Source organism: Panthera tigris, chromosome B2 (genome assembly GCF_018350195.1).
Source record: "Panthera tigris isolate Pti1 chromosome B2, P.tigris_Pti1_mat1.1, whole genome shotgun sequence".
Classification (NCBI taxonomy): Eukaryota; Metazoa; Chordata; class Mammalia; order Carnivora; family Felidae; genus Panthera; species Panthera tigris.
The window spans coordinates 17,990,118-18,061,659 of record NC_056664.1 but is presented as its reverse complement, the minus strand read 5'-3'; the positions used below and the strand labels follow the sequence as shown (position 1 = coordinate 18,061,659).

The 71,542-nt window shown below is 44.8% G+C and overlaps 2 protein-coding genes across 2 annotated transcripts; one reads left to right on the top strand and one right to left on the bottom strand.

Moving 5' to 3' along the window:
• Positions 1 to 25,944: 25,944 nt before the first annotated feature.
• LOC122238828 (60S ribosomal protein L23a-like) lies at positions 25,945 to 26,363 on the bottom strand. Its single transcript, XM_042987576.1, has 2 exons — positions 26,283 to 26,363; positions 25,945 to 26,169 (listed from the first exon to the last, which is right to left on the bottom strand). Exons 1-2 carry the CDS (start codon positions 26,361 to 26,363, stop codon positions 25,945 to 25,947), a joined length of 306 nt encoding a protein of 101 aa, XP_042843510.1.
• Positions 26,364 to 38,031: 11,668 nt separating this feature from the next.
• Positions 38,032 to 69,057, top strand: LOC102972600 (glucosaminyl (N-acetyl) transferase 2 (I blood group)). The gene is made up of 3 exons (XM_007073112.3): positions 38,032 to 39,610; positions 62,761 to 62,853; positions 67,972 to 69,057. The coding sequence occupies exons 1-3, from the start codon at positions 38,686 to 38,688 to the stop codon at positions 68,160 to 68,162; spliced, it is 1,209 nt and encodes a 402-aa protein (XP_007073174.1). The 5' UTR covers positions 38,032 to 38,685; the 3' UTR covers positions 68,163 to 69,057.
• The last annotated feature ends 2,485 nt before the right edge of the window (positions 69,058 to 71,542 follow it).

Sequence of the window (71,542 nt, the reverse complement as noted above, 5' to 3'; positions counted from 1 at the left end):
CTGAGGTATGGAGAATTTGTGGTACTTGCCCAAGGACACCTGGTGTGGAAGTACCAGAGCCAAGATGGTTAAATTCATTTTGGAGATGGTGTGGATTAAGAGATGAAGTTGTCCAACACTGAGTTAAGGACACATTGCATGGCCAGAGCGTTAGGGTTTCTGCCTCTTGAATCCTCTGATAAGCAATTGGCTAAGACTCTTTTAAAAAATAAATATGGCGGGGGACCTGGCTGGCTCCACTGGTGGAGTCATGTTGATCCCCTGGTCGTGAGTTCAAGCGCCATGTTGGGTGTAGAGACTGCTTAAATAAATACACTTAAAAAAAAGAAAACCTTTAAAAAGTAAGTAAAGCAACCCATGTAATTGAGACGCTCTTAGAACACGTGGTTGCGGTGATATGACCCTTTTTCTCTGGGTTTATGCAAACCATAATTCCTCTTCTTTTTAAGAACCGAATGGCTGCAATTCCTTCCTTTCTAATAAAACCCTGTTGGCTATTTCAGTCCATGTCCTTATCTTTGCTCTTCTCTAGAAGTGAGAGGAAGGGTTTGTACGGGAGTCCTGGTTAGAGTTTCTACAGCTTTGAGTCTTTGTTCCTTCCATTTCTCAAGAGTCACCCGATGGCTGTGGTCTCCATTTTGGGGTGTGTTCACTGTCATTCGAACACCAAGAAAAGCAGGAGGGGGGTTTGTTTGAAGCCACATCGGTCTACTGCTTCCAATACTAATTCTTGTGTTACTGAGCTTGACAAATTTAGGGCGGTGTCTGACAGGGTTTCATAACCATTTTTTACCTCAGAGGATTTGTAAATGTGTCTCTGTGTGTAGTTTTCTCCTTATTAGGAATGAAGTGAACTTCAGATTCCTGCAATGCATACAATCCTGCCTCACCCCCTTCTTGCCTTGGTGAAAGATCGTAACAATTTTTATGGAAGGTAAAGCCACCCTTGTAGAATTTTCCATGCACATGCTGAGCCGTGTGCAGCTGTTTTTAGCAGCTCTTGGGACTTTACAGGGCTCAGTCCTGTTCTGTCTGACTCCAGTGTCTTCGGTCTCATGAATCAGGCAAAAGCCAGGCGAGGGCTGAGGCTTGAGGCTCTGGTTGTTTACTCTCTCTGAAGCCATAAAAGGGAAGGTTGAGACAGCAGGGGAAAGGAAATCAATGACAAAGCAGGATTGGGAATGAAAGAACACGCAATGATAGGTCGCTATTGACAAAATGTGGGTCCTGAGAGTAGAGACCTTGACTTGTTCTGAAGGTCATAGTACCCAGCACAGCCAAATGCACAGTGCAGCTGGAAACAGCTGGGCCTTTTTCCAAAGTGTGTAGCGTGCTTTTAGCTTCTTCCCGAACTGTCTCCTGTAACAGCAACCTCTCTCCTGGTTATGGTTTGTGCTCACAGCTGTGCCTGTGTGTGCCAGTGGGCTGGCGGTGGTCACAGACAAGCTGCATGTTTATATGTGTATATATATATATATATATATATATACATACACGTGTGTGTATATATATATACACGTATATATATATACACGTATATATATATATACACACACGTGTATATATATATATATATACACACGTGTGTGTATATATATGTGTGTATATATATATATACACACGTGTGTATATATATATATGTGTGTATATATATATATATACACGTGTGTGTATATATATATGTATATATATATATGTGTGTGTGTGTATATATATATATATATATACACATATATATTTTTAAACTGGTGCCAGACAAATCATTGTTTTCAATATATGTCATGGGGTAGAAACTGCGGAAAAGTATTCCCTTAATAAAGCATCACACAGTAGAGCCTACATTTCAGAATCTCAGAGGGGCAAGATTTCCAGTTGTTCGTAAAATGTAGGGAAGAGCTGAATCCAGTAACGGAGCGTCGATCTTCAGGTAGCATCATTATCCTCTGTTAATTCCACAAAATGGGGATATTTCCACATTCTGGACAGCCCCAACATTGGCAGTTTTGTTGACGTCAGTAATGCACATTGTATCAAAGAAGAAATTCTGTAGACCAAATGCTTTCTCAAGGAGAAAGCAGAAAGACTTGACATTGAGGCTTCATTGAGTGAGTCATTTAAGTGCCACAAAAATCCTCTGAGGGAGGGAGATATCATTACTTGGAACTTGCAGATGTGGAAACTGAGGCCTCAGAAGGTAAAGTGATTTAATCTAGGTTTGTTTGACCTTTAATTCAGGATCGGTCTAATCCACCATGCTGCCTGTAAGAGCTCCCACAGCTGAAGCAGTGTATTTAAAATTTGTTTTTTTAACGTTTATGTATTATTGAGAGAGACAGAGCGTGAGCAGGGGAGGCGCAGAGGGAGAGGGAGACACTGAATCCGAAGCAGGCTCCAGGCTCTGAGCTGTCAGCACAGAGCCTGACGCGGGGCTCGAACTCACAAACCGCGAGATCATGACCTGAGCTGAAGTCGGACGCTTAACTGACTGAGCCACCCAGGCGCCCCTGAAGCAGGGTATTTAATGGAAACATGACTGGGGGAAAAAGAGAGAGAGAGAGAGAGAGAGAGAGAGAGAGAGAGGAGAACCAAAAACCAAACTCTTAATTAAAGAGAACTGATGGTCACCAGAGGGAAGGTGGATGGGAGAATGGGTGAAATGGGTGATGGGGATTAAGGATTGCACCTGTGATGAGCGCTGGGTAAAACCGTTGAATCGTTGAATCACTCTATTGTGCACCTGAAACTAATACAAGAGTGTATGTGAACTCTACTGGAATTAAAACCTTTTTAAAAAAAAACCTAACCAAAAGATACTCTCCTACGTGCTCCAGCACAATGATCCAATGACACATCACCACTCTTTCAACCACAGACCCTATTCCAGTCTTACTGGTTATCCTAAAAATGTCCTTCATAAACCTGGCATCTGATCAACACTCTCAAGCTGCCCTAGCAGTCCTACCTCTTTAATCTCCTCAAATTTGAAACAATTTCTCCGTCTGTCGGTGTCCTCTCACATCTTAACCATTTTCGAAGAGTGCAGTCCTGATGTTTCCTCATGATTAGATTCAAGTTATGCCTCTTGGGTAGAGATACCAAAGAAATAATGCTGTGGAAACACGTTAGTTGACATTCATCTATAAGGTAGAGCCTTCTCTTCTTCCCGTGTGTTTGTTTGTTCATATCCCTGTGAACACGGATTCCCATTTCACTCACTGGGTTCCAATCCACTACAACTTGTAGTTATCTTTCTGCTGAAATGATCCCAGGCTTAGCCAACGGGGGCTCCTTCAAGCTGGCTGTTGTGTCCCTTCAACACCGTGATTCTTTGAGAACTTCCTTCCTTGCATTTAACCTGTCTTGGAACCAGTCATTTTCTTCAAGGAACCCAGTTCCATTTCATAGAGAACGATATTTAGAAGCCACGGTCTGGGCCCTCAAGCGCATGATTACTTCTCCGTCCTTTCAGGGCTCTGAGCTAGAAAAAATTGCACGTGTGTGTAGGCATAACATCGGTCTACGCGCATGACACACACACACGCATGTGCATTCTCGAACAGGTACTCCAAGTCATTCACATATTCACACGCACATGCCCGTCTATAGTTTAGGTTTCCAAATAGATATTACAACCACAAGTTCACACTGAGATCTCCAGTGCCAATCCAACAACACGGGGTTTCTTCCCGCCACTTCCTTCCCTAGCAGTGAGGAACCCAGCCCTGGTTCGCCTCAGTGCCTTCACGGATTTCCTCGCTCCCGCCCTGGGAAATCAGTCCTCCTCGGGGTGCTTAGCTGAAATGCCCACCCCACAACGTGCTCCCAGGATCCACCTCCCCCCTGGCTGTAGCTTTAGCCCCTGGGAGAGACCGGGAGCTCGGAATGAATTTTGATACTTTCATAAACTTAGTTGTTTTGGGAGGCCGTTCAGTACGTCAATATGTAAAACACAAAGTTTGGCTCCAACTCTACCTGACATCATGAGCTTTGGTAATATGTTGGGCCTCTCTGAGTCTCACTTGCTCATCTGTAAAATGGGGCTAATTACGGTGCTTACTTTGCAGAGTTGCTGTGAGCCTTGAATGATGCTCTCTGTGAAATGCTGACCGACGACTTGGCACCTGCCGAGTGTCATCTCAAGTATTATCTTTATCAGTGTTGTATGGGTCAGCGACCCAGCAGGAAACCCACATTGTACTTAGAAATTAGGCTAAGCAAGAAAGACTTACCACAGGGACTATTTCTGAAGGTGTGGGCAGAGTGGAGGGAAACTCTAAGGGGTATTACAAAACCGAGGGCCAGTAATAGCGGAACTATTACCATTTCTCGACCTGAAAGGAGTGGTTGGAAAAAAGTGCTGTGGCCAGGGGCCCTTTGAGAAGAACTTCAGTCAAAGGAGGCAGCTCTCCTACTGAAGATGGCAAGAAAAGAGCTGGGGAGCCAGCCACTTGAGCCCTGTCTTGTGCCCTCATTGGCAAACCCAATGGGAGCCAGAGCTGCTTGACCCTGTATGTCAGCCTTCTTACAGGGTGGAGAACAGAGGGAGGGATCTACAAGGGCCAAATGGAGGGGTGTCTGGCTGGCTCAGTCCGGAGAGCATGTGACTCTTGATCTCAGGGCTGGGAATTCGAGCCCCACATTGGGTGTAGAGGTTACTTACGAATAAAATCCTTAAAAGTATATCAACGGGGGTGCCTGGGTGGCTCAGTCAGTTGACCGTCCAACTTCGGTTCAGGTCATGATCTCGCGGTTCGTGAGTTCAAGCCCCACATCGGGTTCCCTGCTGTCAGCCTGTCCGTGCAGAGCCTGCTTCAGATCCTCTGTCCCTCTCTCTTTGCCCCCTCCCCTGCTTGTGTTCTCCACCCCCACTAAATAAATATATATATATATATATATATAAAGGGGTGCCTGGGTGGCTCAGTGGGTTAAGCATCTGACTCTTGATTTTGGCCTAGGTCATGATCTCATGGTTCATGAGATCAAGCCCCATGTCAGGCTTTGCACTGTCAGCACAGAGCCTGCTTGGGATTCTCTCTCTCCCCCCTCTCTCTGCCCCTCCCCTGTGCTCTCTCTCCCTCAAAATAAAATAAAAATAAAAATAAAAAAAATATATATATGGGCCAATAACAATAAAAGGGCCAAATGAAAGCTGTTCGACTCCATTATTCAAGTTGTGGAGCAGGGGCATGTTTTGGTAAAACTGGTGACTGATTCTGGCAGAATTCTTGCAATAGTGTATCAAACCCCTGTCAATATATCAGTCATGTGGATGGCCTCAGGCTTAGTCTTCCTGTGAAAGGAAAGCTTAAATTAAAAAAAAAAAAAAAAAAAAGAAAGAAAGAAACTTGGCAAAAGTCACCGGGACAGCAGGTGTCTGAGAACTGCGAAGGGCTGGGGATCCAGGAAGCATGAGACAAGATCTGAGCACCTGGTGTCCCCAAGTCAGAACGGAGGAGGATGAAGCGATCGGGCACATCCGGGTACTGATGCCATTCGGGGGCCTGCGTGCAGAGGCGCAGGATGGCACAACGACTCACATTCCAGCCCTGGGTCACCCCTCCTCACCGAGTGACCCCAGACCGGGAGGTTCTTGAGCGTCAATTCCACGTCGGGCAGGTGGGCTGGTGTCAGGAGCCAGAGGGGGAACCCCCTTAGCAGTCAGGTTGCTTAAGGAACAAGTAAGGGGGCTCCAGTACGTGGTACTGGAGAGTATTTGGCCACAGGCGATGATAACTCGTGAGCGTTCGTTATTCCAGGACTCCTGATCCCCACTCACCTGGAAGGTTCACCTGGCAGAGTTTTTCTGGCAGAAGGACCATGACTCATTTCATTCATTCATTCATTCATTCATTCTTGGTGAAGAATTTTATAACATAGGAAAGTGCACAGATCAGTAAGGAGTGTTGGGCTCAGTGCGGTGTCACTGACAAAACACACCCAAGTAACAACCATCTAAACACAGAACGTGACCAGGATCCCAGTCACTACCCTGATGTCTAACACCATAGATTACTTTCACCTTTTTTTGTTCTTCATTAACATGGAAATAACGACATGTACTCTTTTTCTGTCTGGCTTTTTTTGCTCGGTGTTGTGTCTGTGAGATTCACGTTTTGTGTGGCAGGCAGTTATATATATATATATATATTTTTTTTTTTTTTCAGGCAGCTATATTTTTTCATTCTCATTGCTGTGTAGACAGAAGGAGGTGCATGAGGTGAGGAGGGATGATTTTGCCTCCCAGGGACCATTTGGCGATATCTGGAACTATTTTTGGTTGTCACCACTTGCGGTGGGGTGGGAGGGGGGCAAGGAGGCTACTGGCACTTAGTGGGTAGAGGCCAGAGATACCGCTAAACATCCTACAATGCAAGGGACAGCCCCCACAACAAGGCACGTTCAACCTAAAGTGCCAGTAGTCCCAAGGCTGAGAAACCCTGATGGCATTTGGGTTGGTGGGCGTTAGGGTCTGCTGTGAATATGGCTGCAGCGAATATTGACTTGCATGTCCTTTGATAAACGTGTATGCACTTCTATTGATGAAATCCCCGGGAAAGGCATCACTGGGTCGTAGGACCTGCCTGTGCTCAACTTTGGTAGATACTGCATTTTCCAGAGTTGTGTCCATTCCCACTTTGACCAGCAGTACATGAGGTTCAGGGTGTTTCACACCTGCACCAAGATTTGGTATTTTCTGCCTTTTTTTCTCTCTTTCTCTCTCTCTTTTTTTTTTTTCCTCTTGGTTGTATTTTCTTTTTTTTTTTTTTTTTAGTTTATTTATTTATTTATTTAGAGAGAGAGAGCATGTGTGAGCAGGAGAGAGGCAGAGAGAGAGAGGGAGAGAGAGAATCCCGATCAGGCTCAGAATAGAACCCAACGCAGAGCTCAAGCCCACGAACCATGAGATCATGACCTGAGCCGAAATCAAGAGTCGGATGCTGAGCCACCCAGGTGCCCCTCGTTCTTGTTTTTTAATCTCTCTCCTACACCCCTCCTCTAATTCAACTTATGGCATATTAGATGCCCAAAACATCAGCTTTTGTCAGTAAATAATCCTGTTCCATATTTTGTGGGAGACTGGGATTATGCAGAGGTGTGCTTGCTGTATATGTTGGTCCCAAGAGCCTGCTAGAAATGCAGACTGTTAAATTCCACCTGGAAGTTACTACCTCTTGCCTGCAACCTGTATTTTAACAACCCCTCCAGGTGATGGGATGCTTGACAGAAGTTTGCATACTTTTGATCTGGATGATCCTTATCCCCAAGCCACGAGAATACCTAGTTTGGGCTGAACACTTTTAGAAACAAATGTTTTAGTTCTTCCAGGGTTAAAGAATTCACTTCCACATGTACATTCAGTGGTACGTTTCATCAGTGGTAATTGGCCGTGACTTCTTTGGGGTCATTTGTTTTTCATTTTCTAAGCCTCCAGCTACGGGGAGATTGCCTCCTATCTGCACATGCTTGGACATTTGCCTATTTGAATGTGTGTAGACTGTGCTTTGCAAGTATTTGCTTAGCACTCTTTAGCATCCAGGAAGTGTTTCCATGATCCCTTCACTCCATCAAAATCAGAGACAGATCACTTCACCTCACACCACTGTGATGTGGCCCATCTAGCTGGACCATGCTCTGGACCTGCTCTCTAGGTTTTAAGATTCTGCACGTTAAACTTCTTCCTGCCTCCAAAATGAGAGTTTTAATAATGCTTTGGGTTCCACGATCTAGAAAACAGCTTCTTCTGTTGCTAATTAGATGAAGGGTACAGAAAGCAAAATGATTGTGTCTCAGGAGAAGGTGGATTTTCCCCAGTGAACCCCAGGACTCCCCAGTTATGGGAGAATTGTTGTTTTAAAGATGTGCTTTGGAAATGTCTCCTTTCTTCTCTTTAACATCATGATCATTATCATGAAAAACACAAACAAAAACCTCCATTGACAAACTATCTGGTCCCCCAGAAGAGAGTTATGTAGTTGGCCATCCAAAGGGGATTAGATTGTCCGCATTCTCTACTTGCCTGTGAATTCCTGTGAATTTCCTGTGAATTGCATTCAAGGGAAAAACATAAATCCCTATGTTTTATTTTTTTAAGTTTAGTCATTTATTTTGAGAGACAGGGGGTGGGGGGGTGGGCAGAGAGAGAGGAAAAGAGAATCCCATGAATCATGAGATCATGACCTGAGCCGAAATGGATGCTTAACTGCTTAACTTGAGCCAAGTTGGACGCTTAACCGACTGAGCCTCCCGGGTGCCCCCCACCTACATTTTATAATTAAAAATGAATCCCTGCGTCATTTGGTCTGCTTCAATAACAAAGGAAACCACACAAAAATGACCTTCCAAAGGACAGCCATCAGCAAACCCAAGAAATGATATAATCTCACCTCATTCACCCAACCATTTCTGCCAGCGTATGACTTATGCTCTCAATGCTCCTTCAACAAACTTCATTCTGCTGTTACTTAACATTTTAAATGTGGTATGCCTGCTCAAGCCTGTATCCCCTCAATGTCTCTCCCAACTAAAGGACAACAGTTAATTGGGAGTGGAAAAACAAGTCCCAGAACAATGATGAAAGTGTAGTGAAGTTTACATAAGTACATGCTATTAAACAAAGAAAAGGTACATGAGGAAATGCAAACACAGTTCAGTGCTGACGTGGGACATTCATAGTTAGGTCTCTCTAGGTGTATGCTGAAACATGAGAGTGAAGAAAGGACTATCGGGACAGTAAAATCACGCATCTAGAACTAGACGTAACTAGAACATCCACTTAAGAGAAAAAATCATGAAGGGCTCTCCTAGCATAGCTCTCCTATGCTATTCCAATATGTAAAATAAAACGGCGGGTATAAATTAAAATAGAAACAGAAATAGAAATTTATATTATAGGTTTTAACACTCCTTCCCCATCGCTAAATTCTGGACCTCTTAAACAAGCATTGAACGCAGTGTGTGCCCAATGGCCCGCCGGCTGTAACACAAGGGAAGACTCTTGGAGTTGCCGGACCACGGTAGGAACAGGAGGGAGATGTCCCTGCCGTCCTACAGGTCACCTTCTAGCTATGACTGGTACTCTGAGGTCGCGGTTCACTGATAGGAAGGTTTTATGTGCTGCTCAGCCCGTGAGGTTCTAGATTCACAACTCTGCCTGGGAAATTTCTCCACATCGGGCTTTCCTGTTTTTGCGTTCTTGCTCCCTCCTGTAACGTCTCCAACTGGAATGAATGCCTTCTCCAGATTCTGAGTGTAGGAACACACACGTTGGAGGCGCTTTCTCACCATCCCAGCTTCTAGGGAGCTTTTTCTCCTCTGAGCGCCCCCTACGTTTAGTGGCTACCCTCTTGTTTGGAACGGATCCATAGTCTTCGATGTTTCATTGGTTATGTATTTTCAGCTAAATGTATTTTGAAGCCTAACGAGGAGACGATCTCCTGCGGGATGGGGGCATACTTCACACTTCCTGGATTCGTCACTGCTGCTTTGTGGACTCACCTTTCACATTCTGAATTACGGCTCAAAGGGCCATAATTTTAGCCAAAAGGGACCATAGAGAACATCCTTTTTTTTTTTTTTTAAGTTTATTTATTTTGAGAGAGAGAGAGAGAGAATGCACACAAGCACAAGAGTGGGGGGGGGGCAGACAGAGAAAGAGGGAGACAGAGACAGGCTCTGTGCTGTCAGTGCTGAGCCCCATGGTGGGCTTGATCTCACGAACCATGAGATCATGACCTGAGCCAAAACCGGGAGGCAGACGCTTAACCGACTGAGCCACCCAGGCACCACGGGAGCATCTTATTTTTTTAAAGATGAAGCAAGTGGGGGCCCAAGATCACATGATCAGTTAAAGGTGGAACAGTAACTAGAACGCAGGTGTCCTGAGTTTTGCACCATGACCTGTTAGCAATATTGTGGGGGTGAGTGGGCACCCCTTCTTGATATTCAAATGAAAACACATCTTGCGTGGTTTCCCACAGAAATTTGATTGAAAGTTGTGGGTTTTTAAATATCGTTTAATCTCTCTGGTCCATCAATCTGGTCAGTTTTTGTGTGTCAAAATAAAAGACACCAGTTGTTCTGTTCCCAGTTCCAGCTAAGAGCGCATTTACCCATGAGCACCTGGAACCATGGGGGGGGTGTGGTCTTTCATTCATTCATTCAACACATACAAACAGGTAAATAGTATAAATAAGGTAACATTCACATTTCTACATTACAACGTTGAGGGAATGAAAAAGCAAGTCTAGACTTTCCACTAATTTCTTAGCGACCCTGGGACTTTAAATCCTTCTATCTGCATTTCTTGATTTAAGGAAAAACTCAAAAGATGCCATATCTGATGTTCTGGTTCATTAAAGCCTTGGACTTGTTTCTAGAAGACACTTAATTAAGGTGTAGCCAGCATCTTTACCTCATACTTTCAGAGGCTTTATTTACAATTATTATTTTTTAAACACTTTATTTTTTTAATGTTTTTATTTATTTCTTTTAAGACAGAGAGAGAGCCCGTGTGCATGTGCACAAGCGGGGGAGGGGCAGAGAGAGGGGGGAGAGAGAGAATCCCAAGCAGGCCCCACACCTTCGGCGCACAGCCAGACGCAGGGTTCGAAGCCATGAGCCCTGAGGTCGTGACCTGAGCCGAAATCAAGAGTCAGACACTTAACCCACTGAGCCACCCAGGTGCTCTGATTATTATCATTATTAACGTGATTATATTATCATTATAAACGTAAGCGTTTATGGGCTGACGTAAACTTCTCACCGTGGTTTATTTTGCTCTCACCCTTCCTCCTGTTCTCCTGTTGGCACGTGTTGCCTGGGAACACTCCTCCACCTAAAAATGTCTTTGGTGGTGTTCCTTTGCAGCAAGATGAAGGCCAAGTGCTTCATGCAAGTCTTTTACGACTGCCTGGTTAGCCACAATTTCTGTTGTGCCACTGTCTTCAGCTCAGCCCTCTTTATGTCTCCCCCTTCACATGGGAAGCCGATCAGTGCTGGGATGTCAGAGGATACTCTTTCACCTCTTTGATTATTTAAAAAAATTTTTTCTAAATATTTATATTTATTTTTGAGACAGAGATTGAGAGAGCATGAGCAGGGGAGGGTCAGAGAGAGAGGGAGACAGAATCTGAAGCAGGCTCCAGCCTCTGAGCGGTCAGCACAGAGCCCGACACGGGGCTTGAACTCACAACCTGAGATCATGACCTGAGCTGAAGTCGGTCACTTAACCGACTGAGCCACCCAGGCGCCCCTATTTCTTTATTTCATAGAGATTCTGAGTCTTCTATCATTTCAAATAAAGGGATACCCTCTTCATTTTGGAGCTGGGTTCTGGACAGCTCCATAGCTGGAAAAATTCTTAAATAATGTACAGAAAATAAAAACTGCTGAATGGAATGAAGAGCAGGCTCTGAATGTGGCCCCAGGGGAGAGTCAACACGTCTAGCCTGATTAATTGGCTGGTTCGGGAATAACTGCTTCCAAAGGAGCCCCGAGGTTTGGTTGCTAGGCTTGCAGGTGCCAAACCGGTCCCTGCCTGTAGTCAAAGGTGTGTAGGGAAGGAAGGCTGAGCTGTTCAGTCTCAGTAGTGAAAACACACACCGTGGTGTGTGTTCTGAGTAAGCAGGTCTTCTGGCCTATTAGGAGGGAAAGGTAACAGGTACAGCCTTTCTCTATTGCAACATGAAGTTTCTTAAAAGGTTCTCCTGTGAGCTTTTTTTTTTTTCTAAATACCAGAATCTCGGGGGGAGGGGGGGCAAATTGGCCCAAGGACAGCCGAAAGGGCAGAGAGGAAAAACAGCTATATGTTTAACACGCAAACAATGCCATTCGAGGTAATAGATTGAATACAGAAACATTAGGATCGCTCCTAATTTGGCTGGTGTGTGTTTATTTCTCAATATAATGGCATTATAATGTCTGTCCCCTAAGCCTGTGTAGATCTGAAACCCTGTGTTATCGGCCAGTTGGAAACAGCAATGTAAACAGACTCTGTTGGCCTGATTAAGTTATGCGTCTGTACCCTGAACACTTTGTCAGACTGCAAATGCATTAATATTCACTCTAAGCCAAGAGGCTTTGCCAAACGAGATGCTGAAATTACTCTCTGTTGTTTTGAAGTAAAATATACAATAAGCTAATCTTTAAAGGTATTTGGAAGAAGAGAAGCTCGTCACTGAGCTTTCCATTATCATGCGCTCTCCATCATTTTCTTTGCTCTATTCCGTGGAAGACACTGAGAATTAGACTCACCTGCTTTACCGGCATAAGGGTTACCTTTTCTCTTTTCCGCTTGGCCTAAAAATCTGAAGGTGGGTTCTACATGGAGTTTATCTGTGGCAGGTCTTCAAGAACGGGGAGGATTTAGTAAAGGAGAGAGGAAAATAAGGTATAAGTTGGAAGAATAAAAAATGGGAACAATGGACACTGGCAGAAAGAAAAACTACAGGGCTCGGTTGGTGGAGCATGTAACTCTTGGGCTCTGGGCTTGTGAGTTCGAGCCCGGAGTTGGGCGTCGAGCTGACTTGAAAACAAAAACAAAAACAAAAAAACCACTGTGTTCAGGAAATGACGTGGCATTTACTTGGAGCAGGGTGGTTTCGGATCGCGGGGGCTCACATTTGTTTTCCCACCCAGGCCAAAGCAAGGAATCAGCATATTGTCCTATTAGTTCCATTAATAGCAGTGTAGAGGCTTTTCCAGAGGAAGGAGAGAAGGCACCTTGGAGGGCATCATTTCTTCACGGGGTGGGGGCTCAATGTGCATTGTGAGTTAATGCCACAGGGTGGAGGGACTGGGGTTCTGAATTCAGAGAGCGAGGAGAGGTGGGAAGGCATTCAGTGGTTGAACTGGCATTTCCAAAGTCATTTGAAATAAAATATATTCATCTATATTAAAAAAAAAAAACAGCTGGTGGGAAAGTGAAGGGTTGAAGACAAGAAACTTCTAAGTCGAAGAGCTTGATATTCTTTACCCAAAACACTGCTATTTACAGGTTGGAGGAAGTCGCGTCCATCCTAGGCGGTCAGTATCCGACTGAGCCGATATAAAGGATGTATCTGAGTATTAGATGATGTTCTCTGGGTGTTTAAAACCTGAGTGACCCCTCCCCCCGCCCCGGGGTCCCGGAATCTGAACGTCACTTGTGGCCAGGATTCAAGTTCTTTCCGGTGGAGCTCTAGGGCTTTAAGGAAATCAGGGGGTGCAGCTGGGGACTTGTTCTGTGACCCCAACATTCTGTGACAAGCCCGCAGTGGATGCCGTAAGCCGGTGGAGGCGGGGGGGGGGGGGGTTGAGGGGGTGTGGCTGGCACCTCATGGCACCTCACCTATGAGTCACAGGACCAGGAGCCTGCGCTGTCAGATTCCCCCCAGGACTGGAAGTCCTGTGATCTCTGGTTTTAGAAAAAGGTAGGGCGGGGCCGGAAAGCCAGGATGGATGATGTTGTTTTTTTTCATTTTAGATCTCTGTCACCTCAGTCACTTTTGTCATTAAAGCATTGGTTGTTTTCCTTAAAGCATTTGAGCATGGAGGCCGCGTCACCTGGAAGAGTGGGGGGACCCCTGGAAGGGGGGATTGCCACGAGCCACAGGAGGGGATAACCCGGCAGCCCGTGGATGGCCAGCAGGAAACGGCACGCCTGCCAGAACACATTTCAGCTTTGCCTTTCACTGTGCTAATTCCCTGAATGGCAATAACAAGCGGGGGAGGGGGGAGGGGGGAGGGGGGAGGCTGGCGGGGGGGGGGGGGTGCGGGAAACACATGGGAACTGAAAGAAAAGAGATCTGAGAAACGAAATCCGCAGGGGAAAGAAGTTGCCGGTGTTTTAGGGCCACAGCCAGCAGATGCGGGCAGGGAAGCGGAGGGAGGGGAAAGGCCGGGCTTCTGGAACCTGCTGCTGGGCTTTAGACAAAGGCGGTTTGAGAAGCAGAGACCGCGAGGCGGACCGGTTGCTAGTATCAGCACGGGGGTGGGGGGGCCGGAGCCAGCAGCGGGACTTCCCGGCCTGAAAGGGGATCGATTCCCAGCGCGTCCTTCAGGCTAGGAGTTCCCGGAGTATGTGCCAGAATAAGAACGCAGAGGGAGACGTAAGCTTGGGGGAGGCCTGGCAGATTTTGCCCGTCGTTGACAACCTGCTCCTCCGGGAGGCATGCTGCCTTCATCCATGCGTTACCTCTTCGTAGTTTCTGTTTCCTGCGTCGTCCTTTTTATCGTGCTCTACGTGTTTGGGTTCGGGGGAGAGCCGGGCTTCCAGAGGCTAAATAATTCAGACACTTGGATGCTGACTCAGGTTTGCACATCCTTTATCAAAGGCAGAACGCCTTTCCTGTGGAGAAACAAACTGAGGATACAAGACAAGTCTTCTTGCAGGGAATACCTGACCCAAAGCCACTACATCACAGCCCCTCTGTCTAAAGAAGAAGCTGAATTTCCTTTGGCGTATATAATGGTCATCCATCACCATTTCGATACCTTTGCAAGGCTCTTTAGAGCGATTTACATGCCTCAGAACGTCTACTGTGTTCACGTGGATGAAAAGGCGACAGTCGAATTTAAAGGCGCGGTGGAACAATTACTGAGCTGCTTCCCAAATGCTTTTCTGGCTTCTAGAATGGAGCCAGTGGTCTATGGGGGGATTTCCAGGCTCCAGGCCGACCTGAACTGCGTCAAAGATCTTGCGGCCTCCAAGGTCCCATGGAGGTACGCCATCAACACGTGTGGGCAAGATTTCCCCCTGAAAACCAACAAGGAGATAGTCCGGTATCTGAAAGGATTTAAAGGGAAAAACATTACCCCGGGGGTGCTGCCCCCAGCCCACGCCATTGGACGGACTAAATACGTCCACCGGGAGCACCTGGGCAAAGAGCTTTCCTATGTGATCAGAACCACGGCGTTGAAATCACCTCCTCCCCATAACCTCACCATTTACTTCGGCTCTGCCTATGTGGCTCTATCAAGAGAGTTTACCGACTTTGTCCTCCGTGACCCGCGGGCGGTCGACTTGCTCCGGTGGTCCAAAGATACTTTCAGTCCTGATGAGCATTTCTGGGTGACGCTCAACAGGATCCCAGGTATGTGCGACGCCGTGTTTCAGGGGACAGCAGCGTGCCGTACTTGGAAAGGCCGTTCGAGAGCCTGCTCCCTTTTAGTAGATGTGCAAGATGAAAGGGAACATCTGTAGTTCTCTCTGATCCTTTCTGGATGCAGAATCAGGTTCTAGCACGGCCAAGGGAATACCTTTCAGAGGTATGGCTTTACAACTGATCGTGTTCTTTTGCGTTCATCTTACTAAATCTTTACCACAATAGGTATCGCTGTTGTCAGTCCATAGTGGTGTTCTTTCTTTCCCCCAAATTTGCCAGACCCTCTCTTGCCAGCGCTTCTCCTTCCTACCCCATCCATCAGCCAGATATGAGCTGACCACTCCCCTTATTCTTCCTTCAAAGGGTGTGTCACCCCTTGGAATAATCACATTGACGTCTTTGTATGAGGTTGTTCTTGGCCTCCTCTGCATTATTAGCTGTGCGAAGTTGGGGTCATTTTCCTATCTTGTTAACTGCTAAGCATCCTCAGTGCTTAGAACAGATAGTAAATGGTCAATAAATATATATTAGATAAGTGAGTGAGTGAATGAACGAATGGCCAAGCATGAAGTTTTACACCAGAGTTGTCTCCCTCAGACCCGGCGAGTTGAGAAATGGTTGGACTCATGTGTATACCGTATCACACGGGTAGGGGTTTTTGTTTTGTTTTTTTTTTTGGAAAAGAAAATACATTTTGCTTTAGCTCAAGAATGAGATTCTAGGAACAGCTCCTTCTTTTCTCATCAAAACATTTCCACCTTTACTAATGGACCAGATGGATTCTTTTTAAAACTACATGAAACATGATAGAATCTCTTCTGCAGGAAATCTCAAGCTTTGGTCTCCATGAAAAATACAAAATGGACCTCTGATGAACTCAACAGCATTATTATAGCAGGAGAAAAACAATCATTGTTCTGGTTTTGGGGGCCTGCCAAGTTGGAAACACTGGTAGGTCCTCCCAGGCTGCAGGGCAGGGCCTGCTGGGCAATAAACATGCCAGCATTCTCTGGAAAATACCACGTTTGGGCTCTGAATCTCAGGGCGACTGGCTTGGGGAACAGGGTTTGCTCTTGTACTGTGCCCTCTGTCTTTCCTGGCCTCCCTCTCCGTACGGCCGCCATCTTTCCACCTTCTGTCTGTTGTTTCCATCATTGTCATATAATTTGGGAGGGACTCAGTACTTAGAGGCTGATTTTCACATTTCAGTATTTATCCCTTCCTTTTTTCACTATTCCCTTTTGATTTATAACATTTGGTACCAGCCATGCGGTTCCTTACATCTGGTCTGAGATGAAGGCATTTCTTAACAAAAGCCTGAATCGTCACATCTTGAAAGAAGAAAAACACGTATTTAGGCTGGGGCTAAATGTCTGGTTACTGTGACAGATGGATGATCAGTCTTCTCAATGTCAAATCAATATAAGAAAACCAAGGAGGGTCGCCTGAGTGGCTCAGTCAGTTGAGTGTCTGTCTCTTGGTTTCAGCTCAGGTCATGATCTCACAGTTCCTGGGATTGAGCCACGAGTGAGACCCCGCATTGAGCCCCGAGTTGGGCTCCTCGCTGTCAGAGCAAGGCCTGCTTGGAATTCTCTCTGTCTGTCTGTCTGTCTCTCTCTCTGCCCCTCCCGCACTCTCTCTCTCTCTTCCTCTCAAAGTAAATAAAGAAAGAGAAAACCAAGGGAAAAAAAGAATCTCCCCCCCCCCCCATTTTCCAGCCCTAGAAAAATAGACAAGATAGGAGACCAAGACTGATATGTAGATAGGCAGAGGAAAGGAAACCGTTTTTGCTATAGGCTGTGGTATGGTATGCTGGCTTCTGCCTTCTCAGAGAGATAGTATGGCTCCATGTAAATCACATAATCTCTTGGAGCCTCAAATCTCCCCAGCTACCAAATGAGAGCCCAGGTAAGAAGACCCCCTTCATCTCTGCCTTTGCCTCTCCTCGAGGAAGACTCAATGCCCAGAACGACATGAACACTGCACATACAGCTATGAGGAATTTGTAGGAAGGTGGAAATGCTGGTGAGTCTAGATTCCCGGTTGCCCATTAGCCTCGGCAAATGCATTCCATCTCCTTCGGAGGTGAGAGCTCCACCAAGAGCATCCTCCAGGGAGAACAGCAAGCATGGTCCAGGGTCAGTGGTCTGTCAGATCTGATTCTACAAGGGATGCTTTTCAGGATAATGTGACGTCTCCTGTGGCTTTGCTTCCTTCCTTTCTTACATGCGGGATGGCATTCTGGTTTAGGGAGAAAGCAGAAGGATATCCTGCTTGTACGTGGGCCTTCATGAATTGCAAGGTAGTAAAAAAAGAACAACAATCATCGGGTGCCTGGGTGGCTCAGTTGGTTAAGCATCTAACTCTTGGTTTCAGCCCAGCTCATGATTTCATGGGTCCATGAGTTCGAGCTCCAGGTAGGGCTCCTTGCTGACAGTGCAGAGCCTGCTTGGGATTCTCTCTCTTTCCTTTTCTCTCTGCCCCTCCCTCGTTCATGCTCTCTCTTTCTCTCTCTAAATAAATAAATTAAATTAAATAAGTATCTTCAAATGCTCTAGCCCGTGTTGGATATCTCCATCTTCAAAGGCAATGTAAAATCCAATCATACCCTCAAGTAACTCCAGGATTTTATGCTTGAGTCTCCTTTGGGACTTAAGATTTGGGATGTGAGTCTGGTCCTTCATTACCAGATAGCTTTTAACCATATCAGCTCTTTTTTTTTTTTTTTTTTGAGAGAGAGAAAGAGTGCATGTGAGCAGGGGAGGGACGGAGGGAGAGAGAGACTCTTAAGCAGGCTCCACGAGAACGGAGCCCCACGCAGGGCTCAGTCTCACAACCCTGGGATCATGACCTGAGCCAAAATCAAGAGTCGGACTCTTAACCAACTGAGCCACCCAGGTGCCCCAGCTCTTCTATGTTCGATGTCATGTTATAAGAGGAAAAGTCCTTCAGTAAGTACGGTGTCAACATCGTTTTTGCAAAACGTGCAAGTACAAATAGTGTTGTTCCTTTCCTGTCTCAAAAGTTCCTTCTCTCTTCTACCTAACACCCTAACTTAAAGTGGTTGTGTTAGAAATACCATGCACAGGTACATCAGCTTCCCCAAATCACCCACAGTTGTCATAGGACCAAGGAAATGACTAGTACCCTACCGTTACATGACATCAGAAAACCAAGTGAAAATAGTTTATGAGACTCAATAGAAAGAATATTCGCAGAGGTAGCACTGAATTACGTAGCTTCACCTGGCTTTTTTTTTTTTTTTTCAAGTTGTGTTTCTATTGAGAAAATTATTTCTTTCTTGGTCTTCAACCCTTAGGCTTGTTCCAATCTGCATTAGAATTAGAAATGGTGCTAGGGGCGCCTGGGTGGCTCAGTGGGTTGAGCGTCCCACTTCAGCTCAGGTCATGATCTCACAGTTCGTGATTTCAAGCCCCGCGTCGGGCTCTGTGCTGACAGCTCAGAACCTGGAGCCTGCTTTGCATTCTTTCTCTCTGTCTCTCTCTCTCTCTGCTCCTTCCCTGCTCACACACTGTCTCTCTCTCAAAAAGAAATAAAGATTAAAAAAAAAAAAAAAAAGAAATGGTGCTAAAACAGGCCAAAAAGAGTCTCTCGGGGTAAGAGGCCCCAGTCTCACATCCTTCTTCAGGGGAGGCCAGGCGGAGCGGCTATCAGCCCATTCCGTGTGGCTGTTGGAGAGACAGATGGTCTAGACCTCTCCCTTCTGGCCATATTCTCAAAGGAAACCCTCCAGGAGCACAAACAGAGAGCCAATAGTCCACCTTGAATTCTGGTGCATGGTTAGATTTTCTAACTCATCAGATCTTTGTAATCATTTGTGTCACCTTAAGAAACCACCATTTTCTCTAGCTTTTCTGGTTATTCCTATAGCATTGTCTTTGGCCTCCCTGCCCCATGGTGGAATGTTAGAGGCCATTTCGATTTTTGCTTTAAATCTTGTGAAATTGCTCAGTACCCACAGAAACAGCCGCTAGGCTTGTTTCTTACAGTCCATTCCCATGGCTAAATTGTCTTCTGGTCACACTTCAGGGCCAGTCCATCCCTAATGGAAAAGGCAAAACTGTTACTTTTTTTTCCAGCTATACTTTCCCCCCCTTCTCACTGTGTAAGTTTATTCTTTTGAATTTTTGCTCGTGCATTCATTACTCTGACCTTTCTCATGCCGTGAGGTTTTTCCTCCATAAGAATGTTTTCGTTTGCCTCTCTTCCTTTTTCCATTTGTATACATTTTTTTTTTCAGAGCCCCTTCTTCAAATAAATTATCTCAACCTCAGCAGTGACCGCATGGTCGCATTTCCTCATTTTTCAAACCTAAAAATAGCGTGTTTCCTACTTCGATTTATTTTGCTTTTTTAACGCTGAGTTTTATTTATATGTGCACATTCTTTGGGAATGTGCTATGACTCTTTAAGTGGCAAGCAACAGAAACACAACTCAAAGTTGCTTAAATAGACGCAAGAGCCTATCGGGTCACAGAATTGAGATGCCCAAGAAAGGACTCCAAAAAATCTGGATCAAGAGTGGAAACAACATATTCAGGAATTCAGGACTCTGTCTGCCAGATGGTCTCTCTGTGGTGTGAAAACCTGTCTCTTTGTCCAGAGCTAAAGGTGGGGGGGCGGGGGTCCCAGGATGGGACTCCCAGTGCTACAACCAGGAAAGCCCCAGGTGAATTGGGCCAAGTTGGTCACTCTCCCTGCCTGTGGTGGCCCCATTCAGACAGACTCCCCCCACCTGCAGTCAGAGATGGCCACGAGTAGCTCTCGTTTCTTGGTTCTGACAGTTGGCACTCTTAGGGGACAAGAGAGTCTTTTTCCTGAGAGTTCTAGCAACAAGTTTAGGGGAGACCTCGTATTTGTCCTGCTTGGTGCCAATCACTATCCCTAACCAAATCGAGGGGGTGAAGGATACTGACGAGCCTTTGTTGGGTCACTTTCCCAAGGGGCAGGCTACAGTTGAAGATGGTTCCTTAGGGTGACGCTGGTCAGACTAAAGGACGCTCCCCACTGCAAAATCGTTCCTTGTCTTGTAGGTAGAGTGTTAATGAACATCTCCATCTGGTATTAGAAGGGCAAGATTCAGGTTAAGACCTAAAGCTTTAAGCCCTTGAACAATCGTAATTTAGAGAATACTAATTAAATTACTTCTGTGGAAGTGGTGTCATCTCAATAAACATACCCCTTCTGTCTCATAAAAACATTGTTAATAATGTTTCTTTGTTATGTTTGGATAGTACTTATTTTGCAAAAGTACTTACGCAGGATCTCGTCTAATCCTTACAAGACCCCTGTAAAAGGAAGGCTACCATCCCCATTTTGCAGAAGAGAAACTAAGATGAAAATATGTGACTTACCCAAAGACAAGTATTTCATATGACCTAGCAAGAAATTAAAAAAAAAAAAAAGAAAAAGAAATTTCTAGAGGAAGGAGAGATAAGATCTGTGTTACACATTTAGATTAAATTATACCTGGTTTTATGAATCCTTCATTAATTATTGCAAAAACTGCAAGTGTCCAGAAGATGAACCTTAGCGGATTCTGAGTCTTGTCGAGCTTGAGGAATGATGTATAATGGGACCCGCCCAAAAATATTCTCTCTTGTTCCCTAAGTCATCTGGATGGTTGGCCCCTCTTTCTGGAACTCGGGGCTTTTTTGTGTGAGCAGGAGGTCCAGGAAAGAGGAGGGGACTGCCCATCTGCCCCATCTGGGTCTGCATTATCTCAGCTTAATCTTCTCAAGAATCTCGTCTGGTCAGTATTGAAACGCACATTTCGCCATTTTACCGAGAGGCGAAGAGGGAATCGGAAGGGCTGAGGAACATGCTCTGCTCCAAAAGCAGGAGGCACAGTGAAGGATAGAGTGGATACAAGGAGCACCGCAAATCCAACACACTCAGAACACAACTTACACAGTCGCCTTTGTGTGTCCTCTTCTAGCTCTTCCCTGCAGGCTGGGTTCTCTCTCTCCGTCGTTCTCACTGCCCCATCCTGGGGGATCTGGCTTTCCCTGGAGCTTGGGTTCCAAGAGTTGGGGAGAGCCAGGCTGGAATCCTAGCTGCCCCATCCCAGCCACATGACCCTTTTGTTTATACAAAAGCCCAGTCTTCAAGTAGCAAAGCCAAGGTGGTGAAAGCGTGGAGCCTGGAGCCAAACTGCCTGCATTTGAATCCCTGCTTTGCCGTTTACAAGCTGGGTGACCTCGGACCAGTGACCTGAATTTGGGGACCTCAGTTTCCCATCTGTAATGCGGAAAATAATAATTTTGTATCAAATACGTGAGGCTTCAATGAGCTGGACTGTTGCCCAGCCCATATTTTAAGCGTTAATTTTTATCGTTGTTATTGTTGTGATTCTGGCCTTCGCCTCTAAAAGGTCGTCTGTAATAAATATCTATAAAATGTCATCATTTAATAAATGTTGAGCACCTAGATACCGTGCTAAGTACTGGGATACAGTAGTGAATGAAACAAATAAGACCCCTGCTCTCGTGGAGTGTATGTTCTAGACGTGGGACACGGATAATAAAAAGCAGACAGATAAGATAATTAGAGATTCTGTTAAGTGCTCTGCAGAGAACACAGCCTGATATGGAAAAGGACCTGCTTTGAATGGGGTGAGTCGGGGAAGCCTTCTCAGTGGACGTGGTACATGAACTGAGGTGGGCACCTCGTATGACGGCCACGGGGACGATGTGACCTGGCCACCCCACCTTCATAGGTGTTACTGGCAGAAGCAGCAAGGCGATGCGTGTAAGTTTTTGGCATAGCGCTGACTACAGACTGAACAGTCAATAAACTGAACCTGGCTGTCAGCCTCCTCTCTGTTTCTGGTGCCGCCATCTGTCTTCTCTTGTCTCCTACAGTAATCTTGTTTCTTTCTTTCTTTCTTTCTTTCTTTCTTTCTTTCTTTCTTTCTTTCTTCTTTTTTAAAGTTTATTGGTTTATTTTGAGAGAGGGAGAGAGCACACACAAGCAGGGGAGGGGCAGAGAAGGAGGGAGACACGGAATCCCAAGCGGGCTCTACGCCGTCAGCGCAGAGCCCAACGCGGGGCTTGAACTCGCGAACCGCAGGATCATGACTTGAGTTGAGATCAAGAGTCGGATGCCTAACCGACTACACCCCCCGCAGGCGCCCCTCATCTCGTTTCTAATTACAGCAAATCCGTGAACCACACGGGTTTGAACTGCGTGGGTCCAGTTACAGGTGTTTGTTTGTTTTTTTTACAATAGAGCCCTATAAATGTATTTTCTTTTCTTTATGATTTTCTTCCTAACATTTTCTTTTGCCTAGCTTACTTCATTGTCACAACACAGTCCATGATACATATGATATACAAAATATGTGTTCATTGGCTGTTTGTCATTGGTAAGGCTTCCAATCAACAGTAGGCTACTGGTACTTACGTTCTGGGGGAGTCAAGGGTTATGTGGGGCGCGCCTGGGTGACTCAGTCCGTTAAGCGTCCAACTTCAGCTCAGGTCATGATCTCGCGGTTCGTGAGTTCGAGCCCCGCATCATGCTCTGTGCTGACAGCTCAGAGCCTGGAGCCTGCTTTGGATTCTGTGTCTCCCTCTCTCTCTGCCTCTCCCCCACTCATCCTCTCTCTCTCTCTCTCTCTCTCTCTGTCTCAAAAAATAAATAAACATTAAAAAAAGTGTTATGTGTGGATTTTCTCCTGCACAAGGGGTTGGCACCTCTAACACCTGCTGTTATTCAAGGGTCAACGTATTTTCCCCGACTATTCTCAGCCTGCTTTCATCCATCTCCATAGTGACAAGGATGACATTTATAAAAATTGATCATGTGATCATCTCTCTCCTTGAAAACCTTCAGGCAGATCCTCATCACCTCCAACACGATGTCCTAGCCCCTTCACTGAGCGCAGGGCACTCATTGCCATCTGGTCTCTTAGGCTTTCCAGCACCTTCTCTCGCTATGTGCCCCATCCCATGCTGTACTCCAGCTCTACCTGGGTGACTTGTGAGTCCCAAATGTGCCACTTCCACCGTCCCTGCCTCACTCATGCCAGTTGCCCTGCCACGATCTTCTGGGCTTTTTCTCCTTCTCCCTCACTTGACTGACATGGGCCTTTCTTGTAAGAGTCAACTTACGGTCACTCTCTAAAAAGACTTTCCTAATTCTCACTGCCATGGACTCACTCCTCCCGTATCACACTGTACTATTATTAGTCTTGTAGTGCTGTGTTTGTGTTCCCAGCGGACTTTGAGACTGAGCTTCAAAGGTAGAAGCTACACCTGATAATTTTTGTTTCCTTTACGCCTAACACAACCCCTGATACGTGAGCAATGCTCAACACAATGGAGTCTCAACTTTTATTCATTCAACTTGCACAAACTCAACTGTATGCACGCACACATGGGCACACACAGGCCCACACGGTGGGTAAATTTAAATGGTTTGGGCCATCCCACCCTGCCTTCCATTCCATGCAATTTGTCTGGGGTTTCGAGTGAGCCCGAGGTGGATTCTGTTTATTCCCATGATGGGTCTTCGTCCCCATGGCTCTCTAACGTTAATGATACCGTGTACATCTCATAACACAGAGTTCCTCAGTTCCAGCCAACTTCTTCGTCTGGGGCTCGTTAGAAGAAACTACCATCTAGATCAAGATTAGAGGGAAAATCGGCCATCTTGGAATTCGGGAGACTCTGTGTCGTCTTAATGTGGCACGTTCCCCAGGGATTTCTCCAGAGGAATTTTGACTGTGTGTCGTCTCCTCTTTACACCCTGACTTTGCAACCTAGACTCCCTATAAGATGTGTACAGTTCTTTGAATTGGATTTATTGTACGTTTATTGTATAAATATGTACATTTATTGTATATGTGTACATTTATACGATACATTTAGGTAAATGCATCGTATACGTTTATTGTGTAAATGTATATATTTCTCTCTCCCAACACTTCCCTACAGCAGCTGGTCCTTGTCACAACAAATGCCCTCCTTAATCCCTATCTCCTATTTCACCCATCCCCCCACCACCTCCCCTCTGGTAACCACCAATTTGTTCTCTATGGGTAAGAGTCTGTTTCTTGCTTTCCCTCTCTCTCTCTCTTTTTTTTCCCCTTTGCTCATTTGTTTTGTTTCTTAAATTCCACATATGAGTGAAATCATACGGTATTTATCTTTCTTTGACTGACTTATTTTGTTTAGCATAATACGCTCTAGCTCCACCCATGTCATTGCAAACGGCGAGAGTTCATTCTTGTTTATAGCTGATTCATATTCCGTTGTATCTAGACACAGCTTCTTCTCTACCCATTCATCCGTTGATGGATGCTTGGGCTGTTTTCGTAATTTGGCTATTGTAGATACTGCTGCTATAAACATTAGGGCGGGTGCACGTATCCCTTTGAATTAGTATTTTTGTATTCTTTGGGTAAATATCTAGCAGTGCAATTTGGGGATCGGAGGGTGGTTCTGTTTTTAACTTTTCTGAGCTACGATTTCAACACTATGTAAAGGTTGTCATGTTGCCAAATGTGTGAAAGGGCATTGCTTTTACAATCCCTCTTTGAGGAACTTGGATAATGGATATTATCCATCCAACTATGGATAATACTGTTCTTTTTAGATTCTTGGTCGCCGACCATTGAGCCTTGGTTAATAGTTGATTTTAGAGTCACTACTCTCAGAGAAATTCAGAATTACGGGGAAATTTTAATTTGCAGTGACTGTCCCCCTTGAATCTTTCCTCAGCTTGCTTTTTGGCTCTTAATGTTCTTTGTTACTTGGTGATTCACATCACGGTTTGGGTTCTGATGAATCATAACACTGTATCATGCCCCCCACATTTCCCTCTTTTTTGGATATCTCTTCCTGAGGCTCCCACTGACACCTGCTGATATGTTCCCCCTTCCACCTCCCTACTCCCCACAAACCCACTTCTTCAGAGTCTCCGTGACTGGCACTGCCATTCTTTCCTGGGAGCCAACTGCTTTGTGCCCCATATCTAATCAGCACATTCTGTACATTCTGTCTGGGATGGTTTCTAGCGAGTATTACCCAACTTGTTCCTATCACGGCCACTCTAACTCCAGCCTGTCATGCCTCTCAAATAGATCGTTAGATCCCTCCAAGTGCCCTCTCTAGCCCGGGTCTCTCTCTCTTCAAACCATTCTAACACTCGACATATTTTTCTAATTAAGGCATGGCTCTAAGAATAACTTCTCAATCTCACATGCTGCAGGGAGTTCCCACAGCTTATTGATTTGCTCACTATAAACATCTCATGGGATGTCGGATATCAACATACTCCTAATAGATATCACCTCATTATCACCAATACCACCTCACTGTCAATTCTCACTGCTGCTTTCTCTGAAAAGAATATTCCAGAAAAACCACCTTCTTTGTGTTCCTGCCTTTGGCACTTTTCTTCAGGTCATTCTCTCTCTACCGGGGCCACTCTTCTCCATCTCTCCCATTTAAATAATGGCCTTAATATGTCTGCTTTTAATGGCCTGTCATTTGGGAAGCTTTTCCTGATCTTTTTTTTTTCTCTCTCAATGATACACTTTGTAAACCTTTGTAACGCTTGTATGTCATTTTATAATCTTCTTTACATTATGATTATGAATGTGAATATCGTATTACCCTGACTAAAGTATAATCTCGTATGGGGTCTTTCATGTTTTTGGCAGCCCAACACAGTGAGCATCCAGTGGGATAAGAATAGTTATTGAATTGACATAAATGGAAATAAATCTTTTTTTTTTTATGGTGAAAAATTTTAGATTTAGATGTAGCCAGCTGGACTCAGTTTAGATGGTCCCAATTTTGTTGCCAATATCCAAAAGCATCATAATTAGGAGCCAGTCAAACATATGCCTTCTTCTTTCCATCAGGCCTGATCTGGGTGTTGACGTTGGCCACGTCAAGGTAATAGAATTTCTTCACAGTGTCTTTAATCTGGTGCTTGTTGGCCTTGACATCCACAGTGAACACAAGTGTGTTGTCCTCTATGCTCTTCATGGCCAACTGGGTAGTAAGGGAGAACTTGATGATGGCACAGTGGTCCAGCTTGTGTCTTCTGGGGGCATTCTTTCAAGGATATTTGGGCTGCCTTCAGAGGCATTTGGGTCATCAGAAGGTAGATGACCTGCAGATCTTCCTTTTGTGTGTGTGTGCGTGTGACTGTGAACATCTTTCAGCACCATTTTCTTGGACTTCAAAGCCTTTGCTTTGCCTTTGCCTTTGGGAAGGACAGGAACTTCCTTCTTCACCGTCAGCACCATCTTTGTGAAAGGCAGAAATAAATTTTTTTATTCAAGTGTAATTAACATGCAATGTTATATTAGTTTCGGGTGTACAATGTAATGATTCAACAATTCTGTACGTGACCCAGTGCTTGTCAAAGTGTGCTCTCAGGTGCCTGGGTGGCTCAGCCGGTTAGGCATCTGCTCAGGTCATGATCTCACGGTTCGTGAGCTCGAGTTCCCCATCAGGCTGTGTGCTGAGTGTGGCGCCTGCTTGAGATTCTCTCTCGGCCCCTCTACCGTGTGTGCACGTGCTGTCTCTCTCTCTCAAAATAAATACATTAATTAATTAAAAAAAATAAGTAGATTCTTGATTCCTTTTATCTATGTCACCCGCCCCACTCACCCACTTTCCCTCTGTCAAACCCCCAGTTTGTCCTGTGCACTGAAGAGTCTGGGTTTTTGTTTGTCTTCTTTCTTTCTTTGCTTTTTTTTCTTTCTTAAATTCCATATATGAATGAAATCATTTGGTATTTGTCTTTCTCTGGATGACTTATTTTACAAAGCATTATAACCTGTAGGTCTGTCCATGTTTTCACAAATGCAAGATTTCATTCTTTTTTATGGCTGAGTAATATCCCATTATATATGTATACCATATCTTCTTTATCGATTCGTCTAGAGATGCACACTTGGGCTGCATCTGTATCTTGGTTATTGTAAATAATGCTGCAGTAAACATAGGGGTGCATATGTCTTTTCAGATTAGTGTTTTGTTTTTTAGGAAACTCCATACTGTTTCCCACAGTGGCTGCACCAATTTGCGTTCCCATCAACAGTGTACATGGGTTCTTTTTTTTCTACATATCCTCTCCAACACTTGTTATTTCTTGTGTTTTTGATTTAGGCCATTCTGACAGATGTGAGGTGATACCTCATTGTGGTTTTCCCTTTATTTTTTAATTTTTTCATTTCATTTTTTTTTTTTTTAATTTGGGAGAGAGAGAGAGGGCGGTGGGGGAGAAGGGCAGTGGAAGAGGGAGAGAGAATCCCAAGCCCAGTGGGATCTATGCCCTGTGCAGAGCCCAGTGTGGGGCTTGATCCCACGATCCTGAGACCATGACCCGAGCCAAAATCAAGAGTCGGACCCTCAACCGACTGAGCCACCCAGGTGCCCTCATTATGGTTTTGATTTGTATTTTCCTGATGATTAGTGATGTTGAGCATCTTTTCATGTGTTTATTGACCATCTGTATATCTTCTTTGAAAAAAAGTATATCTCTTTAGGTCCTCTGCCCATTTTTTGATCAGATTGTTTGGGGTTTCTTTTTCTTTTTCTTTTTGTTTTGTTTTGTTTTGGTGTTGAATTGTATGTGTTCTTTATATATTTTGGATATTAACTCTTATCAGATATATCATTTGCAAATATCTCCTCCCATTCAGTACGTTGTCTTTTGTTTTGTTGATTTCCTGCACCATACAAAAGCTTTTCATTTTGGTGCAGTTCTAATAGTGTAATTTTGTTTTTGTTTCCCTTGTTTAAGGAGGCATAGCTAGAATTGATGTTTCTACAGCTGACGTCAAAGAAATTACTGCCTATGTTTCATTCTAGGAATGCTACTGTTTCAGGTCTAACATGTAGGTATTTAATCCATTTTGAGTTTATTTTTGTACATGGTGTAAGAAAGTTGTCCAGTTTCATTCTCTTACACGTAACTGTCTAGTTTTCCCAACACCACTTGTTGAAGAGGCTGTCTTTTCCGCATTGTACATTATTGCCTCCTTTGTCATGAATTAACCGACCATATGAGGGTGGGTTTATTTCTGGACTCTCTGCTCTGGTCCATTGATCTGTGTGTCTATTTTTGTGCCAGTACCTGCTGTCTTGATTACTACAGATTTGTAGTATATCTTGAAATCTGGAATTGTGATACCTTCAGCACTGTTCTTCCTAAATGGAAATAGTTTTTAATATGCCCCTCAGCCTGCTGCCCAGTCAGTTGCAAATCATCACCCCTTCCACCTCCACCCCCATCACACACACACACACACACACACACACACACACCCTAGATTACTTTGCCGTGTCCCGAGGGATCAGTTTCAGACAGCATTTTCTAGCCATGTTCAGTCCTGCTGGGACATTTCTGACATTTCCTTTCTACTCCTGGTCAATAGCAATGGTACTGTTCTCTCTCCTTGTGCTTCCAAAGCATCTTGCTCACCTTGGGAATACTTCACAGTGCCAACCTTATTTGGGGAGCAGTGCTGGCCCTAGCCAGACTATGCCTCAATCCGAGGTCGACCGTCCCTGAGCTTACCAAACTGGTGCCTTACTCCACACCATAGAAGTAAAAAAGAACAGCCCAACAGCAGAAGCCCCTGCTTTAAAGGACGTATCTGGGTTTTCATAAGGCTACTTATTTGATGAAATTAACTCATCAGTTGGTGAACAATCTTAGAAAGTTATATCTAGGGGCACCTGGGTGGCTCAGTCAGTTGAGCGTCTGACTCTTGATTTCAACTCAGGTCATGATCTCACGGTTCGTGAGTTCGAGCCTGTGGGAGCTTGGAGCTGGGAGCGTGGAGCCTGCTTGCGATTCTCTCTCCCTCCCTCTCTGTCCACCCCTCTCCTGCTCTCTCTTTCTCTCTCTCTCAAAATAAATAAACTTAAAAAAATTTTTAAGGAAAAAAAGAAAGTTACATCCAAAACAGTAAATGTATTAGTCACTTTCTGAACTAACCTTGTGTTAATGTGGTTTCTTATTGCCACAGCTGCTTACAAGCCCATCTTTTGAAATCTCATCTCCTGACCTGCAGACTATATCGTGTTCTTTCTTGAGCTGCTTTTGGTCAAAGCCATGAGCATCAGAAGGTTTTCCCCGAAGTATATTTACCCCATAGCCATGTTTTCTGAGAATAGGTGGATGATATTCCTTCCCCATAATCTGTCTTTTCGAGCCAGGTTTAAAAGATCAGAACTTAACTGTGAACATATTGAAGGCTGAAGCTACCATTTTTTTTTTTTTTTTTTTTTTTTTTACTAAGCAAACCGAAGATATCAGATCATCCTAATGTAATTAGCTTCCCGCCATCATTAGTCTCTTCTCTTGAGCCATCTAGTCTCTAGCTTCTCTAGTTCATCTAGCTTCTCTAGTCTCTTCCTCTTGAGCCATCCCCTTCCTTAGCCCCACTCCTCACAGGATTCCTCCTTCATGAAAATCTGGGATTCTGTCCTCAATTCAAATCAGAGCTCCTTGGGGGTCTACAGAAGGAAAGCCCTCCTGCCCGGGACCCCAAACACTCTCCTACATCCCTCGTGAAAACTGCCCAGTTTAGACCCTGAAGTCCGGGTGGGGTGTTCGGTGGGGGGGCCTCCCGGAAAGGCTGCTTACCCCTCCCCCCATGTGGTTTCTCCTCTCCAAGGACTTTGGTCTGTCTGAGCCAAGCGCCCTCCACCCCACCTCCAAGTCTTCTTGGATTTTATCTCTGGTCAGTTATCCTACCACGTTTTGGACTTTCCCCTGCACTTAAGTGAATTTAAACAAAACTCCCCAGTGCAGTTTTCCTGTAAAAACAGCCTCCTCTTTATTCTGGGAAGAATCTAGAATAATCACAGCATTTAGAGCTGAAAGAAGCCTGAGGGAGCATCTAGTTCCAATTTGTGCTAAGCTTGCACAAATTTGGAAATTGAGAGTCGGAGAGATCAAATGGCTGGTTGACTCTGCTGCTGTTAAATGAGTTAACGTTTCCTGGCTTTACTGGCCATTTCTTACACATGTTAAAATAAGTGCTTCCATTCATAAGACCTTCATGCTTTTCTATTCGTCTCCCCTTAACAGAAAGAAGACCTCTCAAGTCACATGTGATGTGGAGGGGAGGGGACTTCAGACACAGTTAACACTGCGATAGCTGCTATCTTCCTTTTAGGTTCTCCCTGCATTATATAGGTTGTTCCTAAGACATTCTCCTACCTCCTGGGGAACATCTGTGTAGTTAGAATAACGTATGTGGGTTCTTTTCAGCTCACTGTAAAGCTGTCCAACAGACGCTGATCATTTGGTCCCCACGCCTTAGTGATTTGGGATAGGTAAGGAAGGGCTATATGGGTTTTACACACTACAGTTTGCAGACTTTTGATGATCTGCATTTCTACTCTGCATTCCCTCTACTCCCTCCACCCGGATCAATGGTTTAAACATTTCTTTTCCTTCCACACTCATCCAGTTATTGAATACTCTTTTTTTTTTTTTCTTAACATTTTTATTTGTTTTTGAGATGAGAGATAGAGACAGAGAGTGAATGGGGGAGGGGAAGAGAGAGAGGGAGACACAGAATCTGAAGCAGGCTCCAGGCTCTGAGCTGTCAGCACAGAGCCCGCCGTGGGGCTCGAACTCACAGACTGTGAGATCATGACCTGAGCCGAAGTTGGACGCTTAACCAACTGAGCCACCCAGGCGCCCCGAATACTGTTTTGTCAACTATCTTGCAGCTGTGAGTGGGTAGGACAGCTGGCGTCTAGGGTGATTAATTCGTCCTGGTATGCCCAGGACTTTCCTAGTTTTAGCACTGGTAATCCCACATCCTGAGAAATCCCTCAGTCCTGGGCAAACTGGGACAGATGGTCACCCTAAGTGCTGCCCCAACACATTCCTGCTTGCTTCCCAATGCCCAGGTCATCTTGGGATCAAGAATTAATGCCTTAGATATTTGTGTTCCACAGAACAGCACTGATCAGTAAATTGGAAAACTGTTATCATCAAAAGCACTTAGTTCTGCAGATTCCAAAACACTGAAGACACATCGAAGGGTAGTGATTGAAACTACGCTATCATTCACGAGGGCCCTAACCAAAGCAGACTGGGGCCATACCTCCTCTATTTATAAGAAATTTTCCTTTTCTTTTCTTTTTTCCTTTCTCTTTCTTTCTTTCTTTCTTTTTTTTTTTTTTTTTTGAGGAGAAAGGATAGAGTTTAAGGAAATCATTTCAAAGGATAAATTGGTAAACATAAAATCTGAATCGAAAACCATTTAACCAGTGGGAGAATCAAATACAAAGATCTTCTTCAGTTACGTGCAAACACAGGACATATCCTGGAGACAAATTTGTTTGGCTTTAACGTCTAGGAAAGAAGAAATGCCTGCTTCTTTGGGATTGATCCAAGCCCTCTGCCCTAATACACTGTCTAAGCTCAAGTTAATGACAGGTTCTGTGGGAAAGAAGCTAGTAGGAGAGTGGATTAAATAAACTGAACTCAAGTCAAGAATTTAATAGGGCTATTAAAAGTAGAAGTTGGAGGAAGCCACGCCCTATTTCTATTTTAAAACTGTTTTGTTTCCACTTATTTGAAAATGTTCAAAAGATAAAGAGTATCTTCAAGATACAGATCTCCCGCAGCTGCTGAATGGTAAAACACTGGGTCTTAGTAGAAATACCAACCCCTTGCAACATCAGTTCAACTTTCAAAAATATGTAGGTGGAGGAGTTTGGAGGCAGTTAGTACGAGAAGGGTAGCAGAAGCATATCCCAGATTTGGACAGACCTTGAACGTGCAAATTCACTTCATGAATCTGCCATCATTTTTCTCAAAGGAGACATTTGGAAACCGACACGTTGCATAGAAAGACAACCGTCACTATTCTGTTCCTTGAAGTTGAGCAGAATATAACCAAAGATAACATTTTTGTTTGTGTTTCTTGCCTGGTTTTCGCTTTTGTTTTTGTTTGGGCAATTGACCCCGGAAGGGAAAGAGCTTTGCTACCCCAAGAAGGCCTCTAGGGAAGTAGAAAAGGGAGTGCGACCCCAGAAGAGTGAGGTAAGCTAGGGTGACCGTATGTGGAAGATCAGGAGAAGATTCGGAAGAAGGCTTCATAGCCAGATTGACTTTCCACCACTTAGAAAGACTATTCCTTTTTAACAATTGGGAAACTAAGGGACAGTGATCCCCAAAGACTTTTCCAAGGTCACGTAGGAGGCAGCAGAGCTTTGTTTAAACCCTGCTCCAGGGGCGCCTGGGTGGCTCCGTCCATTAAGTGTCTCACTCTTGACTTGGGCTCAGGTCATAATCTCATGGTTTGTGAGTTTAAGCCCCATATCGGGCTCTACGCTGACAGCGTGGAGCCTGCTTGGGATTCTCTCTCTCTCTCTCTCTCTCTCTCTCTCTCTCCCCCTCTCCCTCACTGGTGCACGTGCTCTCTCTCTCTCAAAATAAATAATGTTAAAAAACAATAAAATAAAGTCTTAAAAAATATATAATGCTGCTCCAAAGCCTTGGTCTTCCCCCACTATGCTGTGTATTTGTCTCTGTGGTAACCTTTTTGTGGGGTGACCCAGCAGGCTGGCTCTCTGAAGAGGTAACCATTTGGAAATGGTTTGGAAATACAGGCTGAAGAAGCCTGAAGTGTAGTTGCCCCACTTTGGGGCGGGGGCACAGGACAGAAGAGGCCAATGCCACCCATGATAACAGTGACCTTGAGGGCTCCCACCTATCCTTTGGGATCTTTCAGGCGGCAGAATGACCCCTCAAACACAGTTGTTCTGCTTCACTGCTTAGTATCTAGGAAGTAGACGGGGCAGGTATGTTCCTGGGTGAGCCAAGTTTGGCAACAGAGAGATGCCTTAAGACTTGTTGAGTAATTCTTACGTGCAAGACATTGTTCTAAGCTCTTTTTATATCCTGAACCTATTTAAATCTCCTTAAAGCCCTATAAGGTCAGTCCTCTTAATACCTCCATTTTATAGAAAGAAGGAAACTGAAGCATACAGTCCAGTGCTGTGCATTATAACCCAGATGATGGATGTAAAGGGGCTTCAGGCAGGTGTAATTGGCCCCATTTCACATTTCTTTGTCTGGAAAGATACAGAATCTATAGGTGATTGCAAAGATTCCAGTATTGCAAAATATAGGCCTGGAGGAACCCGATTGCAGTCTAGAATAGGGATCGCCAGACTATACACAGCCCATGGGCTAAGTCTCACCCATTTCTGTACCCTCCACAAGCTGAGAATGACTTTACATTTTTAAATGGTTGGAAAAAACCAAACGAAGACTATTTAGTGACATGGATGTTATATGAACTTGAGATATCAGTGTCCACAAATAAAGACTTCACAGGACACAGGCGCATATTATGGCTACTTTCGAGCTGCATTAGCAGATGTGAGTGGTTATTACATCAGAAACCAAATGTCTCACAAACCTAAAATATTTACTCTGTGGCCCTTTATAGAAAAAAAAAAAAATGCTGATGCCTGACGTAGAATCATGTGGTCAACATAATTGCCTAATACTTTCAGGGAAAAATTTTTGTCATAATTGTGATTACTAAATAATTAAAAGCCTCCCCTTTTGTGCAGAAACTGGTTACTTAAAAAAAAATTCTGAATAAACATCCTTTACAAATGACTTTTTAAATAGAATGTGCAGCAGGTATGCATAAGATAGATAAATACATTTATATACCTTCTCACTAAATGTTAGCGCTCTGCTTGTTTTCAGAGACGGTCTGCTTGGCTCAATGTTTGCACTGATTTTTATGATTGTCAAACCCTTTCATAGACATTAACGTATTTGGTAATTTACAAGTGCTGGGGGTACTGATCGGCAGTAATAAAATGGTCCCTGAGCTGAACGGATGGCAGCCATCCTTTAACTGAATGGTCTTGGAAGTGCTCTGCTTCTGGATTTTTTCTTGAACCTACTCACCCGCAGCCCATCACTTGCTGACAACAGGGTGCCTGGGTGTCCCCGTGCTACATCCCTCTGTTAATTTGTGGCTTTTTAAAATAATATTTATTTATTTTTGAGAGAGAGAGAGCACATGAGTGAGGAAGGGGCAGAGAGAGAGGGAGACAGAGAATCCCAAGCAGGCTCTGCACTCTGAGCACAGAGCCTGATGCCGGGCTAGAACTCATGAACCGTAAGATCATGACCTGGGCTGAAACCAAGAGGTGGACGCTTAACTGAGTCAGACAGATCCTCCTGAATTTGTGACTTTTTAGCTGCTTGGGTCTGAATAACTTTGTCGACTGTGCAGCTATACTAAGAGCTCATGGCCTAAGACCGGAGAGGGGTTCAACGTACATGAACAGGACCTTTGATGCTTAAAACAAAGATGATAAATTTGCATCTTGAAGGCTCCATGCAGCCTTCAGGGTGCATGTACATGCATGCACTTGTGTTTTAAAAATTTCTTAAGTACTTGGTCACATTCAAAGAGTCTGGGAATTTTTTAAAAAATTCAGGGTAAAAAAAAGGGTAAAATTCAGATTTCTCACTTCTGAAAATATTTGAAGAGTGGGGCGCCGGGGTGGCTCAGTCAGTTAAGCATCTGGCTTCAGCTCAGGTCATGATCTCACGGTTCATGGATTCGAGCCCTGCGTCGGGCTCTGTGCTGATGTCTCAGAGCCTGGAGCTTGCTTCAGATTCTGTGTCTCCCTCTCTCTCTGCCCCTCCCCCACGCATGCTCCTTGTCTGTCGCTCAATAATAAACATTAAAAAAAAGTACAGGCCCCGTGGCCAGCGTGGCATTATTGGCCAGCGTTGAGAGGGAGCTGCTTGCTTTAGGTGGGACATAGGCTCTTTGCTGCAGTCCCCACCCTCCCTCTGTGTCCATGACACCTCGCCCAAATGTGAGCTGCCACTTGTGAACTTACCAGCCCTGTCTTTCCCTTCCTCCTCCAGCTTCACCTACTATTTTCTTTTCTCTTCCCCAACACATTCACGTGTGTGAATCCAGCCCATAAATTGTGATCGTTGGTTGCTGGGAGATCCTTTCTTGTTTATTTTCTGTGTCTCCCGCATAGCCAAAGCATTTGGGGTTGCCAGACTGACACAGCATGGTATACATTTGGCGGAAATGAGGGGACCCGTCACAAAGCGTTGTCGTGAGCCAGCAGCAATAATTAAGCTGAGAGGAGTGATCTGTGGTAGAGAGGTATGAGCACTTGGAAAGGAGTCAGGCCCGGATTCCAAGCCTGCCCCTGCCGAGAACCAAACCAGCCTCCACGTTTACCCCTCATGGCTCAGCTGGGGCAGACACGTGGCTCCTAAGTTACTAAGAACCCAGTGACTGTAAGGGAGAAAAGATCCCGTCGTGTTCTCAGAAACCTTTAGGTAGCCTCGCCTTGTGTGTTCGTGCAGAGCTGAGCTGATGATGTGTTGTTAGCTGCCTCCTGTGCTATCTCCTCGTTTGTGATGTTAAAGATTATCCTGGGGTACGGAGAGGCAGGGGAAGGTCATACAAAATGCCCGCTTGATGACAGTTTGCAGTAGGTTAAGCCAACTGCAGTGACCAGAGCAGAAATAATGTACTGGTTGGAAGTTAACAGCTTAGCCCGCCCCAATTATTTGCTAGAAGAAAATGCCTGTTCAGTTGCCACAGATACCAAGCAAAACAAACCTACCCGCTGGGCTAACTGCTTAGCAGGGCATCACCTCGCAATCTCACGTTGTTCATCTAAACCATTGTACATAAGGTCTGTCTCAGGACAGACCAGAGAGGCGTCTCCCGGGTCGTGCTGTTTGGAGCTGTAAATCACATCGCGCCTCTCTCGCAGCCCCACTTGCAATCTGTGTTGAATAAATCCTGATGAAAGATTTGTTGAGTTTGCTTTGTATTGGCATTCCATTGGGACTCTACTGTAGGGTCAAGGCTCAAGGCAAAAAGAGGGGAAAACCACCCCGAACCTACAATGAGAGCCCAGAATTCCCTCCCCGCCCCCCCAGCCCTCCCCTACTCCTGCTCTCCGGGAAAGTTCTGCCAAGGATGTATTTTACAGAAAAGGGCGTGGTTCTACTAAGAATGAAGGGAAGTGAAGGCATCCACATGGGCTATTCAATTCTTCCCTTCCTACAGCATATTTCTATTTTGTGTCTGGGGCGAAGGGGGAGAGTGATGGGGAAGGATAAGAGTGGAATTTAACCTCCCCTCTGTTTCAGTAGAAATAAAGCAACCCACTGGAAAGCCTTAAGAGGGTAAAAATTTCTCTTTGCCATTGCTAAGAACAGAAGTCAAAATATCAGTTCATTAACAAGGTCAGGAGATGTTGGATATTTTTCTAAAGAGAAACAATAACAAAGTTGGTAATGCTTATTGAACATGTATGATCATAAACATAAACCCTGAACAAGAGTCATCTCTCTTTTTTTTCTTATTTTTTTTTAATGTTTATTTATTTCTGAGACAGAGAGAGACAGAGCATGAGTGGGGGAGGGGCGGAGAGAGAGGGAGACACAGAATCAGAAGCAGGCTCCGGGCTCCGAGCTGTCAGCACAGAACCCGACACGGGGCTCGAACTCATGGACCGTGAGATCATGACCTGAGCCGAAGTCGGTCGCTCAACCGACTGAACCATCCAGGTGCCCCCAGAGTCATCTCTTTTTATGTTCTTCTCAGCCATGTGAAACGGAAACCACTGTGACTGTGCATCTCACAGATGAAGAAGCTGGGGCTCAGAGAGGTTCAGTAACTTTACCCTGGTCTCACAGCTGGTCAGCGACCAGCAGGGATTTGAGGCTCAAATGGACTGGCTCCAGCATCTGGACTAGGGAGCTGCAGAGTGAAGCTTTCTGGCTTCTCTCCAGCTGAATGACTTGGGAAAAGAATGTTCTTCTTGGCCTCGGTTTTCTCATCTGTAAAATAAAGGGTTGTATTAATTAGATATCTTTAAGGTCCCCGCCAACTCTTCGGGTCTGTGTCCAAATCCGTATCCATCACATCCGTGACACTGTTGTCATTCATTAGCTCAGCCCATTACAGTAAGCTGGGGAGTCTGGGGAAGGGGAGAGGGGTGGGACAGGAAGGGGGCAAGGAGATCGGTGCATTATACACCGAACACTTTCCTAACAGAGGCAGCTGATCCTGCCCAGACAGGTGGGACGGGAGATGGGTGCAGGCATTTTTAGCATACCACTGTGACTGTCACAATGGATTTTGTAGTTGGACCAGTCCCTTTTCCCCAGAAGCGTCCTTACCGCCCTCATAGGTCTACAAGGCACTCCACATTTGCTGAGTGCTCCAGGCACCTGGCACAGGTGAGCTGTGACAACCCCTGTGTAATGTGACCGGACCTGCTGGGCTTCTCTTTCTTCCTGCCTCCCTTGAATTACACTGAGCGATACTTCCAGGAATTTTGCAGCGGCCCCGAAGCCTTTGTTCTTTCTTCAGAATAAGGAAGTGGGAGAGGTGGCTTGGTGGGAAGGAGACTTCTTTGAGTTCTGTGAAATGAACTCAAATCTGAAGCTGTCAGACTTTTCAAAAGACCCAGTGGCTAGTCACTCCACATTTCGTAGATAAATACCGTGTTGACAGCTCAAGTTATCTGAAGCTCTGTGTGAAAGGGGAACCAACTTTTCTCTCTGGGAACAAGGACTCTCACGTTTCGGTCTGGTGTGCAAACTAACGTGTGTTTGTTTCATTTACATTTGTGTCATCCACACGGACCCTTCAATGTTACAAGTCAGTCACCGCTAGGTTCCTTCTGCCATACCCCAAGAGGGTGATGCTTTTTTGCCTCTTCCCATAGCCTCCACAGACTCGGTGGTATATAACACCATGGGAAACTGGCTGATTTAATCCGGGGAACACGTACCTCACCAGCCTTTTTTCTTTTTCTTTTTCTTTTTTTCTCCTTTCTTTTTTCTTTCTTTCCTTTTTTTTTTTTTTTTTTTTTTTTTTTTTTTTGCAGCTGATAATCTGCTTAACACGTGTTACAAGTGCATTTTTTTCTTATCTGTGTCTGCATGCCCAGAGGTAGAAACAACACTGACAAGCAAAAAGAGGGGCAAAGAAACAAAAAAAAACCCGAGGGGCAGAGGTCCTCAACCTTGTGGTTTCCCCGGGGCGGCTAGCAGGTCGCGGGGCTCCCCGGAGGGCAAAGTGGGAGCATTTACTCTGCCAGGTGAGGGGTGGGGGGGAGCCTGGGAAGAGAAGGGAGATGGTATCGGAATAGATTGGATCGGAGGGGGGCGGGGTGAAGCCGGGGAGACTCAGCCCCGGCGAAAAGGACCCGTCCTTCCAATGCAGTAGGTAATTTGCAACGATCCGCCACTCGCATTCCGTATGCAAATGAGGAGGGCCTCTGGGCGGGGCGGAGCGCGGCCGGGATTCAGCACCGAGGGTCGGAAGAGCACGCCGAGCCCGGGGAGCATCGCTTCTTCTCCGGCCGGCGCCCCGGAGGAGGGACGCCGCGATCCGGGAGACAGTAGATGAGGCTTGAAGCGCTCACGCCCCGCTGCGAAGCTGTCGAAATCCCAGACTGCGAAGAGCCGTCAGTTCAGCCTCTTCGCGCGCGAGGTTTCAGGGGCCGGTCATTTCTCCATCCCTGGAGAGAGATCCCTTCTCCAAGGAAGTGAAAATAATGAACTTTTGGAGGTATTGCTGTTTTGCTTTCATCCTGCTCTGTGTGGTTATTTTGGTGATCCTTTATAGTAGCCAGTTAAACGTGCCAAAGAGTTTCGGGAAGGTGAACAGTTCCAGTCCAAGGTATTCTCCAGTGCAAGCCTGTGATGACGCCTTAGGAGCTAAGTCAGCTTTTCTGTGGGGGAAGACCTTACCATCCCCTTTGGGAAGCGTCCCTTGTAAGGACTACCTGATCCAGAATCACTACATCACAAGACCCCTGTCGGAAGAAGAAGTCGCTTTCCCTTTGGCTTATGTCATGGTCATCCATAAGGACTTTGACACTTTTGAAAGGCTCTTCAGGGCTATCTATATGCCCCAAAACGTCTACTGTGTTCATGTGGATGAGAAAGCCCCGGCTGAGTTTAAGGAATCTGTATGGCGGTTACTGAGTTGCTTCCAAAACGCTTTTGTCGCGTCAAAGATAGAACCTGTGGTCTACGCAGGCATTTCCAGGCTCCAGGCTGACCTGAATTGCCTAAAAGATCTTGCGGCCTCCAAGGTCCCATGGAGGTACGCCATCAACACGTGTGGGCAAGATTTCCCCCTGAAAACCAACAAGGAGATAGTCCGGTATCTGAAAGGATTTAAAGGGAAAAACATTACCCCGGGGGTACTGCCTCCGGATCACGCAATTAAACGGACTAAGTATGTCCACCAGGAGCACATAGGCAAGGATGGCTCTTTTGTGAAAAATACTAATATTTTGAAAACCTCGCCTCCACATCAGCTGACCATCTACTTTGGCACTGCCTATGTGGCCCTTACGAGAGAGTTTGTCAACTTTGTCTTCCATGACAAAAGGGCCATTGATCTACTACACTGGTCAAAAGATACTTACAGCCCCGACGAACATTTCTGGGTGACACTTAACAGGATTCCAGGTAGGTGCCGGTTGCCGTTCCAACGTTTTCTTATTCATAGATTGAGTCCACTAACATGGAACGCTTCTAAGAGAACAGACCCATTTGAAATTATTTGGGAAAAAATGTTAGCCCTTAGAAAACTCTTAGTCTGGTTGCTTTTTAGTGACAGTTTAGTGCCAGCTCTGTCCTCTTGTAACTATGTGCAATATGGTGATCTAAGAAGTATGCAGACTACGAGGTCTGGCAAAGCTGTTTTGATCATGTATCACATGGTAACCGACTTGTAGCTCAGTGTTTTGTTTTTGCTTTTGTTTTAACTGAGGTGTAATCGACATGTGCTAGCTCAGTCTTGTGAATGAATGCTTTTCATGCTTTTCTGGATAAGCACAGCTACGTGATGGAATTGATTTTTCATAAGCAGTCTAGAATTATGAGTTCTAATAGGTAGTGTTTCTTTCAGAGCGTGTTACGGGGTATTAACACTGATCCTCAAAGTCAATGCTCCAAGTCGATGGGGCTGTTTTTCGAATCTTAGAATCTTTGGATGTTGATAAATGATCTCTTCAGTGAAATGTCTCTAGTCTGAGATCTGATCAAGTGCCCAGGTCTCGACCGACTGGCTTCAACACGAGCGGTCTGGTACGGTGTTGCCTAGAAGAACTGGGTAAAATGAGTTGGAATAGACAGAGTTGATCAACAGCTGGGGTCGATCCAAAGTAAATTCTCAATTTCGAAGTCACAGATAATTAGAAATTCCAGTTTGCAGCCGCTTGGTTTTATATACTGTTAAGTCTTTTCCATTGTTTATGATAATCTGGAAAGGGGTCCAAGGGGTGCCAGGCGACTGAAGGCAGAAAACAGAACGCAATTCCCTCTTTGATTCAGGACTGAGTATCTTTTCAAAGTTCTGTTCTCCGTATGCTGCCCGAGAACACCTGTGTGGCCTGCACCACCTGTTCCTGGTGATGCCTCCATCGACTAGTTTCCACTGTTGTGCCAGCCTGGCTGTGGGTACCGGCCCTGTGTGAGGGTGGCCCGGTGTCTGCTGTGTGTGAAATCACTCCCTGTGCTTACATGTAGGACTGCCGGTGACACATTGGAGTGTGGTTTGAAGCCACCTTCATCTCTGAAGTAGATGCATAGTGGTTGCTCCTTTCTCAATCACTCCGCATTCCTCAGAGCCGGACTGGAGTCATGGTCTCAAAAGTCTACTCAGGGCAGAAAGAGGACTGGCAAGGGGACTGGGAACAGAGACATATGCTATCCCATGAGCTGCTAAATTGTCAGATCACACAGACTTGTAGGAGCAGGAGTAAACCAACAGTATCATAGTGTAGTGAGTGTTCATCCTGATTATTTACAAACGACTGTCTTAAACACGCGTAAATAGGGGCGCCTGGGTGGCTCGGTCGGTTAAGCATCCGGCTCCGGCTCAGGTCATGATCTCGCGGTTCATGAGTTCGAGCCCCGCGTTGGGCTGTGTGCTGACAGCTCAGAGCCTGGAGCCTGCTTCCGATTCTGTGTCTCTCCCCGTCCCCTGCTCATGCTCTGTCTCTATCTCTCAAGAGTAAATAAACTTAAAAAATTAAAAAAAAAAAGTGTAAATATATAATACATGGTGTCTAATATTGTTTTCTGTTGGTATAGTTTGCTGCAGACGTATGTATTTCATCATTTCTTTCTTTTTAATTTTTAAATATTTATTTTTTGGAGACAGGGGTTCATTTAACCCTAAATAAATAGGGTTATTTATTTTTTGCAAACAGGGGAGGGGCACAGAGAGAGAGAGATACAGAATCTGAAGCAGGCTCCAAGCTCTGAGCTGTCAGCACAGAGCCCGACGCAGGGCTCGAACCCACAAAGCGCGGGGTCATGAGCTGGGCTGAAGTCGGTTGCTTAACCTACTGAGCCACCCAGGTGCCCCCATCATTTCTTTTAATTAGGAGAAATGATCATTGTAATCCTCACGAGCAGAGGAAGAAAAGGAGGTTTAGAGAGACTGAAGTACTATGCTCATCTTTACACGGCTTGTCCAAGCAAAGCTGGGATCTAACCCTGGATTTGTGTGACCTGAAGTTTGAACTTGCACCAGCAAAGAAGGAAATAGTCATTTCATCTTTCCTGTATATCTGAAGCAAATTCCCTGCAGAATCCCAGAAGGGAGACAGGACAGGGGAAGGGTGGGGAAAAAAATGAGGGGGGGGCCATGGAGGTAAGTTCCAGCTGACCACTTTAAGCTGGAAATAAGTTAACAGGAATAGAGAGAGAGAGTGTCTGTGTGTGTGTGTGTGTGTGTGTGTGTGTGCGTGTGTTGGAACACAGTGAACACGCTGAGGCTTAGCAGGGCCGCTGTGCTAACTGGAGTCATGGGAAGGTGTCCTTGTTGGAACTGATGGCCAACCCCACACAGGCTTCTGTGACAGCTTCCCCAGTCCCCATCTGGAACAGGCTTTGGTCTGGCTCTTCCTTCTGTGAGCCAGTGGAAATGGCCAGTGTTCTTACAAAAGGCTGGGGGGGTGGGGGAGGAACAAGCAGGCTGAGACTTTGAACCTAGTCCCTGTGAAGTGTATCGAGACTTTGTCTTCACAGTGAATAGAAGTCTTCAAAAATTAGTAGAACATTTTGACATTTATATTTTTAGCAGTCAACAAATATTTATTTAGCCCTTAGTTGTACCAACTACTGTTCCATGGACCAAGAGTGCCTTTTGTAAGAAGACAGACATGACCTCAAGGAGTTTGTTTCCGGATTTAGAATTTTAGTATATTGGACTCATTTCCCCCAACTCCACCACTCAAAAAATGTGTTGTTGTTGTAGTTGTTTTTTTTCTTTTCCTGAATATCTGCCCCTGTTTTTAAAACATTTTTTTTAAGTTAGCTTTCTAAAAAACAGGAAATATATTCAAAAGGTGTCAGATCTCTTTATTTTGCACTCTGTCAGTTCCTGATAGATTGCTTCCTTATATATCCTTCCAGAGATATTTTACTACGTTTACAGACAATAAAATTAATGAAACATCATGCGTGGAAAACGGTACACATCCTTTTTCTCTTTAATTGAGGTAAAATTTGGCATAGGATTAGTTGCAGGTGTACAACATAATCATTTGATTTATGGACACACTACAAGGTGACCACCATAAGAAGTCTAGTTACCACCTGTCATTATGCAATTAACCCCCTTCACCCATCTTACCCACCCCCAGACCCCTTCCCTTCTGATGACCACCCATCTCTGTATTCTATGAGTTTTGTTTTGTCTGTTCATTTTTTTTAATAGTATTTTGTCCGTTTATTTATTTATTTATTTATTTATGTATTTACAAGAAATCCCTACACCCAATGTGGGGCTCGAACTTACAAGCCCGAGATCAAGTCACATGCTCTACCGACTGAGCCACCCAGGCGCCCCCACCTATACTCTTTTTATCCCACAAATACACAGACGAAGAAAAATGATCTTTATAGCAGGTCCCCTATTGTCTGTAAGCGAGAAACAAAGGACAACAGACACAATGTGTTCTTTATTTGCACAGATCATCGGCCGATATTTAGGAAGCTGCTTTTGACTTAAACGCTTTAGTTTTCCTTACTTTGAAGCGATTTGTCACCTGGATCCAAACAAGGGGTGGCGTAATCTTCGATAGTAAGGATTAGAGAAATGGCAGGTAAGATACCGCGTGGAGGTATAATTCCACAAGAGCTAGGCCAACACGTGGTATCAGTGAAGGAGAAGATAAAAGTATCAGAAAGACCTTGTAGAACTGGCAAGCCTCGGAGTTCCAGTCGGAATGTCATAGGGCAAAGTTCCTCCTTAAGAAATCTGGTTTCCGGGTAGCCGCCCCGGGCCCATCATGCAGTCGCATCTGATTCCAAGAGAAAGCACCTGCTCCCAACGTGGACGCCTGCGGTTCGTTTCCATCTTACGTGCGCCTGCTTGGAGTTTCTCCCCCAACTTGGCGCCCCTCCAGCCCCGCTGTTAGTATTGCTGTTAGATTCCTGGCCTGCTCCCCTTTCGTGCAGTGGGCTTCTCCTGTCTTCATTTGATCTGGGCTGCTCCTTCGCTACTGGATTAGGGGGAAAGAAACATGGGTATAAGGAAATGAAAGGCTAAGAAAAGACAACAATAGAAAGAAACTTGAAACATTTCTCCAGGTGTCGCTCCCAGCAGATGTAAACACTGAGCTATTTAGAAGGTAGGTGTTCCCTACCCGAAAGGTTACCTACCTGGCCCTTAAATCTGGGCGTGGCCGGATCACTCCCAGTGTTTTTCAAAGTATGCATTGTGTTCTCTGTACATCAGCCTAAGTTTAGAAATCAGTTTCTAGAACCACAAAGGATGCATTCAGTCATGCCGGGGACCGAGAATTATAAATATTGATGGACTGGTAGGATCATGTCTTAAAAATGTCATTAGAACAGTCAGCTCTACCATACAGCTATTTGTGTGTGTCTGCGGCCAGATGAAAATCCACACTGACACTTATTTGACCAATATGGAGGTGAATTCTGGTTGAAGGAAAAATTGTATAAATCAGAAACTTCCATGGGTTCCTATCCATATAACAGAATTTTAAAACGATGCTACGTTTGTATAGCCAGATCATAATATTAAATACGCGTAATAAATTTGGACATGATTTTTAAAATATTGTGTTGGTGGTTTGGGCCTTCTGGCTTGTGTTTCCTCATGGAGGAAACCTAGACCCTTTGAGGACCAGAAATTTGGGGGAAGATTGAAAATTTACAATTCACTCTGGCTCTTGAGTACCTAGACTGATGGATGAGTCTGGATCACAACGTGCTGAGTTCCTAGTAGAGAAACTTTAGACAGGTTGCATACAATCTACATAGCTGAGCTATGCCGAAGCTGTAGGCAGTTGAAGGATCATTTATGATGCTTCCGGTCATTGGTGATGCTATAATATTTGGATCATCTTTACTGGGGAATCTGTGCCCAAACATACTTTGCTCCCCACCCCCGTGAAGGAAAGAATGCAGAAACACTGCTCTCAGTTAGCTTTTAATTCCTAATCTCTAGAACAACATTCTGCAAGACAAAAGAAATTGGATTAAAGTATATATGAAGATTTAATTAAGTATAAATACCATTATGATTGGTAAACATTCACTAAGCTGAACTTAATGTGACTTTATTCGAGCACAAAGGATTAATACAGCCTCCATTTTAGAAGTGGCAAGACCATTTTTTCCAATTTTCAACCTGGCATCATCTCGACCAAGACAAATATTTTCTAGAGGCAGCAGTTGCTTTTTTTTTTTTTTTAAACAAAAACATAGTATTGCATTTCAGTGACCCTTTAAGCAATAAAATAAACTATTTTGTGTATCAAAGCCATAATAGATGTATAATCAATGTCAAAATTATCTTCTTAACCTAAATGTCTCAACTCTATTTCTCTGAACCACTACAACGGCATCTCCTTCCATCCCCCTTTGAGTCCGGGTGATACTCTGAAAAGGCTTTGGAGCCAGACAAACAGGGTTTAAGCCCTGGCTCCCCTTATTTGCTAACTATGTGCTGCTGGTTTTAGTGTCTCCTGACCCTCAGTTTACCCATCTGCGATGATGGGAATAATGTATAGCACTTAGTTCCCAGAGCAGTTATGAGTATTAAATAAGATAATGTATACAGTGCAGTGGTTCTCAGACGGACTCCCAGGATCTGCCTGTTGGAACACAGAGAGCCGAGCCCTACCCATAGACTTTCTGATTCAGGAGGCCTGGGGCAAACCCCAGAATCTGTATTTCCAACAAACTCCCAGGTGACTTGATGCTCCTTGTCTAGGAAGCGCACTTTGAGAACCACTGGTGGAGACCATCTTTCACAGACACTGGCCCCTTTTTAGATTGGCAGCAAATGTTGGTTCTGTTCATTTCCGTCAGAGGTTCTCCTTGACTGTGAAAAAAAGGCAGTCGCCAGGGAAAAGGAAAGCGAGCCTATATAAGGAAAAGCGTGATGCTGGTTGCATTATAGTGGCTGTTATAAAAGTGATGTGCAAATAACCGACGTTTGGGAAGTACTCGTATTGAGCAAATATCCCCTGGACTCGGGAACGAGGCAAAACTGCTGATGAATTTTAGCTTTGCCCTTGTTAGCTTGGTGATCATGGGTAACCCTAACCTCAAACTTCTCATCTATACCTTCATGGTAACAGCAGCTACTTCTCAGCCGTTCTGAGAAGGAAATGAAAAACTTGAGTGTAAAGTGAGAGGTTAAGAATTTGTCCACTTAGGGACGCCTGGGTGGCTCAGTGAATTGGGCATCCGACCCTGGATTTCGGCTCAGGTCACGATCCCGGGGTCGTGGGATCCAGCCCCATGTTGGGCTGTGCACTGAGCGAGGAGCCTGCTTGGGATTCCCTCTCTCTCCCTCTCCCTCTGCCCCTCTTCCTCACTCCCATGCTCTCTCTCTAAAATAAAAAAATAATAACAATAAAAAAAAAAGAGTTTGTTTACATGGTAACAAGAGGATCCTTAAATATAGATAAAGATAAAACTTAAATATATTCTTACCACAAAAGGGTCTACACTACAGTTCCACCACCATGTACCAGCTTAATTTGCTGGGATGGGTACTCATTCTTTCTAACTTTGATTTCCCTTAATGTTACTGGGTGTAATTTTTAAAACTACTAACACCGCTTACTTCATCCTCCTACCAACACTGTGAAGTATCCTCCGTGAGAAGCATTTCCTCGAAAATTCAAAGGATGTCGATAACGTCTTCAGGACTTTATTTTTGCAATCACATCATGGGAAAGAAACGGGGATTGGGATTCATAGGTTGTTTTGTTTTCTTAAGCCATACCGTGAACCCGAAGGGACTTAAGGCAGTATTTATGTGGAACATAATATAATTTCTCAGGAAAGGAAATCAGCACGGCAAGGACCTGAAAGAAATGAGAGCTTTTTCACAATCACTCTGTGCAGGTTTTTGCTGGCCCAGCCACATCCTTCCCATTTTGGGCGTTCAACTTCCTCAAAGTTAAAACAGACGTCGTCCCTCCTAGCTGCTTACACCGGGATAATGTATAAACTCTAACATGAAATTCACCAACACACACCACCATAACCCTCTTGTGCCCACTGACCAGCTTTGACAACTACCACACAAACTCAAAGCAAGAAAACACGATTTATAGAAAATCATGGAGTAGACTCCAGTTTTCAGAAATGAGTAAGCTGCTTCTTTTCAAAGGAAATATAACATTCCAATAGTCCAGGCTAAGGCTTTCTATGTATCCCATAATAATGATTTGCTGAAAAGTGAAACTCTTTGTATCCAACTTAAACTTTTAGGATATGTTACAGCAACCAGACTACGTCTTCTTCCTCCTCCTCCTCCTCCTCTTTTTCTTCATCTTCTGTTTCTTCTCCTTCTTCTTCTTTTGTTTCTTCTCCTTCTTCTTCTTTTGTTTCTTCTCCTTCTCCTCCTTCTTCTCCTTCTTCTTCTTCTTCTTCTTCTTCTTCTCCTCCTCCTCCTGTTTCTTCTGCTTCTGTTTCTTCTGCTTCTCCTTCTTCTCCTTCTCCTCCTCCTCCTCCTTCTTCTTCTTCTTCTTCTTCTTCTGTTTCTTTTTCTTCTGTTTCTTCTTCTTCTTCTTCTTCTTCTTCTTCTTCTTCTTTAATTTTTTTTAATGGACAAAGCTGAATCTACAAATTCTGAAAGCATTAGAAGCAAGAGTCAGAATAATGATTGCTAACAATGTCCATTCTCTTGGCCTTCCTCTTTCTGTAGGGAAGATGGGTAGAGAATGTTACTAAGAGTAGTAAGCTGATTGGTGACATAGACTGTTCATGGGCAGTGTTTAGAGATGCTTTTTTTCATCTCTTGTGGCTACTGTATACTGCTTCCTCTATTTAGGAAAAAAAAAAAAAAAGGCCAAGTTGACCGTCTATTTTATGAGTCCCTGTATGTTTGACTTTGGAAATGACAAAAGGAAAAATTTTGCCTTCAGCTAAATCTTAATGTATTTTCCATCACAAGTCCTCGTAGAGCCTTCTCTGTTGGGTTTAATTATCTTGTTAATTTTTCACATATGTCATTTAATCTGAGATTCCCCAGGTTTCAAGCTTCTGAGCTTTGTGCGAGGTTTCTCTCATCTTGCAGGACAGTGTGGAGGGGAGAATACAGACTTAGGCATCCCAGCCTTGTCAGCTTGTAGGACACTAGCCGAATGACTTAACCAAACTGAGCCTCAGTGAATTTTGGTTTTAGGACATTGGAGACAGTTGCGAAGGTGTTTGGGAATTTATTAAAAAGTAAGAATTGTATATTGGGCAGTTCTGATTCAATTTCCCTCCCCCAAATACATAATACATATATATATGTATGTATGTATTCTCCAGATACATACATTTGTGTGTGTATATATATATATGTATATATACATACGTATGTATAAATATGTATATACACATACATATGTATATATCTGGAGAATAATGCATTTCACAGCATTGGCTATGACTTGCTAGTATTTCTCTTCAAAGATGTTTGTAGAAGAGCCGGAAGAATCTCTGGGTGGCCTCTAAGGATGAGGTCTTGGATGACCCCAAAAGACACTCAAGGATTAGAACACATAGGCTCTTCAGATTCCAGCCACTGAACCATGTGAGAAAGGCCAGTGACCTACATATGCACATTACAAAATTATCTTCTAGGTTCTAGCCTCTTGTCCTTGATTAACTGGACTTCAGTCACTTCATCTCTTAGAGCCTCGGTTTCCTTCTCTATAAAATGAGGAAATTGAACTGGGTGATCTCAAAAAAGTTTTCCTGCATTATTTTGCTTTAACTCTGGAGCATGCAGTGGAAGGAGTAAAAATTTTAGAGGCAGACAGGCTTAGGTTTCAGGTACCTGGTGTATGACCTTGAGCAGTTACGTTATCCTATGTGGGCTTCAATTTACTCATATGTAAAATGGAGACAATGCCGATGATTTACAAGATAATGGAGAATGTTCCTCCCAGCTTGGCCATTGGTGATTCTATGACCAATTCCATCCCTCCCCCCCTCCTTCCAGTGGGATTACTGGAACAATGGCCTCTGGGCAGTGAATTTCTCTCCTTGTCGCAGTCACCGTGTTCTTGTCTAGATGCCAGCTACCACTCCTGCCATGACTTAATGAAACTCAGGCCAATCGCCTTAGGCAGTGGGGAGAAGTGATTTTTGTACCATAAAATTCTGACCACATGAGGATATTGGGTACCTAGTACTAACACAATATCCCCATTTGCCTGGCTGTTTTAATATAGCACATTTCTCCTTGTTTCTGGAGGGTATTTGGGGGGCGTGCCTATAAATGCTGAGCGAGACAGAGGCTGGGTCGTGTATGAACTGTGGGGGAGGGGAAGAGGCTCTCTGGAACCAGACTACTTGGCTTCGAGTGCAGCTTTGCAGATTCCTAGTGTATACAATGTGAGGCCAATTATGTAATCACTCTGAATTTCAGTTTCTGTATTTGTAAAATGGGGACGAAAATAGTACTACCGTTATAAGTAAATTACGTGTCATAATATCGGTTGCTGAAAATGCCGCATGGTGCCTAGTAAGTATTAAAAACTGTCAGGGTTTTTTTGTTTTGTTTTGTTTTTTGATTCCACCCAATCGTCCGCATTAAGAGACAACAGGCTCTGGGAGAAGGCAGTTTCCCAAGATGCAGAGGCTTCTGAGATTACTACCAAGGATCTGGAAGGTTTTCTAGAACGCAAAGTGCGAGCAGGGGAGAGGCAGAGAGAGAGGGAGACACAGAATCTGAAGCAGGCTCCAGGCTCCAGGCTCCAAGCTGTCAGCACAGAGCCCGATGCGGGGCTGGAACTCACCAGCCGTGAGATCGTGAGCTGAGCTGAAGTTGGACGCTCAACCGACTGAGCCACCCAGGTGCCCCACAACCGTTCTGTTTTTCACTTTCCATACAGTACTCAATCAATTACATGAGAGGGTCGACACTGTATTACGAATAAGTTTTGTGTTAGATGATCTTGCCCAACCGTAGGCAATATGAGCATTCTAAGCATATTTAAGGTAGTCTAGGGTAGGCTTTGAAGTCCCATAGGTTAGGTGTATTAAATGTATTTTCAACTTGATATTTTCAATTTACAGTGAGTTTATTGGGACTTAACCCCATTGTAAGTCAAGGATGATCTTTACATAGCGGGAATGTCACAAACTTAATTGGAAGAATAACAAAAACTGAATTCCACTTTTATTCCAGAAACACATATGACCAACTCACAAAACTTCCATTGTGAGTCCTTTCAGTCAGTCATACAAGAACAGCCTAATGAGCACGTCACAACATCCCAATATGATCTCTTATCAGAACTCATTCAGGGGGCACCTGGCTGGCTTAGTCAGTGGAGGATGAGACCCTTAATCCAGGTTATGAGTTCAAGCCCCACATTGGGCGTGGAGCCTACTGAAAATCAAACAAACAAAAAAACTCATACAGAAGAGGATTTGTCTGGATTTTGTAGATGACTTTAGAGTTTATCTTTTACTGGGCTCCTGGGTGGCTCAGTCGGTTGAGGGTCTGACTTTGGTTCACGGTTTGTGGGTTCGAGCCCAACACTGGGCTCTATGCTGACAGCAGAGAGCCCGCCTTGGATGCTCTGCCTCCCTCTCTCTCTGCCCCTCCCCCACTCACTCACACACACTCTCTATCTCTCAAAAATAAATAAACATTAAAAAAAAGAGTTTGGGGCAGCTGGGTGGCTCAGTCGGTTAAGCATCCGGCTTTGGCTCAGATCGTGATCTCACGGTTCATGAATTCAAGTCCTGAGTCAGGTTCTGTGCTGACAGCTCCGAGCCTGGAGCCTGTTTCGGATTCTGTCCCCCTCTCTCTCTGCTCCTCCCCCGCTCATGCTCTGTCTCTCTCTGTCTCTCAAAAAATAAATAAACATTAAAAAAAAAAAAAAGAGTGTATCTCTTACTATGAATTAAGTGTATTAGTTATTGGTCTTGATCTAAATATGTCCATAATTCAGAGTTTCTAAAATACTGAAAATAACGATTGCACAAATGAAAACACCAGTATCAAGTCCTTAAGAATAGAGGCCTCAAAACCTCACAGCTGGATAACTCAGAACTGGCACTTCCATTCCTAAAACGACTCTGGGTGGAGGACGAGAGACAAGGGCAAGGAACTGAAGGGGCCAACGTTTCTTTGGGGGCCCCAAACTGAAGGGGCTCACGTTTTATTTTATCACTTTCCTACACATTCTATAACTTTCTTAAACCGAAAAAAACTTGTTTAATGTTTTATTTATTTTTGAGAGGGAGAGACAGAGCACAAGCAGGGGTGGGGCAGAGAGAGAGGGAGACACAGAATCCGAAGCAGGTTCCAGGCTCCGAGCTGTCAGGACAGAGCCCGACGCAGGGCTCAAACCCACAAATCGCGAAAATCATGACCTGAGCCGAAGTCAGATGCCTAACCAACTGAGTCACCCAGGCGCCCCCACTTTCTTAAACTTTTTATTGAGCTTTTGCATATAGACAAAACTGCACTTATTAGAATTGACCACTGAACTCTCAAACTGATCCTTACCTGAGTAACCATCACAAGAACCCATGTTAGGCTAGTACTCCAAAAAACCCCGGTCACTTCCAAAAGTGACAACCATCCCCACCCCCATAAATTACTTCTGCCTTTCTTTGGGTTGCTGTGCTAATTGCAGCCCAGTGCTTTTTATCCAAATGTTCAGCTTCAGGAGATGTTTCCAGAAGAAATGCTAGGCCTACTCTGTGGCTTTCTGTATTTCTAAAAACAGCTGCAAACTCCATGGGGTGAGGGGGTGGCAGGGTAGGGGTGGGGGGGAGGTCCTCCCCCACGTATCCGGGGCACATCCCAAGACTCTTCCTCCCGTGTTCCTTCTCTTTTGAAAGTTTGTTTAGATGTTTCTCATTTTTGCAGAAGACTACTGTAAACAGAAGAACTACTTGTCCCGTTCTGTATAAAAGATTAGGCTTGCTATAGATAGGCACTTAATTCCCAGAATTGGCAACCTGTATATACACCCCAGTACGTGCAGCAACAAATGCAACTTACCAGGGACCTTCAGCTCCTCTGGACCTGTCTTGGGTTGAAAATAGGGATTAAAATCAGACAAGAGTCCTAAACAGGCATGGTTTTTATTTGGCTGCTTTTACAAGGAATTGGAGGAAACGTTCTACCACTTGCAAATGAATTCTTGATGTACGTCCAACTGGGTGTAGCCTGGTGCCTTGTTTTGAAGGTGAAGAAGGCCATGTGTCCTGGGCAAGATGAAAATTCGTCTAATGGATTTGCTGAGAACCTCTTCCCAGACAACACAGCAATACAGGGCATGCTATACTCAGTTGATTCCAATAGCAAATGACCCTGACGAGAAATCTTTATCATGTAAGGGAACGGCGCTCTAAACAAACACATCTAAACAAATAGATCACAGAGAAAATTACCATACTTAATGTTCACATGCTGCAAATAACAGAATCTCTCAAGTTTCTAGAATCTAATAAAACTTCAGTCCTAAGGTAACAGTTTTTTGAATTGATAAACTTTAGAAAGCAGTAAACACGTGCATAGGGAATTCCTAGACTCATTTAAGGAAACCCAACCCATATATCTCAATGGTAAAAGCCACTTGTGTAGGGTTATTTGCAATCATTACCCAATATAGGTTAGTCAACTGGTTAATAGGTATGTTGAAGTCTTTTTTTTTTTTTTTTAATGTTTTTACTTATTTTTGAGAGAGAGACTGAGCACGAGCAGGGGAGGGGCAGAGAGAGAGGGAGACACAATCTGAAGCAGGCTCCAGGTTCTGAGCTGTCAGCACAGAGTCCGATGTGGGGCTCGAACTCACGAACCACGAGATCATGACCTGAGCCGAAGTCAGATGCTTAACCGACTGAGCCACCCAGGTGCCCCGCTATGTTGAAATCTTAAGGTGACATGGAAATATTTATTTGTATAAGAAGATACTTTATGAAATAATGTTTTCTTTTTCTTTTTTTAAAAAAAATCCCATGGTTAACATACATTGCTACATTAGTCTCAGGTGTACAACATAGTGATTCAACACTTCCGTACATCATCATCTGGTGCTCATCCCAAGTGCCCTCCTTAATCCCCATCCCCTATTTAATTCAACCTCCCCAAGCCCTGCTCCTCTGGTGACCATCACTTTGTTCTCAATAGTGAAGAGTCTGCTTCTTGATTTCTCTCTCTCTCTCTTTTTTTTTCCCTTTGCGCATTTGTTCTGTTTCTTAAATTCCCCATGAATGAAATCATTCAGTATTTGTCTTCCTCTGATTGACTTATTTCACTCAGTATTTCACCCTCCAGTTCCACCTTTGTCATGGCATACGGTAAGATTTCATTCTTTTTTATGACTGAGTAATAATCCATCATATGTAGATATACCCATTCATCAACTGATGGACGTTTGGACTGCTTCTGTAATTTGGCTTTATAAATAATGCTGCTATAAACACTGGGGTGCATAAATTAATGTGTTTGCATTTGGGGGGTAAATACCCGCTAGCAGAATTGCTAGATCATTTTTAACTCTTTGAGGACACTGTGCCAGTGTGCTTTCCCACCAACAGTGCAAGAGGGTTCCTTTTTCTCCATATCCTCACCAACACTTGTTGTTTCTTGTGAAATGTTTTCGTAATGGTTGTTACCAGTAGGTGTAGGATGGTGTGGTGTTTGGGTTTTGTGTTAACTTCTCAGTTTTGTTCTTTGTGCTTTTACGCATTATATGAATCCATTCCCATAACCAGGGTTCAATTTTTCACCAACGATAGGATAATATTTTTAAGAGGACAAGAAGAAAATATTCACAAGGCAAAGGTGCCACGATGACTAATTTTGGGCAGCTGGAACATAACTGGTCCCTTTGGAGTGTTCTGTACTTTTAGAGTCTCTAAAACTTTAACTTGCTTTCTTTGGTGAAAAAGAAAATCTCTCCTTACTGAGGCACAATGCTTGGCGTTTTAGAAGCTAAAAAATCTTATCCCTATGAAGGGATGTTCAATAAAATATTCTGTGAAAAACAGGTGCTCTCAACCCTGGCTACACCTTAAGATTATGGGGACGTGTTGAAAAACATTAATGTCTGAGCCTTACCCCTGACCGCTGAAAATGGGAGACCAATTTAGGAATTCCCCTGAGGGTGGCGGGACAGCCAGGTGTGCGTGGACAGCGATGCATGATGAGGTGGGCAATGTGAAAGACGAGGTCTGGGAACCCACTTTTACAAACTACGCGTTGACAGGGCCAGGTAGACAATATGAGTGAGTGAAGCATGCTGGGGAACAGGGCAGTAGGAGAATCCCTGGCTTCTCAAAGCCCCAGTGAATTGGTGTCGAGGGACACTGGCAATCTGAGCTTCTGTGGGGAACTTTTTTTTTCTTTTTCAGTGTTCAACCCACACTTCTGTGAGGGTCGAACCAAACAGGCCTACGATCGATCGCATGCGGCCTGTGAGCGGCCAGTTTGCTGTTTGTAGTCTGGGGACAAGATGGCAACAGTCCTTCTGCGTCACGGTCAGTATTCTGGCATCGCCCTGGCCTGAATGTGACCTATAATGTGGTCCGAGTGGCCTGAATGTGATCTATAATTTCGGTTCTGGGGAGCTCGCTGGGGCGAGCTGCTTGATTAGCGACCATCCAAAGCAGGAAATTAAAAATGCTAGTTGAGAGTCAAGCTTTTGGGAGAGGAGATAAATGTTAAACTGGGTCCAGGGGGAGCAGAAGCAGCGGTAAAATGAGAAACGGAGTGAGGAGACAGAATTCTAGTAAGAGGTAGAATGGGCACCCACAGGAGAGGTTTGGGATGATGGCCAAGTGTGAATTTGCTTTCATTTGTCGGGGATGAGTGGTTGGTGGGTTTAGCATCTCCAAGTGGCTTGAAAAAACAGACACAGGGCAGACAGTTCAAAGTAATCCGACACCTCCCCTCTTGAGGGGAGGGTTCGGGCTACTCATAAAAATATTAATAAATATATAATTTCTGAATACTCTAGGCCAACAGCTCCAAGGACATCTCGTTCATAGCTCTACCCTCAGCATCTATTCTAGAACATAGGAAGCATTCGGGAAAACTGAATAATTGGGTGAATTATCTTGAAACAAAATCAACAAGGTATTTAGCACATCCACACTCCTGGGTAATTCACTTAAATTTCCCAGGCTCTAGTTTACATGGCATGCCAATGAGAAGGAATATATTAAAATATTGAAACATACTAAAATTTCTAAAAGCCTTTTGAGTCTAAGATTCCGGTTTTTTTAAGGGCACCTGGGTGGCTCAGTCAGTTGAGCATCTGACTCTTGATTTTGGCTGAGGTCATGATCCCAGGGTCATGGGATCGAGTCCAGTGTAGGGCTGTGATAGCACAGAGCCTGCTTGAGATTTTCTCTCTCTCTCTCTCTCTCTCTCTCTCTCTCTGTCTCTCTCCCTCTCCCCCTCCCCCTCTCTCTCTGCCCTTCCCTCCAGTTTTTTCTCTCTCTCAGGATGGATAAATAAACATTAAAAAAAATAAAATAAAATTCTGGGTTTTTTTTTTCCTTTACTCATTTCATCTTTTCCTTTTACAACCAAAGGTGAGTCAGTTTGTTGGCAATTATCTGAGCTGAATGCAGTGATGTTGTTTTAAGGATACTATGCCATTGTCTCAGACTGCAGAGCTCTAGAAAACATCCACCTGAAACAAAGCAGGATCTCTTTTAGTAAGTTTGTGTGTTACAGATCCTAAGTGATTAATGAACAACCAAAAATGTACCTTTTTATGGCTAAATATGACCGTAATTAACAATGAGACAAAAAGGCTACAAGTTACTTAACGGTGTATTTCCCACTTACTAGATAATTTTCCGTTTTGTTGTTGTTGTTGTTGTGAAAGCGAATCACCACTGAACACTGTGCATCTTTTTCTTTTGTTGCTTTATTCTTAAAATATTCACAAGTACAATTCCTAGGTCAGCAAAGCAGATAAGTCTTAGAGGTATGTAAATAAACTCATTAAAAATATAAAAGCAGTACCATTGAAGAAAGTTTTATAAACTAAAAACTATATGGTCATTTTACATGCAAATATTTGTTCGTGATTTTATTAATAATGGACAATTTTGTGCTCTCAGTCAGGGGCAGTTTTGCCCTCTGGGGGACATTTGGCAACATCTGGAGACGTTTTGGGTCGTCATGGGGGTGGGGGGTAGGGAGTGGGGAGTAGGAGGCACAGGGATGGGGACTGCTTTGTAGCATCCGGTGGGTAAAGGCCAGGGATGCTGGTATATATACATCCTCCAGTGCACAGGAAAGTCCCCAGAGCCCAAATTATCCAGCCCAAATGTCAGTAGCGCCGAAGTTGGTAAACTTGCTTCTGGTTATAGTAAAGAAGCAATCTCTGCCACAGCTACCCTGTCCCCATGATTTTAATAGATTATGTTTTCAACCATTTATTTAGTTAAGTATGCCAGGCACTGTGCTAAGCACAACACATACATTATTTTATTTAACATTAACAAAACCCCGTGAGGTTTTGAAGATTAGTGTGTGATGTCTTATAGAGATTGCCTAACTGTTCAAGGTCACCCGGCCAGTAATAGCAGAGATAAGGACTTGAAATGTTGACTCTGACCTGAGAGCCTGTGATGTTAATCATTATGTATAAATAATGTCAAAATAAACACCTTCATATATAAATACTTAAAAAATGATTTCCTTAGCTTATTGTGAAGCTATTGGTTTAAAGGGCCAAAGGGAATTGAGGGCGATGGTGACTTTCCCCACGTATTTCCAAAGTGATTTTCCAGAGTCATGCCGATTTACGGCACCACCATTAATTGTGAGAAAACCCTTGTCTGTACATTGGCATTAGCATTGACTTTTGACACGTAAAAAAAAAATTTGGTAAGTTGAAAAGTATATATCTGAGCTTAAGGAGTAAGCAGTTGCTGGAATTGTTACCACATGGAGGTCTCCAAAATGAGGCCAGCACTGCCTAAGAACAATAAGGAGAAAGTCAAGTCAATATAAATAAAGTTTGCATTTCAAAGAACCATGTTCATTTATTCAACAAATGCAGTTATTTGACTAATAATGGCTAAGCTCCAAGAAAAACAGTCTTGGTTACTCTGTAAACTTATCTCAAATCTTTTGTTTACATTAGCCTATGAAGAGCAAATCAGAGAATTGGATTTTATAGTTTAAGATGGTTCCTCTGATAACATCGGTGTATTCTGTTTGCCCCGTCCTAGAAATAATGCAAAATAGACCCTTCCTAGGACGCTTAAGAATGGAGGGTAGACTTTATCCATAATACCTCATAACTACCCTCCCAGAATCCTGCACAATAATAATCATCATCATAACAGCAGTAATAATGACACAGTCATCAAGTAAAGTGTTTTTATTTATGTTTTTTTTTTTTAAATTTAAGGTTTATTATTTATTTTGAGAGAGACGGAGACAGCAAGAATGGGGGAGGGACAGAGAGAAAGGGAGACAGAAAATCCCAAGCAGCTTCCGCACTGTCATTACGGAGCCTGATGTGGGACTCAACTCATGAAACTGTGAGAAAGTGACGTGAGCTGAAACCAAGAGTTGGATGCTTAACCGACTGAGCCACCCAGGTTCCCCCAGTACAGTATTTTTAAAACAGCACTATTTCCCATTTAGTGGTTCCAGAAATCACTTGAGTCGGTTTTGACCAGAATTTTATTATGAAAAAATAACATAAAATAAACAAGTGCCTTACTTACACGTAATAAGCCTGAGTAATTTGCGAAACTTTCATTTACTTTACATATGTGTGTGTGCATATGATGATATATGATTGCTTTGGGGTGCCTGGGTGGCTTAGTCGATTAAGCATTTGACTCCTGATTTCTGCTCGTCACGATCTCACAGTTGTGAGTTCGAGCCCCCCTTTGGGTTCTGCGCTGACATCTTGGAGCATGCTTGGGATTCTCTCTCCCCCCTGCCTGGCTTGTGCTCTCTCTCTCTCTCTCTCTCTGAAAATAAAATAAAATAGTTTTTCTGTAGATTGCAATCTAAAAGGTTGAAAAATCAGAGCGCCTGAGTGGCTCAGTGGGCTAAGCGTCCCACCTCTTGATTTTGGCTCAGGTCATGATCTCATGGTTGTGAGATCAAGCCTGGAGTCAGGCTCCGCACTGAGCTTGCTTGGGATTCTCTCTGTCCTTCTCCCTCTCTCTCTCCTGTGCTTACATGTGTGCGCGCTCTCTCTCTCTCTCTCTCAAAAAAATAAAATAAAATAAAATTCTAAAAAATGTGTAAAAGGTTGAACAACCACTGATGTGATCTATGCTTCATTTGAAAGAGAGACTATGTGGTGTTAAATGGTTTTCCAGCATACATAGCTGGTTAGCAACAAAGCTGGGATAATAATTAAGTTCCCCAATCCCAGCGGGAAGGCCAGTGTGTTCCATGGGGAGGGGGGTGGTAGATGATTCTGCCTTGGGTCAATCTCTGGGAGAAAAACAGGAAATAGTTATGCTTAGTGGACACTTTTAGAAGAGAAGGAGCATCTGGACGTTGGCCCAAGTGATGGGATCAGTAGCTTTGGGGTCTCCATGTATGTTTTAACCCAAGGCCCCTTCAGTTACTGAATAGTGGTCACATGGCACATTTAGACCATTCAGTCTCTTGCTTGCCATTATCTCCTCAAAATAATAATCAAGCGATGCCTGCAAAGTATTCACATTGAGCTGATATTCGAGCTGTGACCAGAAGTCTTGTTGAGGGTCTTATCACTTGCCGAAGCTAGTTGCACCAGTAGGACAGATGTGGAGAATAAGTGATTGGTGGCCACTTAAACAATTGCTGGAAGGCAAACTGAAGCTGGTTGGCCTTGGCTGAGAGAATTGAATAAGTACTTTTTGATATCAAGAGGTAGAACATGATTACACCTTAAAGTACAGTGGCCTGTTGGAAAACCAAGGTAGCAAGCAGGCCTGTCCTGTCGACACCCAAGCTAAACGGTCCTACCGCCATCCCTGAAGACCGAGTTGAGGGGCAACCCTTGACCATGGGCACTCATTGACCCCTTTAACATTGACTGAAAATCCCCGGTGGGCCAAATGCTGTGAAGTCAAGGCACAGTGCAGACTGGTCTTCTGTTCAACACGGCTTCTCCTCACACGGAGGAGGCTGATCATCTCCAAGGTAGTGACTTGAGAGGTCTTCTCAAACGCATGTATTCCTGGCCATGGGGACGAGTTTGTTAAATTAACCAAAGGATGGAAGGTACACAGTACAAGATTCCTTCCCAAGGGCAAAGTGTGAGGAAAGGGGAGAGAGAAGCTAACTGGAAACCTGCTGAAGGCTGAGGGAGGGACTTCAAGGCGAGGAGACACAGGAGCTCTGTCTTCTTTGCAATGTCGGTGAAAACCCAGGGCTTCTCAGACTTCCTCATGTGCCAGGATCCTCTGGGGATCTTGTGAAGATGCCAATTCTGGTGCAGGATGTCTGGGTGGGGCCTGGTAGTCTGCATTTCTAACAAGCACCAAGGGGGTGCCCAGTCCGACAACTACCACACTTGCAACGCTAGGGGCTCTGCCCACTCCTGCCAGTTATTCCTGTGCCTCAGGAAGCATTCTTTGCAAGAAAATACAAAATAGAATTTGACTTTGTCCGTCTCCTTTGTTCTACTTTTTTCCTTTCAATTTTTTTTTTCATTTTATGTATTTGAGAGAGAGAGAGCGCGCGCGCGCGTGAGCTGGGGAGGGGCAGAAAGAGACAGTGAAAGAGAGAAGCCCAAGCAGGCTCCACTCAGTGCAGTGCCTGACTCGGGGCTCGATCCCACAACCCTGGGATGATGACCTGAGCCGAAATCAAGAGTCTGACACTCAACCAGCCAAACCGCTCAGGCGCCCCTCTCCGATTCTATTTTTCAAACTATAATTTTTGTAGGCATGAATATGAGTAGTATTTAAACAGGCATGTTGGAGATTTGTCATTAAATAGAAAGTATAGAAGTTGAGGTTTATAATTTCATGAGCAGGAAGTTCACATGTGCTATGTGTTTACTCTAAAGACATTAAAGCAGCCATTATGGGGCGCCCGGGTGGCTCAGTCGGTTAAGCATCTGACTTCAGCTCAGGTCATGATTTCACAGCTTGTGGGTTTGAGCCCCATGTTGGGCTCTGTGCTGACAGCTCAGAGCCTGGCGCCTGCTTCCCATTCTGTGTCTCCCATTCTCTCAGCCCCTGCCCTGCTCACCCTCTGTCTCTCTCTCAAAAATAAATAAACATTAAGGAAAAAAAAAAAAAAAGACAGCAGTCATTAATTGTAAATGTCACCATCTTATCTCTAAAATAAGGAATGTGTTTCTGAGGAAGAGTCAGTTTTTGGTGAACAGTATTAACGAAAAGGAGAGGGAAAAAATATCTCATTTTGTAAAAAAAAAAATGTAATGTAAAGGAGGGTAGGGACTTTTTCTCGTGGCAATGCATTCTTCACCCTCTTCTGCTATAGTTATTTAATCAAAATAGACTCATAAAAATCACATCCATGTAGGGGCACCTGGGTGGCTCAGTCGGTTGAACATTCAACTTTGGCTTGGGTCATGATCTTGTGTTTCGTGAGTTCAAGCTCAGGTCAGGCTGTGGGCTGACAGCTCGGAGCCTGGAGCCTGCTTCATTTTCTGTCTCCCTCTCTCTCTGCCCCTCCCCCCCTAAAAAAAAAGTGAATAAAAACAAATAAACAAACAATCATAAAAAAATCACGTCCAGGTCAGCTAATCTTGCTGACACAATTAAATATACCAAATTATCTCTTTGTTTTCTGGACGGCCCTCCCCCCAACCCCCAACTCAACCAAGGCAAGTTTTACTCTGAATTCTTTTAAAATGTGTACTAAGAACAAAATAAAGAAGTTTCTTTTGGGAAAGGCAAATGCTAAAGTAGTTTTTAAAGTAATAAATGCAAATCAAAGCAATAGGAAAAATTATTACTTAATAAATACTGTTTTTCTTCACTACTCAAGATTTATAAGCAAACTTTTCAAGTTTGGCAACAAGAAAAAAAGAATCAGTCTTATAGTGAGCCCTTGGGGGTAAGGATTCATGCTATTTACAGGAAAGGCTTGCATAATTTAATTTTGGTTGGGAGACCTTGGTACAATTCTTGATTCAGAACATCATATAATTATCATGTGACATCAGGGCAGAAGAACAGAGCTTTTTTCTTCTGAAGATGCACATTTTTATTAGTGTTTTTAAAGAGGAAACATGTTTATGTGCCCAATCCACTTAAACTTCTTGAAAATTATTGGTCTTGCCCAGTTTCTTTTTTCTTATGAAAAAATACTTATCATCTTGAGTAAGTTTTTGTCTAGTTAGTATGTGTATTAGTTTTCTATTTGCCATTGTAACAATCTACCACGGACTTAGAAGCTTAGACAACATAGATGTATTATGATACAGTTCTGTAGGACAGAATTCTGACACGGTCTCACCAGACTAAAACCAAAACATTGGCTGGTCTCCATTCCTTTCTGTAGGGTCTGGGCCTTTTTCAGCTTCTAATGACCGTGGTCCTTACCCCATTCCTCTACCTTTAAATAGTCAAAAAAAGACTAACTCTTTACCTCCCTCTTCCACTGTTAAAGACCCTTGTGATTGCATTGCACTGACCTTGATAATTCAAAATAATCTCCCTATTTTAAGGTCAGCTGATTAGCAAACTGAATTCTCTTTCACCTGTAACATAACATATTATCAGGTTCCAGAGATTAGGATTCAGACTTCTTTGAGCATATGTCGAGGGGAGTGGTATTATTCAGCCTACCAGATCTTGTAGGAAGGGACTGTTACCGTTTGGGTACACATGTCATACCTGTGTCAGTACATTAGAATCACATTCAGATTGCATTGCACACTGGTGAAAATTGCCGGAGCTCTTATGAAGCAAAATATTTCTTCTTTTGTTGTATTTGCATTTGATTCCCACGTACTTATTTTCCAATAATGGGAACCTTGGGGTAAAACTATTCGATAGGAGTAGGCAAAAGTTACTGAGATGGAGAGGGTTATTTAAAATAGTTTAGCACAGTGTTTCTCAAATGGGGCAGTTCTGCCCCCCCACCCCCGACCCCGGGGACATTTGGCAACACCGGAAGATGTTTTTAATGGTCACAACTGGGGGGCGTGTACTAGTGGCATCTGGTGGGTGGAATCCAGGGATGCTGCTCTCTTACAATGCCCGGGAGAGGCCCTACAACAACGAATTATCCAGCCTAAAGTGTCAATAATGCCAAGGAGGAAAAGCCCTGCTTAGCAAGATGGCGACCTCTAGAGCTGTCCTCTCCTCTTTCCAAGGCTTCTTACTTTTCAGAGGTGAATCCGGTAACTAATTGGGTAGTGGGTCGGCAACTAAACGTCTGGCCAAAAGAACACCTGAAAGAAATAGAGAAGTTGGGGAGGTCAGGGCACACCAGTCTTCCTAGGAAAAACTCAAAGCTCACAACTTCCTGCTTGGGGTCAACTGTTCATCTTCTTTGGGTGACCGGCAATCACGTCTTGTCTCCTCTCTCTCTGTTCCCAGGGCCTCACACAATGCTCGGCAACACCAAATGCTCAAGAAGCACTTTAACAAATAAAGAAGGATCGTGTGTTAAGGGATTTGTTTGAGTTTATATGTAGTAAGCAAGATATTTCCCTTCTGTATGCCTCATACTGCAAGTTCACTTAATTAGTGCTTAGCACCTAGGGTAGCCTGTTTCCTGAGCTTTCATTTTAAGATCGAGGTCACATGGAAAGTCCGAAATAGCTGTGATATTAGGATTGAAAGTGAATTCAGCTCAAGGCCATTGAGAGATGACCCAAAACTCCTCAACTTGTCCATCTGCATTACGGTTTCCTGCTACGGTATTTCTTAACCTCTATTTTGCAGGCTTGGGCACACATTATGAAAAAACACCTATATGTGCGTATGTATTTTTACTGGTAGCAAGGCAGAGCTCATAACCACCAGCTACTCACACCACGAGCTTCTGAGGTCTTGCACCAGTGATGGAAAATCTAACGCGAAAGATAACGTAGTGAAAAAGTGAACATGATGTGGAGGCTTCACTGATGCAATCGACACCCTGCTGTCTTGGTTCTCATGTCTGCTTTTCTCCCTTATCAATGTTCCAGGTGTCCCGGGCTCCATGCCAAATGCATCGTGGACCGGTAACCTCAGGGCTATAAAGTGGATGGACATGGAAGATAAACACGGAGGCTGCCATGGTGAGGCACTCACTTCACTCTTTGAGGCCACACTGCTTGTTGGTGTTGGCATGGAGGTAGCTGTGGAATACAGGGGTTCTCGCGGAGAGAACTGCTTGTGTATTTAAAACAATCCGAGTTCCCGGAGTAGCTAGAGGCTTGAAGACATGGGCCTTGAAAAGGAGACTTCGGGGTCTCGCCGACATGCTCCAGCTCATGATTCCTGAGGGGGTTGAGAGGTGGGCTCGACTTATAATGGTATTTTCTTGCTAGTTTCTGCTGTCTTCACATGATTTATTTCTCTTTCTTTTGGGAGTGTGGTGGTGAGGAGGGGAAGTGGTCAGGATGAGAAGTGACGTCATGGTCTCACCACAGACCCAAGCAGGCTCCACGCTGCCAGCACAGAGTCCAACACAGGGCTCCAACCCGAGAACCGTGAGATCGCGACCTGGGCCGAAACGCAGAGTCCGGCGCTTAACCGACCGGGCCACCCAGGCGACCCTGCGATAGAACTTTCTAAAGAAGTGTTTTTATCAGCCCTTGGCATACGTTCCATTCACACTGTCTGGTACCTACTCAGCATGGTATTCATTCACTAGGATGAATGACCGGATGGCTTAAATAACAGGAACTTATTCCCTCCCAGTTCTGCAGGCTCGAAGTTCGAGATCAAGGTGGCTGTAGATTTGGTTTCTTCTGAGAGGTTTAGAGATACCGCCTTCTTCCCGGGTCCTCACGTGGTCTTCTTTCTGTGTGCATCTCTGTCCCAATCTCTTTTTATACTGACACCACCCATATTGAATCAGGGCCCATCCTGTGTGACCTCATTTTCACTTGATTTCCTCTTTAAAGGCTCTGTCTCAGATTTACACCCCACGCCCTTCTCGTGTCTTCCTGAGGTCCCCATCCGCTGAAGATGGCAACACGCTCTCGTCCCGTACACCCTGCTCTTCAGGATCTTCATCTCTTTACCTTAATCAGCCCACATTTTCCCCAGAGGACATCTCCCGCCCCCTGCCTGCATTCTCATCACAGCCTGCCCTCCTTGGAGCAGGAAGAGAGTGGAGAGAAGGTTGCTTTGCTCTTTGATCTCTGGGGGACTTCTTTAGAAAAGAGACCATGGCCATTAGTCGAGGTCCCAATACTTGAGATGTGTTGCCTTTTCCACAGTCCTCCTGTAACCCTGTCGTCCTCCCTGTGGGACTGCTGTGGTCACCTGATCTGCTTCTCCACCTCCTCTCCAGCTGTAACACTGGAAGACTTCAGCCGCCACGGCAGGGACCCCTGTGACGTCATTACTTTGCGCCTCTGGCCTCTACCACGGAAGCTTCTGTTCTGTGTGTCAGCACCAAGCCCTGCCCCTCCCTAGAACCTTACTCTCATTCTCCTTGTCCTCACCTGTATCCAGGCCCTACCCCATAGACAAGGTACCAGCTGGTCAGGTTTCCATTTTTATAGGGACCTTTACTTATCACACGACAGGTGGGCCCATGAGAGTAGCTCCAAGCCAGGAACCTGCAGAGGGTACACAGCTTGGGTAGCCCAAGCCTCTGAGACAAATGTCTCATTTTTCTTCTCTTAGTGCCTGTGATGCCGGTGAACATCTGAAAGCCTGATATGGTTCCGAACCTAAAAATAGTTTGTCCCCCAAACCACTAGATGGGGAAAAGAAAAGACATAACCCAGAGGAGGCAGAACAGTGCTTGCAAGTCTGGAGTACAATCCGGACCTTTCCCCCTTGGTCGTGAGTGGTGGATTTGTTCCAAACCCGTGGATGCGCACCTACTTTATAGGCCCTTAGAATCACAGAGAATACTCTAGCTCTACGGTCTGGAACTTGGAGCTCCCATCTCTGGTGACAATTTCTTGTTACTCGGCTGGTTTTCTTCACTGACTTACAGACTTTATATCTTTACTGTCTTTCTCCCCAGAACAGAAGTGAAGCCCCAAGAGGGTTAGGATTTTTGACCAATTTGTCTATTGCTATATCCCACACCTAAAATGTGTTGTTGTTTGAAATGCGTTTGCTTTATTATTATTATTATTATTTTAAGTTTACATATTTATTTTGAGAGGAGGGGGAAAGAGCAGAGGGAGAGGGAGAGAGAGAATCCCAAGCAGTGTGGGGCCCGACGCGGGGCTCAACCCACGAACCTTGAGGTCATGACCTGAGCCGAAATCAAGAGTCGGTTGCTTAACCGACGGAGCCACCTAAGTCCCCGATGTGTTTGCTTTTTTAAAATTGGGATTGGGGCGCCTGGGTGGCTCAGTCAGTTAAGCGGCCGACTTCGGCTCAGGTCGTGATCTCGTGGTCCGTGAGTTCGAGACCCGCATCGGGCTCTGTGCTGACAGCTCAGAGCCTGGAGCCTGTTTCAGATTCTGTGTCTCCCTCTCTCTGACCCTCCCCTGTTCATGCTCTGTCTCTCTCTGTCTCAAAAATAAATAAACGTTAAAAAAAAAAATAATAAAATAAAATAAAATTGGGATTGCCAGAGTTTCAACGGTCCCAGCTTCCTCCTTCTGCTAGCATCCTTCTGAGGACTCCTTTTCCAGCCTCTATACTGGATCAGCCGTCCCCTGCTGTTCTCACGAACAAACCAGGCTCCCCTGCCATTTGACCCTACGAGGCCAACTCACACATGGAATCACTTCCACCATCTGCTTTTGGCCATTTGTGTTTCCCTGACCAGAGCATTGCTGGGGACTGTTCCAGAACTGTCCCGGTGCCCTTCCCGACGTACTTCTTTTCATCTTTCCTGCTTGCTTTGAACTCTCAATCCTATGCCCAAACGGCCTTTCGGACCCCAAAAGGTAACAGTTTCAACCTGAGGAAGAACTTTCAAGACACGTGACCCAAATCCCCTTACCGGATTGTCACGCCGTCCCCTTCCACCATCTCAGGGTATTTTGGACACATGCTTCTCATTGTTCCTTCCTGTCCCGAGAAGGAAAAGTCACCCATCCTCACAACCAGGGTCCCCATCCGGGGTCTCGGTTATGTGCGGGTTTCCTTTAAGGGATCCCCTTGTTTTCTTGCGTCCCAGTGGTGCCCTCGTGCTGGCCCTTTTCCTTCTCCTTCAGTGTCATGATCGCCTGTAGCCTGAAGACCCCGTTGTCTGTGAGCCTCTAGTTCACGCGCCCTGAAATGGTCTCTCCACTTTGTTTTCTTAAGCATGGGTATGCTTATGCACCTGCATTCCGTTCTCACTCCCCAGTTATCTCCGACTGCCCACTACTCTGGCTTCTGTCCCCCATCCATTTCCCCTCTCTATTGTGCTTCCTGCCAGCTGTATTAAATGAATCACGATTAATGACATTAATCCTGTCAGCCTCTCTCTGTTCTGTTTCGATGACCCTTCCTTTCCCACTCATGCCAACGCCATGAACTTGGAACCAGCTCTCTGGTCTACGTTATTACTGCGGCCTCGTGGTGGATTTCTAACTGTACCCTGCAAAGCTCTGTAAAACTAATGCTGCTAAAGCCCAATTTACCCTCTGATTCTTCCATTCAAACCTCTTCAAAGACTCTCCCTATTTATGGGATTAAAAAAGGCCCAGCCCTTCAGTTTAAGTCAGTCAACCGTAGCCTTTCCAGTGCGCGCCAAGAAACCTCTAGAAAAGAGGTTCAACTTCCTCCCATTCCTTTTCTAACCCCCTTGCCAACCAAATTCTCTCTTGTAGAGAAAATCCGCCCCCTGCACATTTTCCCCAAATGAAGCCACCATCCATGCCCCTGATGCCACCTCCCCCCGCCCCCCCTGCCGGCCAAGTTCTGTCCTTCCACTAACTCTCCACTCATTCGTCTCCATCCTTTCATTCAACAGCTATTAATTTAACACCTAATACTTCCCAGGAACTGTCCCGGATGCAGGTTGGGACAGAGAGGACAGCAAAAGGGCCTCCGGTTCCAGCTCTTTGGACCTTCCATCCCAGGCCAGGGAGAAAGACAATAAGCCAAATATTTGCGTTCGTGGCCCTGACATACCAATCTATCCGTTGGCAGCGAGAGCCAAGAGAAAAATGAATTGGGGAAGGCGGAAGGGGGTCAGAGGAGGCCTCCCTGAGAACTCGGCCTTGAGGCAGATACCTGGGGTGGTGAGAGAGGGAGTCTGCGGGAGGTCTGGCGGAAGCTGGCAGAAGGGGGCTGCCTGGGGAGGAAGAACTATGTGGACTCTCAGGTAGAACATGCCTGGTGTGCGGTGGGGGGGTTGGGGGGCGGGCAGCAAGGAGGCCACTGCGGCCGGAGTGAATGAGCAGCGTTGGGAAGCATTGTAATCAGGTGAGCAAGGGGCCGGAGGTCAAAGGCCAGACTCAGGAGCTTTCGATGCCATTGCTGGGATTTGGGCTGTGCGTGCACATGAGATGAGGCGACATCATGGTGTGCTTGCGAGCAGAACAGTCCCCGTGGCCGTGGTGCTGAGAACATACCAACAGGCAGAGGTGGGGACAGTAGAACCCAGTTGTTATTGTGACAGCTCTGGCGGGAAGATAGAGGTGGCACAGGCCGGGACGGGAGTAGCGGACGCGGTGCGAAGCGATCAGATTCTGCGACGATCTTGAAGGTGCAGCTGCCAGAGTTGCTACCAGGGGTGGGGGCTGTGAGAGAAAGGGGGAGAAATGCCCAGGGCGCTGAAAAAATAGGAGTGGTGTGGGTGTCACGGGAAAGACGTGGCGGGGATTGGGAGGGGAGTCAAGCCGGCATGTGGAGACAGGTCACATCAGTGGGGTTGATTCTCCTCTAAGAGGAGACGAACGTAAGCACTTGGAGAGACTAAGCCCCGGCTCAAAGAAGAGGTCTGACCGGTGCCTCCCAGAAAGACCTCTCCCACCCGTCCGCTTCTGGAACTTCTTACCCATAACCCTCAGGCCAGAACACATGAATCGTCTCACGATGCCTGTGGCCGCTCTTGCCTCATATCATTGAACCCTCCTGTTGTTCAAGCACCGATGTGTCCCCCTTAGCTTTCCAGAAGGGGTTTCACTTCCTGGCCGACACGACCCCGTGTCATACGGAGTCCCAGAGCACCGGGCACAGCGTTAGCTACTCAGTAGACAGGCCCCACTCTGCCGCTGCGCCCCTTCACCACCCCCAGCTTTCCAGACCAGGCATGTTCTGACGGTTTCTTCTCTCCTCTGCAGGCCGCTACGTACACGGCATTTGTATCTATGGAAACGGGGACTTGAAGTGGTTGATCAATTCGCCCAGCCTCTTTGCTAACAAGTTTGAGCTGACTACGTACCCCCTCACTGTGGAATGCCTGGAACTGAGGCTTCGAGAAAGAACCCTGAATCAGAGCGAAACCGTGATCCAACCCAGCTGGTACTTCTGAGCCACTCTAACCCGTGATCGGAGGGCAGCCGCGGCCTTTTCTTCGTGAGAGAACCCGGCCCCGCTTACAGTAACGGTTGTAGCCGCGAGGTCATGGCTGCAGGACCTGGCCGGGTTATTATGTGTTACAACCCCCGCCGGGCACTGGGAACTGTGCAATCAGGAGGGCTGCGCAGGTCGATGCTGGCACGTTCGGCATCCTGGCCTTCTCTTAACGGTCATTCCACGTCGGGCTCGTGATCGGAACCCTGGCCAGTGGAACTGGCGTCAGACCTTTGCACCAGATACTCATCAGAGAGAGAGATGCTCTCACGGAAAGGAGAGCTATAGATAATACTGTTTAGGAAAATAGGAACTGTGTTTCCCCGGAGAAGGAATCTCTTATGCCAGACCCGTAGCCACGCGTTCATGGATACCCCTCCTCTTTGCTCAGCGGCCCCCCCGGGCATAGAAACAGCTTCCTGGGCACCTCAGCAATCTCCTTTAAAACCTGAGCTGCTAGAATGGAGAACTAGATCATGTTTCCTGAGTTTCAACACGAGCACGGTGAGCTTACCGTGTCTGAAGGTCTGTACAGAATGTAAGTCGTTGACAAGAGGCGGGATATGCTATCAGACAGCAGTCACTGGTGGCTGCTTCGGCAAAGGGACCCCAGGGAAACAGGACCTTTCTTGTGGGTCAGAATGTACTCTGGTCCCTCTTCCATTGTTTTCCATGGCGAATGCTAAAAAGTTCCCACAGAAGGAAGATATTTCTAGAACTGAGGTGCTGTTGCATGGCTCTCTTCCCAAGTCTCTAACCCTCAGGAATGAATCACTCGCCTCTTGGATCACCACCCTCCACCCCCCACCAAAGTGATCTTACCTGCAAAATGGAATCCAGACTCTATGCCGCGACACTTTAAGGACTCCAGAGTATTTTCTGAGTAGCTTTACAATGCTTGGTGCTGATAAGAGTGCCTAGATTTTTAAGAGCTTTCAGCTGTGAGTGAGCTTCTCTGTCGCTTATCCCTTGTCCCGTTCTCTTACCCAATTCGTTCCCTCAGCACACGGTAAATATTTCTTGAGCATCTGTTACACACCAGATATGTGCTTGAGACAAGGAGAAAAGTAAGACAGAAGCTACTTGCGTCTGAAATTCTTGATAATAGCATCCATGTGGGGAAGGCTGCTCTAGAGAATCTCACAGATAGCTTGTATTTTAACGCATTCACATCCAGGGTCGTAGTTTGGGCTGTCCGGCCAGGGATCTGAGTAGTCAGAAATGAGGGTCTAAATCAGAGACCATTCCAAAGAAAGAAGGGAAGGAATAGACCGAAGCTGAGGCCTGTTAGCGGGCTCATTGCATTAAAACCTTACAAACACTCTTGGGAGGCTCACACGATTACCCCCATTTTGCAGATAAATTAAGCAAGGCTTAGAGAGGTTGTTGATAAGCATTAGGAAACAAGTTCTCTGAGGATTGGGATGTTCTTATTGGTCTCCTTAGTTCAGTTTCCTGAGAAGGTGAAATAAAGCCGTAGTTAGTATACCAGAGAGGGTAGGTTTTAAGAGCAGTGTCAGTGTTAATATGAGAAAATGTCCTATCACGTCAGAAAAATGTGAAGTCTACTTTTGTATTCCTACATCCATTGAGTTCCTTAATATTTATTTATTCTCACCAAAAAAAAAGTTAACTACAGCTAATGATACCCTTAACACGGTTTTGCCTTTTTTCCTCTCACTGTGTCTGTTGAATGTTCGTTGTATTTAAGGGAATGCCTTTGAAGTAAAGCCTTATTTTTGTCCAGCTACTGAAAAAGACGGAACTGTGCAAAGTGGTAAAGGGTTGAAGCATAAGAAACCCATCTAGAGCTAATGAGTCTAAAAATCATCTTTTCTTTCAACTTCTTTAAATGACCCCACCTGAGAAGAAGACACGTTTTACACTGGATCGTTCTCCTCTAGAACGAGAAGCCTTTGGGAATAGAAGATGTTTACATGTCTGTCGTTGGTCCATCTCTGTGTCTTAAAAACCTTAATATTGGAAGATTGTAGTGTTTGGGCAAGTGGGTTTCCACTAGCCTCCAGGGATGGCTGAAACTTCTAAACCCATCCTTGTTTTTCATGATGTTCCATGTTATTGTCTTGGAAATAAATTAATATATTGTTTTCCACCTTTGGGGCTATGGCGTATCTTTATTCGATAGTTGGGTAATATGCACCAAAGACCAAGCTTCACAAGATAATTCTTCTAGCATTTTTTTTTTATTTATTTTAAATATGTGCAAAGCAGCACCTTGCTGCCTCAGTTGGTGAAGCGTGCAACTGTTGATCTCGGGGTTGTGAGTTCGGGCCCAGGCTGGGTGTAGAGATTTCTTAAAAATAAAATCTTAAAAAAATAAATAAATACATAAGAATAAATAAACTTCTCATTTTAGAATAGTTTTATAGACACATTGCAGGTTGCACTGAAAGTGCCCATATACCCCCTAACTCAGTTTCCCCTGCTGATCAACATATTACATTAGTATGGCACATTTTATTTAGATTTCCTAAATTTTTACCTAATGTCCTTTTTTTGGTTCCAGGATCCCATCTAGCAGGCCACATGGCATTTGGTCATCAGGCTATGATCGTTTTGCCGACTTCTCTTGTTTTCGATGACCTTGGCGATTTTGACGGGTACTAGTCAGGTGTTTTGTAAAGTGCCCCCCCCCCCCGCCGCCGCCCCCACCGTGGTTTTGTCCAATGTTTTGCTCATGGTTAGACTGGAGGAGGAAGACCACAGAGATTAAGTGCCATTTCCATCACATCATATCAAGGGTACATCATATCAAGGGTACATGACTTATCAGAGTTGAGGTTAACCTTGATCACCTGACTTAAGTAATGTTTGTCATGTTTCTCCACTGTAAGGTTACTCTTTTTTCCCCTTTCCACTCAGTAAGTACTCTTTGGAAGGAAATCATTATTCGCAGCCTGTATATAAGGAATGGGGAGTTGAGCCCCACCTTCTTTAGAGTAGAATACCCACATCAATTATTTGGAATTCTTCTATAAAAGAGAGTTGTCTCCGAGAAGCTGGGTGGCTCAGCCAGGTAAGCGTCCGACTCTTGATTTCGGCTCAAGTCATGATCTCATGGTCCCTGAGTTCAAGCCCCGCTTCGTGCTCTGCGCTGACAGCACAGAGCCTGCTTGGGAGTCTGTCTCCCTCTCTCTCCCTGCTTCTCCCCCACTTGCTCTCTATCTCTGTCTCAAAATAAAGAAAAATAAACTTCTTTTTAAAAGAGAGATTTGTCAATTCCCCCAGTTCATTCGAATATTTATATCAGTGAGGCTCGTAGATATTTATTTTAAACTTCAGGTTATAATCCAATACTCCTCCCCTCTTCCCCCCCCC

Bases quoted from the DNA above. Each gene is read 5' to 3' on its own strand.
- LOC122238828 (XM_042987576.1), bottom strand. From the start codon at position 26,363: ATGGTGCTGACGGTGAAGAAGGAAGTTCCTGTCCTTCCCAAAGGCAAA. The intron at 26,170-26,282 runs GTGCTGAAAGAT...TATCCTTGAAAG, and splicing joins CTTTGAAGTCCAAGAAAATG to AATGCCCCCAGAAGACACAA.
- LOC102972600 (XM_007073112.3), top strand. From the start codon at position 38,686: ATGAACTTTTGGAGGTATTGCTGTTTTGCTTTCATCCTGCTCTGTGTG. The intron at 39,611-62,760 runs GTAGGTGCCGGT...TCAATGTTCCAG, and splicing joins GACACTTAACAGGATTCCAG to GTGTCCCGGGCTCCATGCCA. The intron at 62,854-67,971 runs GTGAGGCACTCA...TCTCCTCTGCAG, and splicing joins TAAACACGGAGGCTGCCATG to GCCGCTACGTACACGGCATT.